Raw genomic sequence first — 71,217 nt, 5'->3', positions numbered from 1 at the left:
AAATTTAATACTTAGTTTAGGTATGAAAAAGTTTTAAGAACTTCAAACAGAAAAGGATAATTTTTAGAGATGGCAATGAGTAGAGTAGGGTAGACTTTGAATCCAATCCTAATTTTATCCGTAGATTGAATTTGTTATGAAAATTCAATCATTTTTTACATGTGAATTGAAAACAACCCAACCCTAACTCTACCGCAGATATTTGACCCTACTCGCAAGTTTTACAAATATGTAATATTATTATATAATCTAATAAATATACAAATTAAAAATTCAATACAAACAACACAATTGTCTTATAAATAACATAACCATCAAATGTTCAATTCGACATAAAAATCTTTATTTAAATTAATAATACAAACATAAATAAAATATTATAATATAATATTGTATATATATAAAATACAGATTAAGCAGGTAAAAATTAAATTTCAGTCTGCATTCAAATTAGCTATACAGTCAACTTTACCTGCATCAAACAAATTGACAACGTAACCCATTTGAATAAAATAAAATTAGATACACCCGAATTAGATATATATTGTCACCCCTAATTACCTCACAAGGGCTGTGAAGGTACAAGATGAATGATTAGGACTATGTCAAGGGCTTAATTAATCGTAGATTCCATCCCCGCCCCCCTATGTTTTGGAGTGTTTGGAAGGGAATTATTCCAGCATGAATAAACAAGCATCTTCCATTGATCCCATGCACATTAATCAATATAATATTTGAAAGATAATAAAAAAAAATTCAAATGGTCTAAATTTATTTTATTTAATATTTATTAATTATATAAATTAATAAATATTAAATAAGATAAATTTAAACTGTTTTGACTGATTTTTTATTATTTTTCTAACACTATCACATATTAATTAACTACTAAATTAACAATACAATTCTATTTGCTTTTGGCCCTTTCTTAAATATATATTAATTAAGAATTGAGCGGTTGAAACATCCAAGAGGCTTGACATATATAAAAGACAAGGACGGTTCATGAGATCATATAACCAGTCAATCATTGACTAATTCAGAACCCTTCGATCATTTAAAAGAGAAATAAAAACGTTAGACCCTATCTTATGAGAAGCCGAGGACTCAATTTATTAGAGATAAGAGTTTAGTGAAACGAAGTTGTGACAGAATCTGATTACAAAGTAGGAATTAAATCTTCTAACTCCTTACAACAGAATTGATCATCTTCTAGCTCTAATTATCATCAGTTGATACTTATTAGTTAGCATACAATTGTATATGCATATATATAAATTTTTTCCTTATGTATGTATTGTTCTTGTTCTTCATCACTACATGACACAGATTAGAATTAAAGCGCTTTTATAGCAAGTTAGATGGCAGGTTCTAGAGCATTTACTTGTACATATCCATTCAATTTCCAGAGTCTACGAATGCATATTCAAATGACGTAACCCCAAAATAAATTCATATAGAATTTGATGAATATCATCAATGTGTTGACATACACGGTTTATGGAACCTTCAAACTATGTATTTATCTGCCTCTGCATATGTGTCCAGAGTGAATTATTTATCTGACCCGCTGGTAAAAGTTATTTGACTTTCCAACCATTCAATCCGTTTATTAATGTCTCAAGATAAGGAATACAAATCGTGACACTATAAATAAATCAATAAAATAAAACTGTCACTAACAACCCAATTCTTTGCTTGCAAGTTGCAAAATTGGAGTAAAAGTTTCACCAATTCTTAAACACAGCAACAAAATGTCCCTGCCCCTATATATTCTACAACTAACGTAGCCCACGAGATACATTACGTAATTATCACTACTTAGCGATTTCAATTATATTCAATGCTTGGATTATTACGTACTCATAATTCTCTTAATAAGTAAGTGACATACACTTTCTTATCACTTATCTTTCTTATTATCTATCATTTTGCTGCATGTTTAGAGTTGTTAATGTTCTTTCCAAAATTAATTTCAGTTTTTCTCAAATCAAATCCCTAATATTTTTCAATCACATTATTATCCATTAAATGCAATAATTCTCTGCAAAAATTATAAAAGTTAAATAATTAAAAAATTTTAACAACTTCTACTATACAACTTATATTTTACATATACACTATTAAAAACTAAAAAATAAAATATAAAATATAAACAAAAATTTAAAAATAATTTTTAAAAAATAATTATTAACTCGTCATATTAAAATCAATAAATAAGCATACATATGAATATTTAAAAAATATTAAAATAATTAAAATTACGACCTACTAGTGCACATATGAGATAATTTGAAGAATATAATAAGACGTATAATTTAAAATTTGCTAATATTAATTATAAAAATTTATTAATTATAGACATCATAGGTATGAAATTATGAATATTATGAGTATAAATTATGGATGTCATTAATATGAAATTATAGATGTTATGTGGATAAATTTATGGATGTTATGAGTAAATTTATCAATTGAATAAATTAATTTAAGAATTTGACATTTTTTAAATTTAATTATGATAAAATTTAAAAATATTTGTGTTAATTTAATAGTTACTTACGCAATAACTAAAAAATGATATGTGTATGGTTGTAATATCTAATAAATATGAATTTAACTTTTAGATGTTAGTTGTATGTAATTATGGATGTTATGTATATAAACGTATGAATGTTATGTGTATGAATATAGTAGTATAATATAATTATAAATACACATAAAAATACTAAAAAAAATCGGTTTATTATCATACCTCATCAAAACTAGTGTGATTTTTCATATTCTCAAAAATTGGTTGACTGACAATAACCTCGTCGGGTGAGTCTGTCTGTTGTTCAAATTCTTCATCAACACCTTCTACCATAAATACTGTATTAAGGTCGAATTCAATTGACATATTATTTACAATGATAAAGATGACTCCTTGTAAAATTCTTTGGCCTATTCTAAATTTCTAATTGTGCTTGCAATGGTATTAGAGTTGTAAATTTTAAATAAAAATAATTGAATTAACAAAAACAAAATCATATTAGGATAGCTTTCAAGTTTTTTATCTCCATTGAATGATGATAAATGACTTAACAAAAATAAAAAATCAATTACAATTAATTCATTTAATACAAATTATCATTACTGTTCTTTATAATAATTATTATTAGTCTTTATTGTATTCTTATAAAAATCAAATTATAAAAAAATATTAAATATTGATTACAAGAATATCTAATAATAAGAAATATGATATTATAATTAATGTCATTAATAAATAGAACTGATAAAAATATGATAAGTGGATTGATAAAAGAGTAAAATAAAAAATAAAACTATTATTATATTACATAAATAAAATAAATTATAAAAAATTTTGACTAATTATGATTAAAAATTTTTTGTTACCTAACTTTTTTCATATAGTATATATAAATGATTACGTATGACTTGTTATGTATACATTATTTATAAACAAATGTTTAATCACCCAATTTATTACTAGAACTGAATGTCCTACTTCAACTTCAAAGGCAGAAAAGCATTTAGTAAGCTCTATTTTCAAGTGATATAAAGTGTCATTAATCCCGGAGAGACAATAATCAAAGTTAGTAACTCAATATTTATAATTTTATACATATAGTATTTATAGTTATATATTTATTACATATAAAATTATATAATTATTATAAAATTAATAAATACTAATATAAATATATATAGATAAATATTCGATGACTAATTTTAATTTAGTGTATAAATAATATTTTTGTATTATATTTATACGTAAGTAACGTATAGTTTAACTTATTTTTAATTTATATTTTGTATTTTAATATGTATTCTATATTAATATTTGATTCTGATAACTAATTTTAGTGTATATCAAGTATAGTTGTATTTGTATAATCAAAAATGCTATTTGTATACTAAAATTAGCCACCAAAATTAGCCATTTGCTAGTTCGTTGAATCGGTTGGTGAGAAAGCGTTGGGGATGAAAATTGGACCTGAATGTAAAGCTGAAATGAATGCTGCGTCTACGAATCGTTGGTTGATTGGCGGCAGGGACTGTTCTATGTATAGTGGCATGGGGGCAAGCGCCCCCACTACGATTTGAAATTTTTTTGAGTACTATATGATAATAATATTTATTTGCCCCCATTAGATTATTAAATTTGATCCCATAATAATTTTTTACTTGGTTTTTGGTACTTCAATTTATAAACTTTATATTAGAAATTCGTTAGAATCATTAATTCTCAAATTTAAACAAAATTAGTGTTCTTTTTTAAAAATCAACTCAAAAGAATATTATTTATCTTTTTTTTAAATTAGTTTTAATTTTTGCATAGCAACTGTATTAATTGAAAGAACTTTTTAACTATAAATATCAATAAGAGTCGACTTCTAATTGCGTTGGGAAGTGAATTTCTAAATAATTATTTAGTAATATATGTTTCAAGCACTTGGCGGGCGATTTATAATACAATAGAAAAGCTTCGTGATGGTTTTGATTGGTGTACAGGCAGGATGTCTCAATCCTTTTGGTATTATGCTTGGCGACCATGTGGAACGCTAGCTCCTTTAATTCCTTTTGTGCATATTTCTGATTCTCACTTGAAGTTAGAAGATGTCTGGCACCATGGGCATTGGCGGTGAGATATTCTTTGCACAATTATTCTGGAAGAAGCTAAACTTGATTTGATGCTCTTTGATCCTATCAAGCAGGCAGGAGATAAAACAGGTTGGTTTTGGACAAACTCAAATACTCTTACCTACTCGACTAAAAGCGGGTATGAATGGCTATTGAAGAAGAAATTTGGCTGGAATGATAACGAAAATTGGCTTTGGCTTTGGCGCTTGAGAATACCGGAGAAGATAAAGTGTCTGCTCTGGCTTTGCCTCAACAAGGAGTTTCTATAGCTAGTTACCGCTTTCAAAGAGGTCTTGCTACTTCTGATTTTTGTCAGAGATGTTATCTTACTCAAGAGGATATTAACCACTGCTTTAGGACTTGCCAAAAAGCTCGTCAGATTTGGATTAGCTTAAATTTGGGAACGACCGCTAAGGACTCTAGTTTAGATTTTGTGTCTTGGATTCGTTCTAACCTCAACAAAAATGAGTTTCTCTTTGCAGCGGCCTTTTGGTGGATTTGGAGGGATAGGAACAATGACATCTTCCATCAAGAGGATACATGGAGTAAGGAGAAAATTGTTCACATGGTTAAACATGTTGCTCGAGATTTCTCTAATGTTGTTACCAACCAAAAACATATTATTCCTTCTTCTTTGAAATATAATTGGGAACCACCTCCAATGAATGTTTATAAAGTGAACTGCGATGCAAGCGTTTTTGAAAATGAGCAATTAGCTGATTTTGAATGTATTATTAGAGACAGCATGGAAATTTGGATAAAAGGTTGTTCTGCCAGTAGGGGTGGAAATAGGCTAGGCCAGGCCAGGCTTTGCTCTTAACAGCCTGGCCTGTCATACAGTTGATTGGCCTGAGCCTGGCCTATAGCATGTTATAAGCTCTTTATAAAGTACTAGGCCTGCCCTGTTATTCAGCCTGACCTGGCCTGAAGCCTGTTGAAAGGCCTGATAATTTTTTTTACAAAAAAAATATTATTTTAAAAAATTATTTTTAATAAAAATAGTTATATGTAATATGTCATATATTTAATATTTATAAAAAAATTTAAACTTTTAACATATTTAAAATATACAAAAATATTTATAATAAAATATAATAAATTTAAAATATCTCATAATTTTATTAATAATAAATAATTATTTATATATTTAATTATATTTTAACAGGTTCAGGCAGGCCTGACAGGCCTATAAGGCTAATTAGTAAGCTTGGGCCTGACCTATTAATGTATTAAGACTTTTAAAAGAGTTTGGACATGTGCCTATTTTATAACAGGCCAGGCTAGGCCAGGCCAAACACAGGCCAGGCTGCAGGCCCCTGGCAGGCCGTCTGGCCCTTTTCCACCCCTATCTGCCAGTATACCTCTTTCTAGTGTTCTCTGTTGTGAGCTTCATGCTATTTGGAGAGGGCTTGTTATGGTTTGGGATTACGAGTGCAAAGAGGTCATCTGTGAAACTGATAATCTTGATGCGTTTCTTCTTGTTTCGCGAGGCACAACCAACATGATTAGGAATGACTCTGATCTACTTGACAAAATCAAAGAGATGCTCCAACGCAATTGGACAGCTACTTTAGTTCTCATCCAGCGCACAACAAACAGAGCGGCTGATTTAATGGCTAAGACTGCTGCTTTAAACAAGCAGGTGTATTTAGAGTGGTTACTGCTCCTAATAATTTAGACATTATTATTAGAGAGGAGTGCTACTCTTTCTCTTAGATCTTTTTTCTTTGTGTTATGTTCAATCACCAAAAATATAAATTTTGCCCCCACTACCAAAATTTTCTAGATCCGTCAGTGATTGGCGGGTAAGACCATTTGCAAGGACACTCTGATATCAAAGTAAGAGTCCGTATGATAAGACGGCTAATTAGGATTATAGTGATGTACCTCAGGAGAGAGGTAGGTCTCTCTCTTTTATTCTTTTTTATCGGGTGGGTCCTTCTATTTGGGCCTAATTGTCTAAAAACTTCTGCTAGCTGTAAGGGAATTGTGTCTAGGACTGGCAATGGGTAGGGTAGGGTAGGGTTTGGATACTACCCTAACCCTACCCGCGGGTTGAAAATTTTATTAAAACTCTACCCTACTCTACCCCCGGATTGACAATCTCTCAACCCTAACCCTACCCGCACCTTAAAATTCTAAACCCTACCCTACCCTACCCTACCCGCAGAAATATCAAATTTTTTCAAAGTAAATATAAAATTCAATCATTTCGAATTTTATACGTATTAATAACATAAAAAATAAAAAATTAATGTTCTAAATTACTAAATTAACTAACTACTTTAGTGGTTGTTCACTTGTGGGTTCAACTCTCACTTCCTTCATTATACAAAGAGATTTTTATAAAATATGTGTTATATATCAGGTGCGGGTAGGGTAGGGTAGGGTAAGGTACACCCTAAACCCGTATCCTACCCTACCCGCAGGCATATCCAGATTGTACCTTACCCTACCCGCAGCGGATAGGATAGCCTACCCTATCCGAACGGGTTGAATCGAGTTGGGTACCTGCGGATAAGGTATGAATTGTCAGCCCTAATTGTGTCATGTGAGGAACATTTTGCCATTCAAGCATGTTGGGGACTGGTCAAGTCGCGGGTTCGTTAGGTGGACCCTGCTTCTTGATAGACTAGGCCAAATCAATACAGAAAAATACATGTATTATTTAATTTGTTTTTAAAATGTATTTTATATTTTAATATATATTTTATACTAGTAAATGATTTTGATGATTAATTTTAATATAATTTAGTATAATTGTTGTATAATATATAATAAAAAATTTGTTTTATTATAATTAAAGAAGTATATGTGATATATTTTGATTAATAATATATAATGATAATATTATTTTCGAGTTGGCAGGTTAAAGCAATGGCAAGAATGCATTAAGAATGGGGTACTGAGTGCATGGATGAACCCAAAGAAAGTCAAAGAAGAATAGATAGGGTGCAGAGCAAGGTAACGTGGAGAGTAGCGTAGGATAAAAATTCCATAATAATTGAGAGAAGGATAGACGATAGAGATAGAGGATGGTTCCTTCGAGTTTCCGTCATTGACAAAGCAACCAATCCTTTGAAATTTTAAAACTTACATTAATAATCATCACATTCACATATCACATATCCATCCATGACCTTGCCTCTATATATACATACATACTCTCATTTTTCCACTCAAACTCAAAAACTTAAACTATGGCGAACCCAGCTGAACTTTCTGCCCTCAATCAAATCAAAATTCATCTTCTTGGAGAACTCTCACCACTTCCTCATAACTCTTCCTTCTCCTTCCAATTTTACCAAACTAACCCTACTACTTCTTCTTCCTCCTCCTCCTCCTCTTCTTCTTCTGCTTCGGTCAACCAATACTTTAACTGCAACGAAGTGGTCAACAACCTAGAAACGCCAAGATCCAAACCGCACTCATCGGCGTCTTCGTCGAACCGAAAACCGTCTCTGCAAATCTCTCTCCCTAAGAAAACCGAATGGATCCAATTCGGAGAGGAGAAGGAGATTTCCAAGAGCAGCGAACAACAGAAGAAGAAGCACTATAGAGGGGTAAGACAGAGACCGTGGGGAAAGTACGCCGCCGAGATTCGAGATCCTAACAAGCGAGGCTCCAGAGTCTGGCTTGGAACATTCGACACCGCCATCGATGCCGCCAAGGCTTACGACCGCGCCGCCTTTAAGCTCCGCGGCTCAAAAGCCATCCTCAACTTCCCTCTCGAAGCCGGCGCCGATGACAGGAAGCGCCCCCGTCAAGAGGAGGAGGTGGAGGAGAAGCCGGTCGTCAAGAAGGAGAAGATGGAGGAATCATCTGACGTTAGTGGTGTAAGAGATATTCCGTTAACGCCGTCTAGTTGGACTGGCTTTTGGGACGCTGACGTAACTGGTATTTTCAGTGTGCCACCGTTATCGCCGTTATCTCCCCACCCGGCGTTCGGATTTCCACAGCTTATGGTTGTGTGAATTTTTTTAGTTTTTCGTATGTGTTCTTTTTATTTTTATTTTTTTAAAGTTAATTGCATCCTATTTAAGGGATGTTAACTGTTAAGTACATTATATGCTGATAATGGACATTATTTATTTATAAATGAAAAAGTATGGGAAGTTAATGAAATATTTGTACAATGTAGGGTATTATGATATGATATTAGAACTCTAGATCTGAAAAGTCAAAAAATTGATTCTTGATGAACTCCAAAATCAATTTAAATTTTTGGAATGACTGATTTTATAACCTGAAATGTTTATTATTCCTAATATTTGGATAATTATTCTAGATAATATAAATATTAATAATCCATTACATATTTAGACTATTGATTTCCTAATAATATTCTTTATAAATTCTTGAGCATATATCCCTTGTCTATTCGATAACCATAAGTTGTTAATTTGTAAGGGTATTAGACTAAAGATATCATCTAAAAATAATAATTAAGATGTAGATAAATATTGTATAAAATAATTTAATTAATTATTTTTAATCATGTAAATAATCAATGTACTAATGAAAAAATATTAAATCTAAAACTAAAGAAAAAATAAGTTTTTTTTTTTATATCAAATCTAAAAAAGTATAATTTTTTATTAAAAAAAATGTTAACAAATAAAAATATAGATAAATTCAAGTCATTCTAGTTTCTAATTTACATAAAAAATATTACAATGTTATTATAAGCTATTTTTTTTTTAACTAAATTTAAATTATTTTCTAAAAATATTTTCATGCACGAAAAACTTTTTTCAATATATCTTTTTCTTTGTGTTTGCATCATGATGTCAATAATTCATAAAGATCATAGGGAATAAAGATTAAAAAAAAAAAAGAGACAAACACACCATAAAAAGAGATTATTGAAATCCAAAAACTTGAAACAGAAAAATGTTTAATTGATGTATGCTTCATTTGTTGGGGATAAATTTTGAAAATGACAGTTGATATTTACTCTTTCTACATACTTTTGGATAAAAATTGAGTAGAATCTGATGAAAACCTTATAACTTTGCAGCAGGGGCGGATCTTAGTTATGGTAATGGGTGGTTAATTATGGACTTATGGCTCCCCAAAATTTTAAAAATTATTAGTTATATATTTGGTAGAACAAAAATCTTTATAATTATTTTGGTTAACATATTAAAATTAGATTTTTCTTTTATAATTTTGTAGGTTTAAATTCTATTCTCCACCATTTTTATAATTATTTTTTTAAATTATATCTCGAAATATATAAATAACTTGATGATTTAACTAATAAAATAATAAGTGCTATATTTAAAAAGATTTCGAAAGAACAATTTTTTTATTAAATAACTAAAAATTAAGTTTTTAATGTATTTATTAAAGAGTAATGTCAAATCAGTCTTAAAAAAATTTTTAGTTAAATAATTTGATCTTTAACAAAATTTAATCACTTAATCATTCTATAATTTTTTATGAGGAGTGTTAGAAAGCTAGCAGTTTTTGTGATTTGTAACTATTAATTAGCCATCAATAATATTTTTAATGGTATAAAATTATATCTAATAGTGTAAAATTATTCAGTTTTCTTTTACTAATTAAGTGCTGGCCAAATTTTAATAAAAATATTGGTTGTTCAAACTTTTTCATTTTTTATTTTTATTGAACATATCAGTACTAACATCAAATTTTGGTAAAAAAAAGTTTGACAAATCAATATGTTATTATTTTATAAAGCCAAAATAACGTTAAGAATTTTTAAAATTTTTAAATTAGCCATTTTATATAGACAATAATTTAATATGCGGATTAATTTGTCTAACGAAATAAAAATTTAATTAGAAACCGATTTAGTTAATAAAACTTGTTGAGAACTAACATATTTGACTAAATATTTCTCAAAAAATAATTTAAAGTATCACTCGTTTATTAGATAAAAAAAATTAAAATATTCTTAACAAAACTTCAATTTAATTTTATTAGAGAAATTATAGGGAGCCAATGACTTAAGCGTACAATGTGTACAATGGAGGTTTAGGAAGTATTAGAGATATGACCATTAGTGTTACATTGTCTTGTCAAGTTATGCTTTTGGGATGAGTGGGTTCATGATATAGTATTAGAGTTATAAATCCGAAAGGTCAAGAGTTCGATCTTTGGTGAACCTTAAAATTAGCTTAAGTTTTTGGGATGAGTGGTTTTATGACATAAGATGTTTATTATCCATGGTATCCAGATGGTTATTCTGGATAGTATGAGTAATGTTCATTTTATTATTATATATTTTGTATTAAAAAAAATTTGGCCTCCCAACAAAATTTTCCTAAGCTCCGCCACTGCTTTGGCCTTTTGGAGGTAATGTATATTCATTTGATTAATCTTTATTTGAAAGTATATATGTACACTTGATTAGTCTTTAACTCTTTATGAACTAAGAGAATTTTGGCTCATATCTTTTTCTTTTGGTAAGCACGAGGGGCTAATTGAATCCCCTAACCTACTACAATGCTACGTAAAAGAAGAGAAATACCTCAATATATTTCTTAAAACTAAACCTTACCCAAATCTACTCAAATTTTTTCTTTTTGGTGATTGTCATAAAATCATTTTATAATTTCCTGCACATGCCTTTTGTCAAAAGTCTCTTATTGAATATATAATAACTAACATCATTCCGTTATCTCGTAAGTCCAAGAAAGATAAATGCTATTTGTACACTAAAATTAGTCACTAAAATCAACCACTAATGCATTTGTGTATAAATACATATATGTATTTTAATTTATTTTTATAATATATTTATATTCTAATATATATTTTATACTAGTGACTGACTTTAATAGCTAATTTTAGTGTATACCTAGCATAACCCTCCAAGAAATTGCATTAACTTGTTATCTTGTGAATCAATTTCATATAACCTAAACGAAGGTAATAATTTTTATGATGCCTTAGTTTGATATAGCTTTATTAGCAGATTGCAGTTTATCATTTGTTTTATTTTTGGTGTAATAAATTAAATAATGCGTAGTAATAATGGTTATTACTACGTACGGTATACGGCTATATATTGTCAATTCCAATAATATTGTTAGTGATATGCCGATATTGTCAAATTAATTTAAATTTTAAACCCACGAGCGTGGTTTGAATTTCATTCCATCACATGTAAATAACTAAATATGTAATAGTTTTCTGGAACTTGGTCAGCATTTCATGTTTCAAACTTTCAATAATCATCCGTCTATGAATGATTGTGAACTCATAAAGACCGGTCAAAATTAACAACATATGATATAAGAAGGTGCGTATATGATATATATACTCTTTGAATTAGCAAATGGTTAACCAGTAAAATAGGCTATTAAAGATTTCGGTGTTAACAAATAACAAATATTATTTTTAAAAAAGAAAATAACAAAAGTATTTTCGAATATATAGGATTTCTTTTTGTCAAAATAATCAAATTATTATTTAACAACTGCTTTGAATATGTCTAAATTAATTTGTTATGTCTGTTTAGTAGTTAGTTTATTAACAAATGATTAACTTATTAGATAAAACAAAGGAGTCATTCAGATAAAGACGTTTAAAATGTCTTTTCTTAAAGATATTTTTTAGTAACTAAAATTTAACTTATATAATTGATTAAATTAAGTTATTTTTGTTAAAATTAGGCCATACAAATTAATTTAACCGAAAAAATAGTGAATTAGATTTTGAATTTGTCTAAATTAATATTATTTTTTATAAAAAATGATTACAATACTTTTATTATAAAAAAATGACTAAAATACTCTTATTATATATATTAATTTTATGAATCTTAAATTATAGTCCTTTACTTCTCTGTCGTTATAGGATTAAGATTTAGAGTTTTCAAATATATATATATAATAAAAATATTCTAGTCATTTTTTATAATAAGGATATTGTAATTATTTTTTATAAAAAATAATATTAATTTAGACTGGTTCAAGATTTAATTTACTATTTTTTTAGTTAAATTAATTTGTCTAACCTAATTTTAACAAAAATAACACGGTTTAATCGATTATATGTATTAAATTTTAATTAATAAAAAATATTTGAAAAAAAGGCGTTTTAAACGTCTTTAATTGAAAAGTTTTAAAAAAAAGAAAGATCGATTTAAAAAACAAGAAAAATACGGTATCCGAGTTCGAATTTTGTTTGTCTCGAAATGTAAGTAAAAAATCTTACAACTTTTCAAGAAACAAGAAACATTCTAATTATAGAAAAATATTTAAAGTGCAAAATAATTTTGGGTACTTTTCAAAATGTTCAGTTGTTGATGGACACGACACTCAATTATTCATATGAAATATTATTGTCTCGTAGGGTATGTAAACTAAGGTGTAGAATAAAAAGTCATAACTCCCTTTTATTTTTCTTTATATACAAAATCATTACTTCCTTCCAGTGCTAATTAAAGTCGTGCCAAATTGAAAAATCACCGATGGGTCCTCAGTCCTCACCCTTCTCTGCATCAATGTTTAATTAGTTTTCAATACTCCCTACAATCTACATTGGAGTGAATAGCGACTTTTTCAAAATATATAATTTAATGTCGTCTTGTAGTTTTAGGTTCTCTATTGACTTCAACTCTGTGCTATCATTATTTTAATTGTTATTGCTGCCTTTCTATTTATATAAATAAAAATAATTCTTATTTATATCTTCAGGTCATTATTTAATTAAGCCGCTTTGATTGTTTTACTTGCTCTCCAGGTTCCAGGTGAATGCTGGCGTAGGCGTGACATATAGGTAGCGTTTGTTTTGAGATATTGAGACAGAGACTGAAAAATTGAGACTCAGTATCGTATTTGTTAGTCTAAAGACTGGTACTAAAATTTCTGTCTCTGTCTCTAAAATTTCAGTATTTCAGTACCTCAAAAAAATAGGGACACAGAGGACTGAAATTTTTAGAAATAGAGACTGAAACTTTAATAATATTTTATACTTAAAATACTTTCATTTTAATTAATTAATTCCAATTTTACCCTTTGTACAAATTAAATTAGAGTTTCATTCTTGTTTCAATTACTGTCTCCCATTTTACACCAAACAGAATACTGGAATTTATTTCAATCCCTATCTCTTAGTCTCTATCTCTCAATATCAGTCTTTCTGTCTCTGTTTCTCCACCAAACACTATCATAGAGCGCTTGTTTTTGGACACATGTAATATAATGATACAAGATTACAAACTAATTCTTGAGCAATGCAAACACATCACGCAATATAATAATTAATAAGAGATTCTATCATTACTACATTTAATTTTCTAGTTGCAAATTAAGAAAATAGCTCATTGTTGAACACACTCGTGGGTATAAATAATATTCGGTTTTCCACCGTATCCCCAGTTTAATAAAATAATGATCAATTTGTCAATTTTATTTAAAAATTTATTATTGATCAATAAATTATTATATGTATAAGTTAAGACAGGATTTGAATTTTTATTTATTTAAGCAGATTAGTGAGTTAACTATTAAACTAATCCAATTTTAGTTGTATATACATAAAAAAGCAGAAACTCACCTGCAGTTGACTTCACATGAAGTTATTTCTAAATTGCTGACACATGACACAAAAATATACTTTTTAATTTTGTTATGGAGATTAGAATGGAGTAGGATTCCGATATGGAGAACAGTCGTACTTTACCTGCCTGTGGTGTCAACGATGGAGTAATCGGACCGTGCGAGTTGGAGCTGACAAATTGGATGGTCCGAGTTCCTCGTGATAAAACAGACGGTCCGAGTTCTGTATCTCCAACCATGTGTTGCATACGTGTTGCTCCCCACAAACGGTGCCCCTTTAACTCCTTCATTGCACGCACACCGTACCCACCCTTCGAGTCACTTTTTCCTTCATCCCCATTTAACATTCATTCCTTCTTCTTCTTCCTCCTTGAACGTTGTTTGGTTCATCTACTTCACTAAAAAAAAAAAAATTAAAATATCAAAGAAACAAAAATCTAAAAATATTGATCATCCTGAACTTCACATTGTAAAATATCTCAGCCATTTTGATTATGTAAGTTTATTTATTATTTTTTTTATATCTCAAGATTATGATTATTATTTTTAGAAATTTAATTATATTTTTTGTTGTTAGAAGTTGAACTGAAGAAGATATATGTGACTTAATTATTATTATTTTTATTGATAAAAATTTAGAAATAAATGTTTAAATAAAGTGTAAATGTAGTTGATTCTTATTTAGAATTTTTTGCAATATAATAGATTAATAATAAAAAATACTTTTTTAGAATTTTTTGCAATAATATTAGAAGTTATAATTAAGTAGTTAATTGTTATAATTAAGTTTAGAAATTTAGGAATATATGTGTAAATAATAGTTAGAAATATATATATTTAAATGTAGTTAATTTTTATTTAGATTTTTTTGTATTATAATAGAATAGTAATAAAAAAAAATACTTGTTTAGAAGTTTTTGTAATAATATTAGAAATTATAGTTAAGTAGTTAACTGTTATAATTAATTTTAAAAATTTCGGAATATATGTTTAAATAATAGTTAGAAATATGTGTCTTTAAATGTAATTAATTTTTGTTTAGAATTTTTTTTCAATATAATAGATTATATTAAAAATGACTTGTTTATAATTTTTTGTAATAATTTTAAAAATTATAATTAATTAGTTAACTGTTATAATTAATTCTAAAAATTATAATTTTATAAATTATAATAATTTTTCGTAACAATAGATAAATTAAATCGGTGTATAATTTTTTAAAATAATGTTGATAATTTCGATTAGAAATTAGGATCGGTAAAATATAATGTATTTGGAAGTATGTATTAGGGATTATTATCTGTAGGAAGTTAGAAATAAGCTATAGAAATATTAATTAAAGTTAGAAGTTAAAATATTATTACTTAGTAAATTGGATTCAGTAAATTTATATGTTTTAATTAGATTTTTTAAAATTATCTATGATAGTTGTGAAATTTGAATCGTGATTTTGCTATTCTTTTGTAGAGTTTACGAATGTTGACATATGATTACTCTATCCCTCTGGATCGGTACAATGAGAGGGTGGAGGAGCATTTACGATCTACTGATTTTTACCATGTGGTCCAGATTAGAGTAGTCCAATATCAGAAAACACTGGTAAATGCTTTAGTCGAAAGGTGGCATCCGGACACACATACCTTTCACCTTCCGGTTAGTGAATATGCCGTGATACTGGAAGACGTGGCTATGATCCTCGGTCTTCCGACGGACGGTCTTCCAGTCACAGGGATGACTTTGAGTGGTTTTGAAGTCTTAGAGGCGGAATGTTTGCACCAATTTGGGTTGCACCGAGAAAGTCGGACCGTAGAGGAAACTGCATAAAACTGACGTGGCTACGGGGTTTAAAAGAACGGTTATAGTTGACTGATGAAAACAGTATATAGGTGTACGTAGTGTCACATTATGTTGTTAGTCGGTACGATCTTGTTTGGAGACAAGTCTGGGGCATCTGTGCACTGGAAGTTTCTGCCTCTGCTCCGTGATTTTGCTAGTATCAGACAGTATAACTGGGGATCAGCATGCCTAGCACACCTGTACAGAGTGTTATGCCGGGCATCACATTTTGACTGTAAGAAAATCGATGGTCTGCTAACACTTCTGCTTAGTTGGGCTTGGATTCGCCTACCATTAGCGGTGGAAACATGCCAGGCCAGGCCAGGTTTTACTCTTAACAGGTCTGGCCTGTCATGTAGTCAATTAGCCTGAGCCTGGCCTGCAGCCTGTTATAGTTTTTTTTTAATGTACTAAGTATGGCCTATTATTCAGCCTAACCTGGTCTGAAGCCTGTTAAAAGGCCTGATCATTTTTTTTTTCAAAAATAAAAATATTATTTAAAAAAATATTTTTTAATAAATGTATTTAAATGTAATATGGAATATTTAATAATTATAAAAAATTTAAAATTTTAAAGTATTTAAAATATACAAAATTATTTATAATTAAATATAACAAATTTAAAATATCTCATAATTTTATTAATAATAAAAAATTATTTATATATGTAATTATGTATTAACAGACCCAAGCAGGCCTGACAGGCTAATAAGGCTAATTAGTGAGTTTGAGCCTGACCTATTAACATAATAAGGCTTTTATAAGAGCCTGAGCATGTGCCTATTTTATAATAGGCCGCTTGACCTTTTTCTACCCCTACCTACCATATCTAGTGCCGATTCTTAGGGAACTCCGCAGTTTTTCGCTTACAAACAGGTAATATTATCTTACATTTACCCGATATCTTCATATTTAGAATCCAATTGTGTTAATAAAATAAGTCATATTAGGCGTAACTGGGAGCATGGAGACCGAGTCTATAGATATCTTAAGCTTGCTCATTTTAGGAAGGCCTTGGATGATCTTCAGGAAAGCCAGGTGTGTTTTCATTAAAGTAGTATTTGTTTTAGGTTTAGTGATATTGTTATTTGGATTGTAATCATTTATTTACTTTATTGTTCCCAGTTTGTGTGGGTTGTATATGCTGTTGATCGCATTGATCCAGACATAATTCCTGCAGATATCTACGTGCACTCAATTGTGTGGAGTGCTACGGTGTCGTTGGTGTCTTTTGAATGTATTGAATGGCATGCAACCGACAAGTTTAGACGACAGTTCGGTTTCGTTCAGGGAGTTCTTCATCAGGAACGGAATCTAGACAAGGCATACGAAGAAGTCTTGACTGGTCCTAAGAATCTTAACTAGGCTACAACCACGACTCATTCATTTTGGGTGATGCAGTGGATAAACAAGTATAATCACGTTCTTACTGAGCTTCTCATGGCTTCACAGCATCCCTTAGATATTTATATGTACTAGGACAATCACTTGAACTTGTCGGATCTTGTGGTTCAAGAGGATGTTGAGGGTAATCAGGTTATGGATGATGAGAATCAAGAGCATAAGGCACAGTCACCGCCACCTCCACTTCCACCTCTATCTCTACCTCCACAAGAACAACCTTAGTCCTCAAACTAATATATACCTCAAACACAATTTACCCCCATCGTTCTTAATACATCAGCAGTATTGGAGTACACCATAGTTTGACTCAAGAGACGGAGGTTCTTTTAGCCAGTTGCTTGGGTTCATGGCTTCAGATGCCGACCAAGTACAATATGGCTATCAGCCTGATTTCATGGTGGGTAGGTATTCCTTCAACGTGAGGCATTCATGTCGCACTTCCTCGGGTGTTTCTGAAGGGTTGGTATCTGGTGATTCTAGTAGGAGTGACTGTGGTCGAGGAATTCTTAATAGTCAAAACTCTCACCGTGTTTCGATGACTCTGATTGAAGAAAATGTTAAAACACTTGAGCATGAAACTGATGAGTATCTAGTGGATAAACCAGATGACGAGGACGACGAGGAGGATGAGGATGAGGACATGGAGGAGGATGAAGATGAGGACATGAACGAGGATGAAGAATCCCGTAATGATGCAGGTCCTATTATTACTTTACTTGTTTGGTCAATTGATGTTATTATATTCATGTATGGTATTTTGGGTAGGATTGATTATATTATATACTTGCTTGGTCAATTGATGTTGTTTCATTTATGGTATCTTGGTTAGGATTGATTACATTATATACTTGCATGGTCTGATTATATTATATACAGGTGACGCATGTACTCCATATTAGACAGGCAAAGGCTACAATCTCAGGGTTGATCCGCCGCGTCGTAGCACTAGTCGATACACTCCATCTGTGTTCAAAAAGACTGACAAGAAATGTAAGAATTTTGTGAAAGGTGTAAAGTGGACAACGAGAAAGTAGTTGTGGCGTAGTTAGTTTTCTCTATGTATCAGTTATCTTTTCCCAGTATCAGTTCACTATTCTATGTATGAGTTAACTTTCCTAAGTACCAATTAACTATTCTATGTTTGAATTAACTTTCCTAAGTTTCATTTAACTATTATATGTATCATTACTATGCATGTGATGGAATACTTGGACAAGCTATAATGTTTCGAATATTGTAAAATGTATGGACAGAATCTAAAGTCAGATATTTCATAGAGTACGTTGACATAAGTTATAATGTTTCAAATACCATAAAATATAATTCTACTGTGCATTATTGTCGGCACTTGGACCACCTTCCTGACAGCATCTTCTACGACTGTGTCCCTCAACCCCACATTGCCTACATCGCCTAGGACGACGTAACATTCGCGTGTCCATCTCATTCAAAAAGTACATCATCCTAGGGTGATCTTTGGTAACGTGTCTCAGGTACAGATTCGGTACAAATCGAGGACCGTTGTAAGAAGGCCACGTAGTAGGATTTCCGAGTGGCCTAAACCTAACTCGATAAACCCGTCTAACTTGGTCCATCTTATAAACGTCATGCACATACACTTCCCAATCTAGTTGTTGATTTGCACAATATGCAAACACATGTCGACAAAGAATCCGGTCCACCTGGAACTCACCACAGACAACGGTGGTCGACGGCATACTACAGTCCACTTGGCATCTCACGCACTTCAAAGACCTCATTCTGCCTATCGAAGCAATTAACCTGGATGTTTCCTATTCCAAGTTGATTTGCATGCAATTTTGAGGTCACAAGCTTAGAAAACAAATGGCCAGCATTAATCCGAGCCTCCGCCTCAGCTCTTTTCCAAGTGAACAATTCATTAAGTTTGTAGAATATTGCTTTCACAAGTGCAGTGATGGGGAGATTGCGTGCACCCTTCAAGACTGAGTTGATGCATTCCACTAGATTTGTCATCATGTGACCCCATCGGTAACCACCGTCGAATGACAACGCATACTGTTTGCGGGAAACACGGTTTAACCAGTCAGTGTAGGCCTCGCCTTGCTCTCCTAAACGTTGGTAACACACTTCATACTCGCGAGAAATGGTGGCTCTGGTACAAGTGTGACTGCCGTTATACCTCCTTATAACCCAATCATACTTTCTGCTGATCATGCTAACTCTGATAAGTCAATCACACCCTGACCCGTACTGTGTACACTTGGCATAAAATGTCAACGGCTCCAATTCATACACCTGGTAGTCTACACTTCTTCGGAGGGTATACTCTTTCATTGCCTTAATAACAAATTCCCTACAACTGAATTCCATCCTCACAGCGAATTCACCATCTGCGATAATAGAAACTTCTGCCACGATGGCAGCTATACCATAAGTATTTAATACACGATTATTTAAAAACTGAAATTAAAAGTAAATCAGTACTCACAACATCAATAATGATATAAATAAATTTTACATTAGGTTATTATCTCAATCTTAATAAAATAAAAACATAAACACATTAATAAATACTGATTAATAAATACAAATTAACTAAATAACTAAAATAAATACTAATCAACTAAATAACTTCATAAATACTAAAATAAATACTAATTAACTAAATAACTAAATAAATACTGATTCCTAAATACTAATTAACTAAAAATATTATTATCTTAAACTTGACTAAATAAATACTTTTACAAATGCTAATTGAGTATATTTTCATAAGTCACTCAACTATTTGGTCCATCGATCAATATCAACTATTACAAAATTCTAATTCTTCTTATAAATATACGCAATTACGTACCTGCACTCATATATTCCGAAAATTCTGGAGCATGCATGACTTCCAAATCCAAAACTCGCATGAAAGATGGCTCCTCAAACGGCAGTTCATTTGCGAGTGCATTTGCCACATCTATCACATTTGGAGCCACAGTGCCTTCACCTTGATCTTCATCTACGTTTGGACTAACAACTTCGTAATTGTTTTCGAACTCTTCCTCATTGTCACTATTGTAATCTTCCCATAAAATATTTCGGTCGGCCTCATATTGTTCGAATGCAATGTACAATTCGATGAACGAGATTTGAGCACGACTTTCAATATACATTGAAAACATCTGTTGCATATTCGCTTCATCCGTTATATATTTGATTTGAAATTGAACAAATCCACCAAATACTGGTACGAGATATCTATATAAAATACATGATATTTTCTTGAAATCTCCAAATCTATCTTCTCACAAATCACACTTTTAAGCTCTTCAAATGAGATTGTGAAGAGAATAACAACATATAATGGATCTTCACAAATAAATTTTACTCCTTCAGATGTTCGCAACAAAATTTGACCAAAATACTACACTTTTAAAAGGACTCTATCATCTATTTCTCTCACTCACTTAAACAGAAACAGAAACTTCACTATCAATTTTTTTTTCTTCAAAGCCAACTAGAGAGACACAAGAGCATAAAAAAGAAGAAGAGCAAGTCGAAAAAGATGAAAAAGATTGGATCTCATCAGCTGTTTACGCGTTACACACCTTCATATATATATATATATATATATATATATATATATATATATATATATATATATATATATATATATATATATATATAATTTTCGGAAAATCAAATTGGATAGTCCGATTTTATTATTATATGTTATTTTTGAATTAGCTTATACTAATTGATTTATTTGTGTGTATGTATATACAAAATGAACGGTACGATTAGTTATTTGAAAATTCAAATCTTCTCTCCATGGAAAATGGACCCTCTGATTTGCTTACAAAATTTTTCTACTCCAAAAAATCGAATGGTCTGATTTTTTTACGCTAAAGCTGAACAAAAGTTGTCCCACAAATTGGTCTAACACTTTTAAAATTCATAACCACACACGACACATTCAGCTTCTATAACAAAAACAATGAGCCACAAAAATAAAGATAAAAACTAAAAAAAATAAATAACTCTAAAAAAAGATAATGTTAAATATAATAATAATAAATTATTTCATTATACTCATTCAGTGAGAAGATGAGTGGCGATTGAAGGCATGATTAGATTCTTATAGACATATACTTTCCGAAAGTCCCTTGGAGGCTGAATTCAGAAGGGCAACCTCATTTGGTTTAAAAAAAATTAATTTATTTTATACAAATAGTTTAATTAAAAAAACTAATTTAAATTAGACCAAACAGTCACTTTTACTTTTTTCTTCTTTGTTGCACTTTTGAAATTCATTCTCTTCCGATTTTTCATAACTAATATGAAAGCTAATTGGTTAGTTACCATAAAATTTAATTTAACCGTAAAGTTGTAATTGAACATATTTTTACAGTTTAATTTAAAATCTGTGTTAGAGAAAAAATTTAGCGACCAAAAATTTGAGTCATTAAAAACAAAACAAAGCTCCTAAGAAATATAGAAACAGAAATAGAAAAAATAGATACATATGATACCATTTATAACTTTTTGTTCGTATCGCAAATTCGGTTTCTTCCTTCTATGTGAATTATAATTTTTTTCTTTTTCCTTTTTCGATTCCTAATTTTTTCTTTTTCACCATTTCTTTACAAACAAAAAAATGTGAATTTTGTTTTTTCATAATACTAAATTTTACGTTTTTAAACAATTTATATACATATATTTGACAAAAAATAAATAAATAAGAGTAAAAGATAAATTTAAAGAAAGATTGGTCAAGAAAGATGAAGAAAAAGAACTACCAAATTCGTCATTATTTAGAGATTTAGGAATAATACGCATAAAGAATTAATTTTTTTTTAAAGTGGTTATTTGATCTCTCTAAACAGGTTTTTTTTAAAAAAATTATTTGTATAAAATAAATTAATTTTTTTCAGATTAAATGATAACACGTGTCAGTTATCTAAAAATAATTTTATGTAAAGTCGACTGTAAATGAGTTTTCACATGTAAATATCCATTTCTAACCATGAAAAATTTGAATGCTCACAAAATCGACTATAAAAAAATAAAGTTAAATTGTACCCATAAAAAATTAGACAAAAATGATAAATCGTTAAATTTTTATTAATTCTGTTAAAAAATTAATTAAAATGAGCAAACTATCTTTATTTTTTATAATTAATTTTATCAACATTTAAATCTTTTATGATTATTTTATATATATATATATATGTGTGTGTGTGTGCGCGCGCGCGCGCGTGTGCACGAGAGAAAGGCAAACTGATGCTAATTAGAAAAAAAAAAGATTTTATTTAACAACATTTCACATATTAAAATACGTCTAATTATATATTTAGATAAGCACACTTTTTTTATATATTAGATTAATAATAGTGTTTTTTTAATTATAAATTACTGTAATATTTTTTTGAATTGTGGGACAATTTAATTTAAAAAGTAAAAATTAAACTATTCAATTTTTGGGAGGTATATAAATTGAACCATCCAAATCTTTTAATTTTTATATTCGGATCATTCAATTTGTGTTTAAAAATAAAAAAATTTAAAATACATAAATAAAAAATTCTGATATGTGATTATTATCTGTAAAATAATGTTGATAATTTCGATTAGAAATTAGGATCGGTAAAATATAATGTATTTGGAAGTATATATTAGGGATTATTATCTGTAGGAAGTTAGAAATAAGCTCTAGAAATATTAATTAAAGTTAGAAGTTAAAATGTTATTATTTAGTAAATTGGATTCAGTAAAATTATATGTTTTAATTAGATTTTTTAAAATTATCTATAATAGTTGTGGAATTTGAATCGTGATTTTGCTATTCTTTTGTAGAGTTCACGAATGTTGACATATGATTTGTCCTTCCGAATCGGTACAATGAGAGGGTGGAGGAGCATTTACGATTTACTGGTTTTTACCATGTGGTCTAGATTGGAGTAGTCCAATGTTAGAAAGCACTGGTAAATGCTTTAGTCGAAAGGTGGCATTCGAACACACATACCTTTCACCTTTCAGTTAGTGAATGTGCCGTGATACTGGAAGACGTGGGTATGATCCTCGGTCTTCCGACGGACAGTCTTCCAGTCACAGGGATGATTTTGAGTAATTTTGAAGTCTTAGAGGCAGAGTGTCTGCACCAATTTGGGATTGCACCGAGAAAGTCAGACTGTAGAGGAAGCTGCATAAAATTGACGTGGCTACAGGGTTTAAAAGAACGGTTATAGTTGACTGATGAAAACAGTATACAGGTGTACGTAAAGTACCAATTATGTTGTTAGTCGGTACGATCTTGTTTGGAGACAAGTCTGGGACATCTGTGCACTGGAAGTTTCTGCCTCTACTCCGTGATTTTGCTAGTATAGGACAATATAGCTGGGGATCAGCATGCCTAGCACTCCTGTACAGAGCGTTATGCCGGGCATCACATTTTGACTGTAAGAAAATCGATGGTCCGCTAATACTTCTGCTTAGTTGGGCTTAGATTCGCCTACCATTAGGGGTGGAAACAGGCCAGGCTAGGCTAGGTTTTGTTCTTAACAGGTCTGACCTGTCATGCAGTCAATTAGCCTGAGCCTGGCCTGCAGCCTGTTATAGGCTTTTTTTAATGTACTAAGTCTGACATGTTATTCAGCCTAACCTGGTCTGCAGCCTGTTAAAAGGCCTGATCATTTTTTTTACAAAAATAAAAATATTATTTAAAAAAATATTTTTTAATAAACATATTTAAATGTAATATGTCATATTTAATAATTATAAAAAATTTTAAATTTTAAAGTATTTAAAATATACACAACTATTTATAATTAAATATAACAAATTTAAAATATCTCATAAGTTTATTAATAATAAAAAATTATTTATATATGTAATTATGTATTAACAGACCCAAGCAGGGCTGACAGGTTAATAAGGCTAATTAGTGAGTCTGAGCCTGGCCTATTAACATAATAAGGCTTTTATAAGAGCCTGAGCCTGTGCCTATTTTATAACAGGCCGCTTGACCTTTTTCCACCCCTACCTACCATATCTAGCGCCGATTCCTAGGGAATCCCGCAGTTTTCTGCTTGCAAATAAGTAACATTATCTTACATTTACCCGGTATCTTCATATTTAGAATCCAATTATGTTAATGAAATAAGTCATATTAGGCGTAACTAGGAGCGTGGAGACCGAGTCTATAGATATCTTAAGCTTGCTCATTTTAGGAAGGCCTTGGATGATCTTCAGGAAGGCCAGGTGTGTTTTCATTAAAGTAGTATTTGTTTTAGGTTTAGTGATATTGTTATTTGGATTGTAATCATTTGTTTGCTTTATTATTCCAAGTTTGTGTGGGTTGCATATGCTGTTGATCGCATTGATTCGGACATAATTCCTGCAGATATCTACATGCACTCGGTTGTGTGGAGTACTACGATGCCGTTGGTGTCTTTTGAATGTATTGAATGGCATGCAACCGACAGGTTTAGACGATAGTTCGGTTTCGTTCAGGGAGTTTCTCATCATGAACGGAATCTAGACAAGGCACACGGAGAAGTCTTGACTGGTCCTAAGAATCTTAACTGGGCCACAGCCACGACTCATTCATTTTGGGAGATGCATTGGATAAACAGGTATAATCACGTTCTTACTGAACTTCTCATGGCTTCACAAAATCCCTTAGATATTTACATGTACTATGGCAATCACTTGAACTTGTCGGATTTTGTGGTTCAAGAGGATGTTGAGGGTAATCAGGTTATGGATGACGACAATCAAGGGCATGAGGCACAGTCACCGCCACCTCCACCTCCACCTCCACCTCTACCTCCACAAGAACAACTTTAGTCCTCAAGCCAATATATACCTCAAACACAATTTACCCCATCGTTCCTAATACATCAACAGTATTGGAGTACGCCATAGTTTGACTCAGGAGACGGAGGTTCTTTTAGCCAGTTACTTAGGTTCATGGCTTCAAATGCCGACCAAGTACAATATGGCTATCAGCCTGATTTCATCGCGGGTAGGTATTCCTTCGATGCGAGGCATCCATATTGCACTTCCTTGGGTGTTTCTGAAGGGTTGGTATCTGGTGATTCTAGTAGGAGTGACGGTGGTCGAGGAATTCTTAATAGTCAAAACTCTCACCGTGTTTCGATGACTCTGATTGAAGAAAATGTTAAGACACTTGAGCATGAGACTGATGAGTATCTAGTGGATGAACCAGATGACGAGGACGAAGAGGAGGATGAGGATGAGGACATGGAGGAGGATGAAGATGAGGACATGAACGAGGATGAAGAATCCCGTAATGATGCAGGTCCTATTACTGCTTTACTTGTTTGGTCAATTGATGTTATTATATTCATGTATGGTATCTTGGGTAGGATTGATTATATTATATACTTGTTTGGTCAATTGATGTTGTTTCATTTATGGTATCTTGGTTAGGATTGATTATATTATATACTTGCATGGTCTGATTATATTATATACAGGTGACGCATGTACTCCAGATGAGACAGGCAAATGCTACAATCTCAGGGTTGATCTGCCGCGTCATAGCACTAGTCGATACACTCCATCTGTGTTCAAAAAGGCTGCCAAAAAATGCAAGAATCTTGTGAAAGGTGTAAAGTGGGCAACGAGAAAGTAGTTGTGGCGTAGTTAATTTTCTCTTTGTATCAGTTATCTTTTCCAAGTATCAGTTCACTATTCTATGTATGAGTTAACTTTCCTAAGTACCAATTAACTATTCTATGTTTGAATTAACTTTTCTAAGTTTCATTTAACTATTATATGTATCATTACTATGCATATGATGGAATACTTGGACAAGTTATAATGTTTCGAATATTGTAAACTGTATGGACAGAATCTAAAGTCAGATATTTCATAGAGTACATTGACATAAGTTACAATGTTTCAAATACCATAAAATATAATTCTACTGCGCATTATTGTCGGCACTTGGACCACCTGTTTGACAGCATCTTCTACGATTGTGTCCCTCAACCCCACATTGCCTACATCGCCTAAGACGACGTAACATTCGCGTGTCCATCTCATTCAAGAAGTGCGTCATCCTAGGGCGATCTTTGGTAACGCGTCTCAGGTACAGATTCGGTACGAATCGAGGACCGTTGTAAGAAGGTCACGTAGTAGGATTTTCGAGTGGCCTAAACCTAGCTCAATAAACCTGTCTAACTTGGTCCATCTTATAAACGTCATGCACATATACTTGCCAATCTAGTCGTTGATTTGCACAATATGCAAACACATGTCGACAAGAAATCCGGTCCACCTGGAACTCACCCCAGTCACATCATTGACAACGGAGGTCGACAGCATACTCCAGTCCATTTGACATCTCACGCACTTCAAAGACTTCATTCTGCCTATTGCAACAATTAACCTGGATGTTTCCTGTTGCAGGTTGATTTGCATGCAATTTTGAGGTCACAAGCTCAAAAACAAATGGCCAGTATTAATCCGAGCCTCCGCCTCAACTCTTTTCCAAGTGAACAACTCATTAAGTTTGTAGAATGTTGCTTTCACAAGTACAGTGATGGAGAGATTGCGTGCACCATTCAAGACTGAGTTGATGCATTCCACTAGATTTGTCGTCATGTAACCCCATCGGTAACTACCGTCGGATGCCAACGCATACTGTTCGCGGGGAACACGGTTTAACCAGTTAGTGTAGGCCTCGCCTCGCTCTCCTAAACGCTGGTAACACACTTCATACTCGCAAAAAATGGTGGCTCTGGTACAAGTGTGACTGCCGTTATATCTCCTTATAACCTAATCGTACTTTCTGCTGATCATGTTAACTCTGATAAGCCAATCACACCCTGACCCGTACTGTGTACACTTGGCATAAAATGTCAACGGCTCCGACTCATACACCCGGTAGTCTACACTTCTTCGGAGGGTATACTTTTTCATTGCCTTAATAACAGCTTCCCTACAACTAAATTCCATCCTCACGGCGAATTCACCATCTGCGACAATAGAAACTTCTGCCATGACGGCAGCCATACCATAAGTATTTAATGCACGATTATTTAAAAACCGAAATTAAAAGTAAATCAGTACTCATAACATCAATAATGATATAAATAAATTTTACATTAGGTTATTATCTCAATCTTAACAAAATAAAAACATAAACACATTAATAAATACTGATTAATAAATACACATTAACTAAATAACTAAAAATAAATACTAATCAACTAACTAACTTCATAAATACTAAAATAAATACTAATTAATAAATACTAATTAACTAAATAACTAAATAAATACTGATTCCTAAATACTAATTAACTAAAAATATTATTATCTTAAACTTGACTAAATAAACACTTTTACAAATGCTAATTAAGTATATTTTCACAAGTCACTTAATTATTTGGTCCATCGATCAATATCAACTATTACAAAATTCTAATTCTTCTTATAAATATACGTAATTACGTACCTGCACTCATATATTCCAGAAACTCCGGAGCATGCATGATTTCCAAATCCAAAACTCGCATGAAAGATGGCTCTTCAAACGGCACTTCGTTTGCGAGTGCATTTGCCACATCTATCACATTCGGAGCCATAGTGCCTTCACCTTGATCTTCATCTCCGTTTGGACTAATAACTTCGTAATTATTTTCGAACTCTTCCTCATTATCACTATTGTAATCTTCCCGTAAAATATTTCGGTCGGCCTCAAATTGTTCGAATTCAATGTACAACTCGATGAACAAGATTTGAGCACAACTTTCAATATACATTGAAAACATCTCTTGCATACTCGCTTCATCTGTTATATATTTGATTTGAAATTGAACAAATCCACCAAATACTGGTATGAGATATCTATATAAAATACATGATATTTTTCTTGACATCTCCGAATCTATCTTCTCACAAATTATACCTTTAAGCTCTTCAAATGAGATTGTGAAGGGAATAACAATATCTAATGAATCTTCACAAATAAATTTTACTCTTTCAGATGTTCGCAACAAAATCTGACCAAAATACTACACTTTCAAAAGGACTCTATCATCCATTTCTCTCACTCACTTAAACAGAAACAGAAACTTCACTATCAATTTTTTTTCTTCAAAGCCAACTAGAGAGACACAAGAGCATAAGAAAGAAGAAGAGCAAGTCGAAGAAGATGAAAAAGATTGGATTTCATCAGCTGTTTACGCGTTACACACCTTCATATATATATAATTTTCGGAAAATCAAATCTGATGGTCCGATTTTATTATTATATGTTATTTTTGAATTAGCTTACACTAATCGATTTATGTGTGTGTATGTATATACAAAATGAACGGTACGATTAGTTATCTGAAAATTCAAATTTTTCCTCCATGAAAAACAGACCCTCCGATTTGCTTACAAAATTTGTCCCCCAAAGAAATCAAATGGTCTAATTTCTTTACGCTAAAGCTGAGCAAAAGCTGTCCCACAAACTAGTCTATCACTTCTAAAATTCATAACCACGCACGACATATTCACAGCTTCCATAACAAAAACAATGAGCCACAAAAATAAAGATAAAAACTAAAAAAAATAAATAACTCTAATAAAAAGATAATGTTAAATATGATAATAATAAATTATTTTATTATACTCCTACAGTGAGAAGATGAGTGGCGATTGAAGGCATGATTAGATTCTTGCAGACATATACTTCTCGAACGTCTCTTGGAGGCTGAATTCAGAAGGGCAACCTCATTTGGTTTAAAAAAAATTAATTTATTTTATACAAATAATTTAATTAAAAAAATAATTTAAGTTAGATCAAACAGTTATTTTTACTCTCTTCTTTTTCGTTGCACTTTTGAAATTTATTATCTTCCGATTTTTCATAACTAATATGAAAGCTAATTGGTTAATTACTATGAAATTTAATTTAACTGTAAAGTTGTAATTGAACATATTTTTACAACTTAATTTAAAATCTGTGTTAGAGAATAAATTTAACGACCGAAAATTTGAGTCATTGAAAACAAAACAAAGCTCCTAAGGAATATAGGAACAGAAATAGAAAAAATAGATATATACGATACCATTTATAATTTTTTGTTCGTATCGCAAATTCGGTTTCTTCCTTCTATGTGAATTATAATTTTTTTCTCTTTTCTTTTTCGATTCCTAATTTTTTCTTTTTCACCATTTCTTTATAGACAAAAAAATATGAATTTTGTTTTTTCATAATACTAAATTTTATATTTTTAAATAATTTGTATATATATTTGACGAAAAATAAATAAATAAGAGTAAAAGATAAATTTAAAGAAAGATTAGTCAAAAAAGATGAAAAAAAAGAACGTACCAAATTCGTCATTATTTAAAGATTTAGGGATAATATACATAAAGAATTGAATTTTTTTAAAGTGGTTATTTGATCTCTCCAAACAGTTTTTTTTTTAAATTATTTGTATAAAATAAATTGATTTTTTTAGACTAAATGGTAATACGTGTCAACCATCCAAAAATAACTTCATGTAAAATCGACTATAGATGAGTTTTCACCACGTAAATATCCATTTCTAACCATGAAAAATTTGAATGCTCACAAAACCGACTATAAAAAAATAAAGTTAAATTGTATCCATAAAAAATTAGACAAAAATGATAAATCATTAAACTTTTATTAATTCTGTTAAAAATTAATTAAAATGACTAAACTATCTTTATTTTTTATGATTAATTTTATCAACATTTAAACCTTTCATATATATATATATGCATGCACGAGAGAAAGGCAAACTGATGCTAATTAGAAAAAAATAGATTTTATTTAACAACATTTCACATATTAAAATACGTCTAATTATCTACTTAGACAAGCACACTTTTTTTTATGTTAGATTAATAATAGTATTTTTTTAAATTATAAATTACTATAATATTTTTTGAATTGTGGGATAATTTAATTTAAAAAGTAAAAATTAAACTATTCAATTTTTTAGAGGTATATAAATTGGACCATCCGAATCTTTTAATTTTTATATTCGAATTATTCGATTTGTGTTTAAAAATAAAAAATTTAAAATACATAAATAAAAAATTCTGATATGTGAACTGAAAACTTAAAAAAAGAAAATGGGACCAATCGATTTTATATTAAAAAAATTTGAAAATCTCATGCAAAGTAATCGGAGGGTCATCGACGTCCGATTACTTATTCTCATACCCAAAAGAAAAAACACATACATGCAAAGCTAACATTGTTGAATTGTACAAAGACTTCATACATAATAAAAAATTTTAGTCTTTAGACAAATGCTAATTTAAATACTATTGCATGTTATAAATTTTGTAAAGATATATGTACTTAGCTTGTAGTTCAAGAGAAACATTCTTGTCCTGAAATCCATCGTCTTTGTTGGATGCATGGAAGGCACTATATCAGGAATTGTTCTTCAGGTATTTGACTTTGCTGCTAAATGCTGTGTAGAATAAAAATGGGATGGTGTTTAAGACTTTAAGCAACCACAATTTTACGTAAGAGAAGTGAACAAGTTAAATGAAGAAACTAGAGTAAGAATTTACAAAAAAAATATATATATTTTTTAGGTGATGATAGTAAAGTTCTAAAAACTGAATTGTTTATTGAAATAATAAAATTAGAAGTTTAAAGATTTTAAAATTTAATCAACCGGTTGAATTGAATATAATAAACTAATATATTTATGTATAAAATATATTTTTTCAGAAAAAAGTAATTTTTTATGTTTTATTATTTTAAACTGATTAATCAATTCTTTAGCCAGTTCGGTTAATCCGATGAAGCAGCCAATTTGATTCAATTCTTAAAATTATGGGTGACAGTATTTGAGTTAAAAAAAAACATGCAGGAAAAAAAATCTATTTATTCAATAGTTTGAGCATCGACAAATCTAATATTCTCATTTCTAGAACAAATAAAATAAGTTTTAAATAAAGAGAAGGTTGGCCATATAGGTAGATGTACCTAAATTAACAATCCATCATACTGTATTTAACTTTAAAGTACAATTAAGAAAAATAAAAAATATTAAAATTATTTATTTGAGCTAATTAAAAAACCACTATAAGTATTAGATATAAAATTGTATTTTAACAATTTTATGAGTTATTCAATTTATTCCTTACTTGAAGTTGATTTTTGTGACCTTATGAACAGTTGAAGTGGAATGTATTTTATAGTCATTTTTACTATTTTTATGATGTGACGGTTTTCTATGATTCTTCTAACAGATTTTTTGGTAGTGACAAGGTTTATTATACTAGCAGATGTAATAAATTTTATTAAGAGTGATATATGATCTATACCTCGATCACTCGAAAAGCTTGGAACGAAATAATAAATCCGGACCCGAGTATTCGAATGGAGAGACGTAGTAAAAAAAAGCTGATCATCCAAAACAGAACATGATAACTAACCCAGAATCTCAGACCTATCTGCAACTGACGAACAAAACATGATCTATAAAGTCGAGTACACAATCTCGACTAAGGATCAGGTTTTATTCTCAGTTTTATATTCGCTTGATATATTCACTAAAACTCCTTATTGACTTGAACGTCGGAGTATTTTTTACAGATATTTCTGTCGCGGTGTTCAGTCTTGACCAACGTATAACTCTCTCCCTTTTTTGACGACACCTTGATCGGAATTGCTATAACTAGGCCACCCAATACGGACGAATCAAAGAGTATATTGATGAGTTTTAAAAAATTTATACAATCTTTTTTTTTTCATATCGGAATTATGTGAGTGTTATCTCTTCTAACTTTTACAAATACTTCACCAATTAGAAGTAGAATTGCTCTTTCAATAAATTTGTCACAAACTTTATCTAGTTCTTCATTAATGTCTGCCTGCATGAAATTGAAATATCCTCCCATCCACTATTACATGTCAATGCTAGTAGCTTAATTTCATTTGTAGACATTGAAGTAATCAAGGTCCTTCGGGACCTCTTCGTTGTAGTGAAATATTTGCTCAAATTGTCATTCTTTGTCCAATTTTTTTTAACTTAAAGGGAGTGAATTCATACATTTTAGAATGTATTTTGAAAGAAAAAATATAGAAAAATAATTTTTTGAATAACTTAAATAATAAGTTAAAAAAAAGTTAATTTTAATTTTAAAAATCAAATTTTAAATTAATTAAATATAATTTTTATTTTGAATATTTAGTGAAACTAAAATACAGTCGGTTATTCACGTTATTAATATCTCTCATTGTTCATTTAGTAGAATTAATTTCGAAAATAAAAAACTCATCTCTTTGACATTGTCCTACAATATTTTTGGTGGTAGTATAATGTATATATAATTACTGCTGATATCTATTTTTATTGAATTTACTATGTTATCATATTTAAATTTTTAGTATCTCACATATTATATTATGTGTTAGGTTGGCTTTACTTATTAAGTTATTATTGTGTTATTCAATCTTTTCTTTTTTGCAGATGTATATTTGGATTCATAGGAACTACTCAAGATAGTTCCACCTATTAAATCAAAATGAAATAATTTAAATTGAATGAAAGTCACCACCAACAACTATTTATAACTTAAATTTTGAATTTGATGAAGTGAAAATGGTGTATTTCTATTCATAATTAGTGCCTGATTTATAAAAATAAAAAAAAGAAAATTAGTTCCTAAAAAACTGTTAGTTATGAGTGTAAATCATAACCACATTATAGATATATTATTCTTGTAATAACTTGAAGTGTTTAAATGTATGTTTAAATATACATAAAATATATATTTTTTTTTATGGAAGGATTGTAGAAATAAGAACTAGGGCAAAATGCACATTTTAACTAAATGGAGGAAAAAATTATATAAATCAACAAAAAACAAAAACATTACATGAATGGTTCAAGAGGACATTTTTATGTAAATCGAATGAGTCTCATTCGAATTATACAACCTAATACTAATTCGAAGGAAGCCAATTTGAATTAGTAGTGATGCACACAAATCGAATTTGACTAATTCGAATTATACATGCATGGAATGTACTACTACATCCAATTACATTGATTCGAATTACATTTGCACGTGAGTTACACTAATTTAAATCAACCAAATTTGAAGTGTCCAACCAAATTCGAAGTGCCCATAGTTTGTTGAACATGGTAATTCGAATTACTAAAGCTTTTCCTATAAATAGAGTTCGAATTAAACTCATTCGAACTACAATTTCAAACCCCTGTCCCACCAAATTCTAGAGAAAATCCTTTCCCTACAACTCCAACAAAGTGTTCAACATTATATTCCGCTAATGGGAGATAACCCGGACCGGCTTTATCGTTTGGATGGAGTCGTCCATATAGCTGGTGTTATCAATGAAGAGGTTAGTGCACACTTTTCTTTTTAAAATAGGATTTAATGTGTTACTTTTATATTTTTATTTTTTATTTCTTATAATGCTAGTAATTATTTACCGTTGTTAAGTTAGATAGAGTGGTTATATTAGTGGTTTAGGATAATGGGGGTGAAACTTATTAAGATTAGGATTTTTTTTGTTAATATGAATAGTAGTCATTAAAGTAAATTTTTATGTTAATGTTATACTGTTTTTAAGAAAATATTTTTTTATTAGGTCCTAGTTTGATGTATATATGATATTATTTTGCATTTTAACGCGTAACATTATTTGGTTGTGTACAAATTGTATTATTTGGATTAAGATATGCATTAGTTGATGTGTTATATAAATACGTTCTAAGCTGAGGGACAACTTGCTACATTTTTTTATGCAGCCCCATCGATGTATCACGAGTATGCGATGGCAGCAGGGTATGCGCCTGAACGAGAGGATCGTTCCGTACTTGCAGATGGTCGGTGTATACCATCTTGCGAGGCTGAACGAGACTTGGTTTAGGTTGGATGAGCCGTTGATTAGTGCATTCATTGAGCGATGGTGTTTGGAGACGCACACGTTTCATATGCCGTTCGGGGAGTGCACGATTTCACTGCAGGACGTAGCGTACCAGTTAGGGCTACCAATTGATGAACATTATGTCAGTGATTTCCTGACAGATTTTGAGCAATACATCAAAGGTGGTCGCCCAGCTTGGGCATGGTTTGAGGAGCTGATGAGTATTTTGCCTCCTGCGAACTGCATTGACAAGTTCGTAGTAAGATGCAGTTGATTTTAGGACACATTCGGAGACCTTCCTGATGGTGCCGATGTGGCCACTGTTAAGAGGTATACAATGCACGGTATGCAGCATGTCGAATACAGATTGTACGGTATGAAGCAGGTGGTAGCCAACCTCCGTCGGGAGATTCAAGTGTCGCCTTGATACCATTGTGCCGATCTGATATCACCAGAATACCCGACTGTGGTGTCACGTGCTGGCGGATGTGGGATAGGAAAAAAGACCACGACTTAGCATTCTCACCCTCCACAAGTGCAAATGCAATAGGCAGGATGTTGGAGTTCCTGTCTTGTGCAATTACAACTAGCAACGTACCCCTGTATTTGCCATATAGGTGGGTCCCGTTGATACTAACCAACGGCTTGCAATGCCGGAATGCCTCAATACACGGTGGGAATGTCCAAACAAGCCAGTGAAAATAGGCTTGCGACTGGTTTACCTGCCCACCCACTCGCACAGGATTCGTTCTCAACACTACAACATTACCAGGCATCTTCATCTGCACACCTAGGACCCATTGCAGCAACTCATTGTATAACTCATCCCAATCTCCGTAAATATGTGCTACGGTCTTCTGCTTAGCCAACCAAATCCTCCTATAAGTCGGTCTAAACCCGAAATGTGCCTCTGTCGTATTGAGTAGTACCTTGATACACACGGCTACATCAGCTCTAACCATTGGCAGTATGAAGGCCGATATCACATGATAATCAAGAATTCTGTGATCGCTTGAGATCGATGTGGCCAGACAAGTATAAGGTCCATTGTATCGTTTTACCTCCCAAATACCTTTACGATGGCTAAGATTGATCTTAATCAACCATGTGCACCCGTTGCCAAATTCCTTACACTTTCCAATGTACTTGCGATAATTGGACTCTACCACTTTGTACTGTACCCCGCATCGGATGCTATAGGTCTTCACGCTTAACATGGCCTCCTATTTGTCCTGAAACTGCTGACCAACCTGAAATTCTGATAGACCTCTGGTACCCTGTGTATCTCTGGCACTAAATCCAACAGGTTCGCCAGGAATCCCCTCCTTGTCTCATGGCATCCAAGTCAAAAAATGAAAAGTGTGGGGGATACTGTTGAGTCCCTGTGGTGGACGCTCCGCCAGCCCCAGCTGGATTACTTGCTGCTATATCATCACCGCTATCATTGGCAACGATGTTCAGATCCACATCATCAGCGTCATCATCATCCGGCAATACATGGTTTATACCATCCGGTGTTCCACCATGTAAAGAAACCGGCGCCGTATAGATAATACCAACTTCTTCATCGCCACTGCGGTTGAATTAGCTGCGAAGGACGGGAAGACAACCACCATTGCCTGAGGTGCAATCACAGGCACGGATGAAGAGGCACCAACAGACCTCAAACTAGAACAGATTGCTGTTTCTGGAGTTTGGGGATTCCAGTTCGAACCATCTGAGCTAGAGACCACATCTACAAGTTTGACCAACAGCTCAGGTGTCCTGACATCGGAAAATTGCCGACGATAATGGAACAGAACCTCCAAATCCTCATCATTCCCTATGACAAATGAATCGTATTTCGCATCTTCTCGCAAAACTGAAATCGAAATGCAATGGAATAACTTCTCAACCCGTTTCACGCCTTGCAACCCCAGTTTCTGGATTATAGAATTCAGGAACTCAACGAAGCTCATTTTAGGTTTTAGAAAAACACTGAGAGGATCTTTATCAGTAAATAAACTTAATACTAGAGCGTGTTTTTTTTCTTAATCAACCCTCTATAGTGTACCAACACTAAGAAATTCTCCTCACTAGCCATTGTGTTTCACTCCAATGGGAGGAATTCACGTTCACATTATATTTATATACGTGGAGGCTTAAGTAAATCGAATTTACCTCGTTCAATTTACATGTTCTTGATAATTCGAAACATGTTGTTTCGAATTACTAGTGACGTCCTTGCATGCATAATTTGAATTGGTCAAATTCGATTTATATGCATCACTACTAATTTGATTTGGCCTGATTCGAATTAGTGTTGGATTGTGTAAATCGAATGGGTCTCATTCATTTACATAAAATTGTTCTTTTGGGAGATCCATGTAACGTTTTTGCTTTTAGTTGATTTGTGTAATTTTTTTGTTCCATTTGATTTATTAGTCCATTTTGCCCTAAGAACTAAGATAAAAAAATACAAACCTAAAACAAAAGAAAAATTTTTTATCGCAAAACTTGTAAAAATATATAATTTAAACTAAAAAAGAAATAATATCATAATTAATCCTATTTACATAAAAAAAAGAAAAATGAGAAAATCATATTAGAATTGATATCTCCTTAAAATCATGTTGATATTTTAGTATATTCACAAAGACCATCAAATACTTGCTGCGTTTTTAAAACACATAATGTTGTATGTGTAACTTCTTATATATTATTGTAGCAATTTTCTGTGGTATACGTATTTGATAGTGGCATTGATGGTGAACTTATTTCTATATTTTATTTATTATTCTCATAAAATTATTATACGTCTTAAAAATTTAAATGGATAAGAGAAAGATAAATAAATAATGGGAAATCTATCAATTATTATTGCTTAAAAGTAAAGTCTCATTGGGCTGGAGCAATTTGCCGCTCCTTCCTTGTTGCCCAGTCTCTTGTCTTGCACATTGTTACCGAATTTATTATTGAAAACAACATCATTTATATTCAACTATAGCAATTGATAAGAAAGGTTATATATATGAAATAATAATTATAAGTTACTGATGCCATGTCTGTCTAAACTGAAATAAAAAAGAAATGTATTATAAGCAACTACTTAATTACCAATTCAATGAGATTATCGTTGATTAACGAAACATGTTACATAATTCCATTGCTGTAGAGCATTCTTGTTAGGCGTATAACATATTTACAGTAGCTACTACGCCTACAAGTTGAAACATGGAGATGGCTATAAGCTAAGCCTACAATAGATGTAACATAAATGTTGGAAAGACTTGCGAACAACGTTAATAATGTTAGTGCTACTGAATGGATTGAAGCGGAACATGCGTGAGCATCACACTTGTTTAATGTTATTCACCCTTGTACCACGCCTTGCGTGCTTCATATTCATTGCTGAGTGCTGCAAATGATTGCTAGCTAGTCCATGGAAAACCACCCCCGCTCTAGTAACATTTGTTTTCATCTAAATACAACCATTAAGAATATCATATTTTCTTAATTACATAACAAAGTATTTAAAAAAAAAGGTAACATGAGAAATTTGATTTTCTTCTTATCACTTTTAAATTTCAAGTTTTCTGGTTAAAAGAAAAGAGAAAATTTTTTTAGTAGACTCTACTCCTTTAAAATTATTATATAAAATTTTCTCCTTCTTTCTATTTTTTATTTAAACAAAGTTGAAATACATACCCAAATCAAAATCTATTCTATGTTGGGCTGAAGTGATTATTCGTCCAATTGAATAGGAGCAGGTTGAGTAATATAAATTGTCATTTCTAATTCTAATAACAAATCATATTTTAAATAAAGAAATTTTTGGAGACAAGTAATTTTTAATATTTTTTATCATTATTTGACTAGTATAAATATTAAATTATTTTTAACAAATAAATTTTATTAATTTATAAGTATAAATTTTAGAAAATATAGATACAAACTGTATTAATTTATATGTACAAAATTTTAATAAATATAAATATAAATTATATATATTTTTGTATAAAATATATATAATTATTATTAATAAAGTATTAATAAAAAATAATAATATTTATCATTTATGTAGCATTATTCTTTTAAAAAATGCTGCATTTTCTAATTTATATACAACACAGACACACTCCGTCAAAAATCCGTTAGTTGAGGTTGAAAAGAAAGGAGAATGTGAGAATGTGGTGTAGTAACAGTATTGACAATGGCCGTTACTATTACACCCATAACAGTTGGCATATTAACAAATATTACGGCGGCAAAATGGCCAAAACCCCCAAGCCACCATAACCATCACTCTCACTACTCTAATCCCAGCTTAAGGGGGAAGGAAGGGGCCACAACCAGTTCACTTCCTAATTCTTGTTCAATTTCAATTCCTATTCTTATTCTTATTATATTCCCTACTCCTCCAATCGTAAGTCCTTCTCATCTCTCCTCAATTCTTTCAAGGGCTTCAATTCACTTTTTTTGGGGGAGATTTTCTAGGGCTTCTTACTCTCAAACTATTGCAAGATGTGGTTTCGATTCTTCGAATAAAGTTCAAGGAATTGTTTCTGCTGACCACAATGCGGTTGTTTCCACTGAGCATAAGGTCGCAAAGGGAGCAGAACAGTGACCAGAAGAGCCGTGTCACGGTGTACCTCAATGTTTATGATCTTATTCCCATAAACAATTATCTTTATTTCTTTGGCCTTGGGGTCTTTCATTCTGGTATTGAAGGTTTGTCTAATTCTCTTCCTTTTATGCTAATTTTTTATTTTTCAACTCCTTCATGTCATGTTTTGTTGTCTGCTCTGCTTGTTATGGAGCACTTTTTAGCATTAGGTGCTAGATTGAGGATACAATTTTAAACACTATTGAAACATTCTGATTCAAAATGTCGTGTTTTGTTGATTTTAATGGCTTAAGATTCTGTTATTTATGTTCTTCATTGATGAATTTATGATACTAATAAAAACAAGTCTCTCTCTTTTCTCCTAACAGTATGTGCATTTACATTTGGGGATCTTTGAATTGTCTCCATAAGTATGTCACATGTGAAATGAGCTGTTGATGCATTAGTTTATACTTTAGACAATAAAACTGGCATAAGAGGCTGGATCTCCTCTTATTTTCCCAATCTTAACTGTGATGTGATAGCTTCATTTGTTGTTAAATACGGTTGATAAGTGTTGGACGAATTTATCGCTTTCTAATTTTGTATGATTATCCTCAAGATTTGATTTATTTGGGTAGTGAGACTATTGATTTTGTGTTGAAGTACAGCTGGAAGAGGGAATCTACAATAACTGAGCTACAGCATATGACAACTTAATGTATATAATAACATTAGACAATAAATTCATCCAGCTCTTGAACAATGGGTGTCAAATTTGCAGGACCATTTCATGTCAGTGAAGGAACGTATATGTACTTTATCAAGACCATCTTGTACTAACTTATTGTTTTCATGAACAGTGCATGGTATGGAATATGGCTTTGGAGCACATGAGTACGCATCGAGCGGTGTGTTTGAGGTAGAACCAAGAAGTTGCCCCGGTTTCATCTTTAGACGATCAGTGTTGTTGGGCAGCACCGATATGTCTAAATCAGAGTTCCGGTCTTTCATTGAGCGCCTCGCTGAAAAATATCATGGAGACACTTACCATCTTATTGCCAAGAATTGCAACCATTTTACAGATGAAGTTTCCCAACAATTAACTGGGAAGCCAATTCCTGCATGGGTAAATCGGCTGGCTCATGTCGGTAAGTATTTCTTCTTGCTGATGTTGTATATTTTGTAATTTGAATGTTTAGCATGCAAATGCAATTTATGTTCTATAGCTTTATTTCATTTTTTTTTAAATAAGATGCTGCAAGCATGCTTACAATTGGACTTTGTTCCACAATATGGTGTGAGTTTAGGATGTATTTGATTTTATTTCATAGACTGATTCTGTTATAGTTATTTTGGTTAGAATTGATTTTAACTTATAGTAATTTATGTCTGGTTATTTGATATAATAAATTGTTGTTTGGATATTGATAAAATCATAATATCGATGGCTATGAATTTTATAGTGTCTTTATTTATTTATTTATTGCCTATACTCAAATAACATGTGATTACACTTTAGAGGATAATTTGGGAAGTTTACAATTAAAATAACTCACCGTGAAAAAGTTCCAACGAGAAAGAAGAAAGCGATACTTTTTCCAAAACATTGGTTTAGAGCTATAATTGATTTTGGGAAGGAGGATCCTAACATACTTGGAACAAAATCAAGTTTGCATCTGGGATTTTAAGAGTGCAAATGCATATCCAAACACAGGCTTGCATTTGATGTGTTTTTGCCTTTCAGGTTCTTTCTGCAGTTGTCTGCTTCCACAAAGCCTTCAGGTCGCTGCAGTTAGACATCTCCCGGAATGCCTCACATATTCTGGTAAGACAGACAATTGGTTGTCCTTAATGATTTCTTGTTTTGATTTTATTGGTTAATGGTTGTGCAAGAAAGACTATATTTGTTATAGACGGGCACATTGAATATGTTAAAATATGTTGGTCTCTGTGTGTAACTGCTGTCAAAGACTTATTGAGGGAAAGTTGCACTTCAGGTGAGTCCAGAAGGAGGCAGATTTAGAGTGTGCTTTTGAACTTTCTTTCTTCCCTTGAGAAATATGAAGCATTATAGCATATATTTGAATTATAAAGACTTCTGTAAACTATTGAATATTTTGTTTGTGTATTATTATACAATCTAGGATGGATATCCTGTTTTTTGTGATAATATTTTCTAAAATATATGCTCCTTGTGATGATTCGGGGGCTCTTAGTGGACTGTAGAAGAAAGGATTCTTGCCCCTCTGTAATAATATGAAATCATGAGAGAAAATGGATCTAAATAACTGTCATTGCAGATGACGATGGATCAAAATCCGATGGCCTTTCCTTGTCAGTCGAAAGTGAAGACGAGGATTCAAATCACCATCTCCTAACTGCACCAAACGGTGATATCGCCTTTCTAAAGGAGAAACCAGTTAGGGTAGCAAGAGAGGTCATATGATTGTTATTCCTTCATCTTCTGGGTTATTATTGTCCGGTTGTTCTACTGTCTTGTACCGTATGTATAATGAGCCTTTATAGTACAACAATTTTCTCATAAGTGAAATATCTTAGACTGAAAGTCAAAGGGTTAAGCTTGTAGACTGAAGACAATAGTGTGTTGTATATTTTATCATGCAAGTGTCAATATGGACCAGATGATACTGTTGTAGATGTTACTAATTACCAAGTGCAATATACACCAAGATGTGGGTACTATGCCAGTTTAACTTTATCCCCCAGCCTCCCCCTCTCTTGTAGTTAAAGTTACATTCGAAATTACCAGTTACTCTAAATATATTTGTGCTTTCCCCCATTAAATAGAATCAATGTCATAGTCTCGTAGACTAAAGGGAGGGATTCAGTGCACAAAAAGTGCAGTGTAGACGGTTTTAACATGATAAATGTATGTGGATAGTTATAGTCTCAGCTCAGAGACTACAGAAGGAGGGAAAAAAAGGTATAACTGTGACATGGTCGAATATCAGATGAGATTTTGAGTGTGTCACGCAAAGGGATGATGCTCTAGGTTCTAGCTGTGCTTTGTACCGGCAAATTTCGTAAAGAAACAGTCTTTGATAGTAACAAGGAACGGAATATAATCATATGGTATCTTAAATAGGCTACTGTCATTAATATTGTTATACAGATACTGGCATACACATTATATATAAATACAGAATCACTTGATTGCCTTTTAACCATGCTGACAAGTTTACTCTACATAACACCCTCGTTGGATTCTTATTTATTAAGAGAACTTTCTTATCTTTTTCTAATAAAAATGACTTGTATTTTCCACATAGACTAGTACAGCTCCAAGTCAAGCAAATGAGACAGAAAATTATGATGGTGATAGGCGACCAGGTCACAAGGGACATTTCACATTTCTGTTTCAGGTCAACATTCAATTTAGGCCCATGTGTAACTTTTTGAGAGATTCTGCTCCTGCTCGTTCCTTAGCAAGGGGTTTACAGGTTTATTTATTTGTCCCCACCCAAAGTCCTCATCTTTAACCTTTATGACCCACATCAACACCATACCTTGTAGAAACTTGTAAGAAATCATGTACTTTTAGTTTTGTGGCGTTTGTCCATTCAATTTTGCTTTTATTTTTATTATTATTGAAAAAACTCAGCCAATGATAATGCATTTTGAATAAATAGGGAGTACAACGCTCTTTGAAAAACACCTGCTATTAGAGGAAATAAATAAAAATAAATAAATTGTATGTTTTACAATTTGTAAAAAAAAAATATGTAGTCCATCTGAAAGTTAAAAAGAAAAATATATGGCTAACTCAATTAATTAGTAGATGACTCTTTTAAATCTCAACTATTCATATAAAACTTAACAAAATAGAAAGTTAAAATTTGTCTAATTAATAAATAGTATAATATTTTTTATTGAATAACAAGCCCTTAAGAATGAAAAAAAAAATTCCAAATAGTAAACTTGGAAAAAGAGAAAGAAAATGTGCTACTAGAATTGTGAAGGATCTTTAAATGGTAGATTAGGATTGCTGGTGTTGGAATTTTATTCCACCCCTGACCCCACCAACCAATATAACTAGTTAAGAACTGGCAAAGAGTGCCTCACACATCCTATTATTCTAATTGTCCTTCAAGACTTGTTCTGCATTTTCAAGTCAATAACCGATGGCTTCATTCACCTACTTCTCCTTCTTCTTCTTCTTCATTCTCCTCTTGGTTTTAACCTTCCAAACCTCAACCACCAAAGCCACATATTCAAGCTACCATGATTCATCCAAGTGCAGCCATGATGGCCCTTCCATCCACTATCCATTCCACATAAAAGGATCCCTCCCTGGCTTTGAACTCCTCTGCAAGGAAAACCTCACCACTATCCATTTTCCATCTTATGGTGATTTGGTTGTCAAATCCATTAGCTATGATACCAAAAAGATTCAGCTTCTTGATCCCAAGAACTGTGTTCATGGTGTCTTTCTCAACCTCAATCTCTCATCTACACCTTTCCAATACTACCATGTTCTGAAGAACTACACATACCTCAATTGCTCTACAAAGCTATCTACCCCTTCTTTCACTGAGGTTCCATGCTTGAGTGCCTCAGGTTCTCATGTTTACACTGTCGACCCTGAACTGCATGTGCCTGGTTCTTGCAACGGTTTCAAAACCGTGGCAATTCCCTTTGAGTATAGCCCTTATATCTCAGACAATAGTCTTGGTCTTGCATTGACATGGAACTTGCCGCATTCTGAAGAAAGAAAAGATAAAGCAATAAGCAAGACCACAGATTCCCACACAACACGTTACACAGGTAAAAATTAATCTTTTTTCATTTATATTAGTTTGTACTTTGTTAATTCATAATCACGCGAGTAGAAATTTTAATGTCAGCATGTATATTTTATGAGACATTAAGAAATTTCTTATAGTACATCAGTAATTATTGTATTGCATGAAGATTCTATAATTTTTAACTTTATGTTTGAACCTTGTGTCCAGTTTTAGGATTGAGCATGTGTTCTTTGGCGGTGGCAATTGCACTTATGATGATAAGCATAATAAAGGTTACTGGGTCCACATGGAATTGCAGTGAGAAAGAGGACCCATTATTGCAGAGCTTGCCAAATGTCTACTCCACTATATTCTAAAGTTTTGTGATAGTTATATGTTTTGTACTAAATTGGAAAAAGAAAAAGCTGTTGTAAGCTTTGCCAAGAGCAAAATATTACTGCTCAATGTAAAAAAGACTTTAAACAGAGGTGTTACTAATGGCTCATATATATTCATATATCCTTTAAGCTGTTACTGTTAGATTGCTAACTTGCTTTAATGGTTGGAAAATATTCATAGGAAAAAAGATTGGTTACGAGTATATATAACCAGAATTCTAGTAGGAATATGTTAAGATTCAATGGGTGTTGATTACTTGTAGATGCCATGCCTAATTAAAACTTTGACAATTAAATTTCTGACTTTTAGTATTCTCTTAAATAAATTTTTTCTTGCCTGCACCTCAAACTCAAAGACAGTCTACCTTCAAGTCAATATCATAGTTTTTGCCATTTTGGTCAACGGATAGTATTGAGAAAGGATAAACGATAAAAAAAAATGCATGTAACTTGGCACTGATAAAAATATTTTTGAATTTTATTATCAACGAAAATATTTGTAAATAATTTTAAAATATGTCAAAAATATCTAGTGTGATTAAAGATTTGCTTCTAAGGTTAGCAATGGGTAAGATAAAGTAGGGTCTAAATCCTACCCTAACCCTACTCGCAAGTTAAAAATTTCATTAAAATTCTACTCTACTCTATCTGTGGGTTGAGAATCTCTCAACCCTAATCCTACCCACACCCTAAAGTTTTAAACCCTACTCTACCCTATTCTATCCGCAGAAATATCAAATTTTTTAAAGTAAATATAAAATTCAATCATTCTGAATTTCATACATATTAATAACATAAAATAAAAAACTAATATTCTAAATTACTAAATTAACTAACTAATTTATGGTTGTTCACTTATTGTAAGTCATTACATGAGGAGGGTTGTGAGTTAGTTCAACTCTCACTTCCTTCACTATATACCTAATTTTTATAAAATATGTGTTATATATGAGGTGCGGATAGGGTAGAATAGGATACATTCTAAACCCGTATCCTACCCTACCCGCAGGCATACCTGAACCGATTTCTACCCTATCTGCAGTGGGTCGGGTAGTTTACTCTATTCGAATAGGTTGGACCGATTTATTTGCAAATGTTAGAGTCCCACGTTCCAAATAAGAACTACCGTTTGTCACATGATTCTTTTGCATTAATCTAGAACATTTCAGTTCATAGATGCGCATTTTTGTCACGTTTTTAAATAATTAAAAATATTTTTGTTGATAATAAAATTTTTAAAAATTTTTGCAATGACAAAATAATTCAAATGCATTTTTAGTGGTTTAACCTATTGAGAAATCAAACTGTAAATAAGGCTGGGAGTTTTTTTTTTTTCTTGTTATTAAAACGGGCCAGTGACACAGCCCATGTAATGGGAATGAGGTTCAGTGATGAGGGATCCAACTTTAAAGATGGGCTAAAAGACCATGGGCTTTGACACCAAATTAAAAATTAATTTTAATACCAACGAACCTTATTTCACATGACATATCTCCTCCTCTTTACTTTAAAGGTCTAAGGTTCAAATTCTAGAGATTGCAATTGAAGAAAAAATGTGGTAAAAAAATGTGAAGAGTGTGTGGATGGAATATGTATCTAGAATTGATGATTGTTCAATTTATTAGGGTACCTAGAATTGGAAGTTGTCCAATTCACTGACAAAAAAAAAAAAAAATTAACCTTAATGCTTAAGGGCCAATTGGCCACATATATGAGTCGTGCACGCTTTAACTGTCGGCTTGGTTGTCCATGAAGTAATGGAAGCTTACAAGTAAAAGGATTAGGCACATGCTGGTTAAGTCATCTGGAAATCAATCTTCCCTGTAAATTTTAGCCTTGCATCGTCTTTGAATTTAATGGAAAGAAAACAAACTTATCTACCTCATGCACCATAATAATTTCTTCTCATAAGAGCGAATTCTCAGTTCAAAGAATAGTATTTCATGTATTTAATTTGTATGGATTGTTATTTTAAAACAAAAACGTTATATATATACTAAAAACTAGTCATAATATCAACTATTAAATCAGTTATTATATTTATGTTAAATATATACGTTATTTAATCTATTTTTAATATATATTTTATATTCTAATATATATTTTTTACAGATAATTAATTTGATGAATGACAGGTTTTTAATATACATATATAACACTCATTATTTAAAAAATAAAATTATCTGTTTGTTAAAATTAAATTCATAATTTTATTATATTTTTTTGATTAATTAGTTAATTTTTTAAATTAAAAACTAAAAAACTCTAAAAATATTAAAACTCCTAAAACTTGATTATTTTTATGTATTTATAAATATTATTTATATTTTTTACAGAATAATTTATCATCATAATAACAATCAAACCTTTATATAGAGATAAATAATTAAATTTTTCATAAATATTGAATATTATAATATTATTATTTAAGATATGGTGAGTATATATGATTGAGGGAACGAAAATAATAAAAATTTATATGTAGTTAGTTTTATATAAAATTAATAATTAAAAATTACTAGATAATAATTTAGTCAAGTTTATTAAATATGAAAAATACTTAATGTGAGTTGAGGGTAGCAATTTTAATTGAAGGGCGTGATTGTCGTTATTAGTAACTAACAGCCTAACAGGAATGGGAACACAATAATAAGCGTTGGGAGTAGTAGTTGGTTAGAATCAAGTTGAAGCCTTGACTACACTACAATACACCAAACGCACCTTCCTCAACCCCTTGCGACTTGGCGATGGCGATGGCCATGGCAATGGCGATTCTCTTCATAATCTTCCCCCTCGCCTACTCCATTCCCTTTATCGTCCTCCATGGTATCTCACTTTTACTTACTTGCTTACCTTCATATAAATGTAGTAAACTTTGGTATAAATGAGTTTAGTTACACTGTCTTTTTAATTATTATTCATTCTGCTTTTCCATTTGACTATAGTAGTTCTAATATTTAATTTCGGTTACTCCTTTCCAATTTCTGCCACATATGTTTCCGATTTTACACGGATTCGGTTTCTGAAAAGCCTTCATGTTTCATATCACATCATATACTATTACTCATATAGGTTGCAGCCTGCGCTACTTGTTTGTTGCATTTTTTTGGGAATTTATTCTATTTCTAGTTAAATTATTGATTATCTTTCTAAATACATCCTCCTAGACAAGGTTATCAAACTATCCGGTTAAAACTCATGACTCTTATGATTGACAAGTTTAGGCCCTAGACTGAGTTTACAAGTTTACTAGTTGAGTTTGCTGATTTAAGTGTAGCTAAGTCAAGGAATGAGTGATTCTTTTACAAGATTTCAAGACTTTGAAATTATCTAACTTATTCAGTATTTAGGAGGATGTTTAGGATTTTTTTTTTAAAGATGCTATATTATTGTTCTTTATTTTGTTACGGTTTCACCATCTTTAGGTAGCATTATACTAGTATTACAATGAATTCTTGTGGCAGGAATTGGAGACCAGTGCTCCAATCGTGGAGTGAAAACTTTCACTGAGGAATTGAACAGCTTCTCGGGTGTGAAAGGATACTGCGTGTATGCTTGCATTACTCTTGTTCTTTATATTAATTTCTTCCCTATATGTAGAGTACAGTTATTTTATGGTGCATCATTTCTAGTATTTTCCCCAGTTCTGTTTTGAACTCAGCATGCTGAAGCTGTAATTTAACTTTCTTCACTGATAAAGTATCCCAATTTTTCCAGTGAGATAGGCAATGGATCATGGGATTCATGGTTTCTGCCTTTGACAGAGCAGGTATAGTTAAGAAAAAAGAGGATTTGGTATGTTGAGTGGAAGGAATTGCTAGTATTTATTATTTAACATTTGTGTTCTTTTACTTGATTGCAGACTAATATTGTTTGTGAAAAGGTGATTAGGATTCCTGCAGTATTATGGTAACATTTCTTGCTATGCTTTTAAACCTAATTTTGCCTTTTGAAAATGTGACCCCTGCCACCACGTGCAGGTGAAGCAAATGAAAGAATTGAAGGGAGGATACAACATTGTTGGGCTCTCACAAGTATGACAACAGAATTGGATTTTTCTAATTTTTTCCTTTTGTTTCTCTGTTCATGTGAATTCTCTTTCAATCTTTGGAATGCCAATGAGTGCTGACGAGTGCTATATTAGAAAGTTTTTGCAAATGCTTTAAATGAATTTAAGGTGCCTCCAACAAAATAGGGAAGTTATGCTGACAGAATACTTGTGACTAATCTTTTTACATTCAAAGTAATCCAATGAAGTTATGATTTATCTGTTATTTCAGACCCAAGCTTTATAAATAGATGACATTAGTAAAGGTTTGCATCAGCCAAGTCCCCCTTGACAGATATTTGGTGACAATGCTGTTGATTTCCCTTGTCGTTTATGTGTGCTTTCTTGCAATTCATCTTAGTTTATTATATTTTTTGTAACACTTAGTTACATATTTCATTGCTTTTCCTTGTTATGCATTTTTTTTAGCATGTTTTGTAACAATTTGTGATATTTATTTTACATTTTCTATTATTTAGTTACTTATTTTGTTTGAGAAGAGAGATGGGTAGGGCAGATGACCTAACTCTGATATTACTTTTCCTTTTTCAGCTATTCATCATGTAATATTAAACAACTACTTAGTTTCATAGCTCATTCCTGTTGGCTTCTTCCATAACTTAAAACCTTCTGTTTTATTCTTGAATTTCTCTTGCTCTGTAGGGAAATTTAATTGGCCGGGGCATTGTGGAATTTTGTGAAGGAGGACCTCCTGTAAGAATCTATAATATTCCAAGTGTAGTACTTTTTTCCAAATTTTACCTGATGATTTATGTATATCTCTACCTATTTCCTTGTTGGCATTATAAACAAATATCTAAATAACAGGAAATATAGTTAAAAATAATTTCCCTGAAATATGAAGAAAGTTTTCTCAGTCTCCGAAATTATTGGGAAATTTGACTGCATTAGTTCTTCAATAAAGAACTATTGATTTTCCTGTTGGAAAATGCAATGAAATTTGAGTACATTAAGTAGCTATCAGTACCACAGCTGAAAAAGTTTATAGATAATAAATATGACTTTACCTCTACCATTGTCAATTTATTCATGAGGTTTGTTCTATATTATTGTTGGAACAGGTTAAAAACTTTATATCCTTAGCAGGCCCTCATGCTGGTACTGCTTCAGTTCCTCTATGTGGTGTGAGTATCTTTCCAGGATGATGTATTTGTAATTCCTGTGTCTTGTGCTATTGATTTTGGAAATACTGCATGCTATATTACCACCTTCCCGTATATATTTTTTTTAATCAATCTCCACTTCCGCTATTTTATAAGAAGGTGCAAACAATGTAACTAATAATAATATGTGAAACTCTCATCATTTGCATCTTATTTTGAAAATTCTTTTCAACAATTTGGATTGATGGCATCCTTGACATATTGCAATTAAATACGTAAAATGTGTAAGAGAAGACGAGGAGCGAAAATTAAACGATGTCTTTTACCTTGATAGAATAGCAAAGATGGATAATGTAAAAGAGATTCAGCTACCTTTCTTCACCATAGCTCTTTTGTCCCCTTCTGAAGATAGAGACTAGGACTAGGAGCAATCGGGAACGAACATATGGTCCTCTTTAAAACCTAGTGAGAACTTATATTTTTTCTCTATTTTTCATTTCATTTCCTCCCAATGTTTGATTCCATGAAATACAGCAAAGCTATTTAAGGAGATTTATCTTCTATAGAGTATTATATTAGATAAACTTATAAAAACTCTTCTGTCTGATTTTATCTCTACATTTTGACAAAATACCAATTTTCTTTTGCCTGATTCTGATATATTAAATTGTATTTCATTTTGGCTTTATACAGTCTGGTATCTTCTGCATCCTTGCAGACAGCCTCATCAAGGGACAAGTTTACAGTGACTATATTCAAGTATTCATCTCTATCATTTCATTTTTTTTTTTCTTTCACTGTCTTGGCACTTAGCATCATGCAACTCATGTTATTGAACTTACCTCAAATTTTTAAAATTGCAGGAACACTTAGCTCCAAGTGGATATCTTAAATTACCAAATGTGAGTATTCCTCTGTTTAATACTTCAAAAGATAAGAAGTTGTGACTGATGACTTATTTCTCTAACTAGAGCAATTTGAGGAATGAAAATTCACTTCTTTGTTATATCTATCTTTATCGATCACCGTAATGGAGTCAACTGTCGTCCATTCTTACTTGTCTGGTTGCTTTGCTTAAATTTGATCCAAACCTTGACATTAAGATCAATTCTAAATTCAGGCTATACCCGATTATTTGGAGAAATGTAGGTTTCTCCCAGTGCTTAACAACGAGATACCAAGTAAGAGAAATTTCACTTACAAGGAAAGATTTAGTAGCTTGAAGAACTTGGTACTTATCATGGTGAGTCCTCTACAGGTATCTTTGATGATTTATGAATTTTTCTAGCTGAATTCCTGAAAGCCAAATTGATTTATTTACCATCTTTCTTTCTACATTAACAGTTTGAGCAAGACACTGTTTTGATACCAAAGGAAACTTCCTGGTTTGGATATTACCCAGATGGCGAATTCAACCCAGTTTTACCACCTCAAGAGGTATGTCTTGTAATTTGACTGCTCTAGATATTTAGCTGTCATGCCTTCAGATTCTGTCATCTATTTGAGTTCGTAAGTGTTGTTATCATCCCGACTTCTTAAAAGTAGATTCTATAAGTTTCCTTTGAGTAGCAAACGTAACACCAAAGACTGAAACACTTGCTTCCCATTTCCCAGCATTATTTGATGCTAATTGTTTGCTGCATACTGTTGCACTATATATGGTTTGGCAGGGGACTTTTGTAGCTAAAAGTTTCAGTCTATCAGCACCAACGCATTGTTTCTATTGAAGGATCTTAGGATCAATGCCTTCTAAGATATGAATCAATTCATAGTTGAAATTGTAGTTCATGGCATATCGTAAAAATTAATGCTTTAATATCAAATAATCATATGTTTTGAAAGTCATAAATCAAAGCATAGCAATGCAACGTGAGATTTGAAAAACTATGATGAAAGGTTCTTCAAACCATGTAATGTGAGCTGTCACAAAATTTCTTGTTTCATTGACATATTTCCTCTTTTCTTACTTTATCTGCTTTTCAGACAAAACTTTACATTGAAGACTGGATTGGTTTAAGAACACTGGATAAAGCTGGCAGAGTCCACTTCATTAGTGTTCCGGGAAAACACCTTGGAATCTCCGTGGAAGATATGAAGAAACATGTAGTGCCGTACTTGAAGGACCACTCATCGAAGGAAGATTACACCAGCAAGGCTGGTTTCTCGAGAATGCGAAAAATTATATCAGAGCACTAATGAAGCCGCCTTGTTTCGAACAATGGAGGTATAACCATCAGCTTAAGCATAAGTAAATAGATCATTGCCATACTGGTGGCCTTACATTGTACATCATACATGGTTTCATTGGTTAATTGATTGATTGGCAACAACGAAGATCAGTGTCTAACCAAAAGGGAGGTCATCCTATTATACTTGATGATTGTTGTACAACATTTGAAAAATTGTAGGAAAATGTGTTTGAACTGATATTTGCACCAAATTACACTACAAGAGTATACTACTTATTGATTGGGATTGGTGGCCAAGTATTTCCATGATTAATTCATAGCAAAAAAGTCCATTATCATCTACTGTAGTTTAGAAAGCAAACTTTTTCACGATTTCAATAAGCCAATAGTAGACCTTATTATTAAAAGTTAGCTTTTTGACATTCATAATCACAAGGGTTGGTTGAAGGACAGCACCACCTACCATGTAGCTAATTTACTCACATTGGTTATTATGAGTCATTTTTATTTTACCCATAAAATGTCCTGTGCAAGTTAATTTTCTCGGCCCCTCTAAATCCTTAATTTATTACTAAATGGGTCCTTGTCGTATTCATGGCCTACAGCATTCAAGGCTTAAATTTCATTGGACTCCAGTCTACACCACCAAGACCAATAGGGCGCTACAAAATTAATGAAATTTGAGTGCATTGCATCTATGCCTTGAAAAGTGAGCCCTCATCAAGTAGTAGAAACTCTAACTGTCGTCAATAATAAATGAACCACGTATGATCAGGTTACGTTTAAACCTAGGACTATTTAGTAGTACGAAAATGTTTGTAATAAAAAATAATTAGCCAAAAACAGTTTACCTTATTTAACATTTATTGTATTAGAAAAGAAACATTGTTCTATTTATCATCATGCATGGAATAAGTCATACAGGAGGTTAGTAAAACTGAAAAGCTTGCTTGCAACATATGTTTGTTCTTGCCATTATGCTCCTATTTCATGGGGAATACTTTTTTTCTTTTTCTCTGAAATTTCTGGGCCATTCGGATGTGCAGATAAACAATGGGCCCCTTCCCTAATATCATGCCACTCACAGGTGAAGAAGCTTTTTTCCTTTTTCCTTTTTTTTTCAGCCTTTTCCGTTTCAACGGTGTTTATTGAATTATTGGTGAAACACTTGGGCTTCAAATACAAATACAATGATTGTTGATCATGATACATTTATTTTATTTATTTATATAGATTTTACGCTTTACTGTATATAAATTATTTCTGCCAATATTGGATAATAGGTAAAGTGGAAAAAGTTCCATTTTCATGTAAAAGAATAAAGAAAAAGATAAAGGTAGTGATAATAACTTTGAGCTAAGTAAAAAGCAACTCCCTATAGAATAAGCTAGCCTTTAAAAAACAAAAATCAGATCCTTAGTAAATAATGGGTTTAAGGACAGTCTCAATTTAAAGCTAGCTTTGATAAAATTGTCCCACCTAGCAGCAATCCATTGAATTGGAGATGATCCTAACTCTTATGGGAAGAAAAGAATTAGTCAATCATTTATATATTTCTTAGCTATAGTGAAATAAATAAAGTAACTTTACTAATGGACCCAGTCAACCTTTGAAAAGAAGAACGTAGGCAAACTGCATGTGTCCCTAAATACAGACAAAATAAGTTTTGAAAACCAGAAAATTAAAGTCAGTTAGCATAGTCAGATTACGGGTTATCCAATTTCATTCAAATGCAAACACAAGCACTTGTTTAAAAGAGATTGCTCAATCTGAGAATTTTGTTTCAACAACACATAGTTCTTGACTAGTCAAGATTCGCCCAATGATGAAATCATGATACCAAGTAGCAATATATATATAGTTTCAAGTAGTCACGTAGAAGGTTTAATTTGAAAGTGTTATTGACCGGCGATCTATAAAACAAGAGTTCCTATTTCCTAGCATGCATGTACTTTCAAGTTTGAATGTGTTTCGAAATCCATTCCTTCAAGAATCTTATGAAGTCTACCATGGAACGTGGAATATGATTTGGATTTCAACATTTTGAACAATATCCTTGGAGAATGCTGATGGGAGAAAATCATGGTATAATATAAAATTAAAACAGCCAATTTCAACGTAGTATATGATTTTGAACAATATTTGAAAATGAAACAGCCAATGTATGTATAGATATTTTTTTCCTTCCTTCTTTCTTCTTTCTAAGTATACTATTTCATCCTTCTTAAATTAATCTTCTGTTTTGTTTTTAATGCTCATTAAAAAAGAAATGTACTGAATACACATTTATCTATTTATATTAAGAATTTAGTTATAGGGTTTAACTACCTTGTGTCCTAAAGACAAATGTTAATATTACAAATTAAAAAAATTTGTATTAAAAATACAAAAACTTAAATTTTTAATATATTTATTTAGTATTTATTAAAAAATTTAAAAAATTTCTATGAATAGTAATTTTATTATGTATCCCTAAGGCAAATATTAGTTAAATCTTTAATTAATTTATATTTTAATAATATAATAATATTTTTAACTTTTTATGTATTTAATGTATTAAAAATATAAAAAATTATTTTATCAATAACTTTAACAAAATAATTTCTTTTGCGATACTCTTAAAATGTGTCTTTCAGCAAGACTCTTATATTATTTTTTTAATAACGCAGAATTAAATCAAAGAAAAAGTTAGGGGTAAACATAACAACTATGTCAAACGAGATAGAATAATAGTTTGCTTAGAATTTTGTATGTTCCTTTTTTCCTTTAAGTTGATTCCCTGCGCAGCTGCACCAGTATTTTGTGATAAATGATAATACATAAGCACGTACATAAAAAGATTTTAATCTTTTTTCTTGGGTTACATATAACATATCTATTATTAACTAAATATCTTAGCGTTAAATCCACGTGTTTCCTGGTGAGTTTGTGAGAGGTAGGAAACGAAAAGAATAGGGAAGAAGAAAATTACAAAGAAGGCAAAGTCAATAATGTAGAGTATGATGAGAGAATAAACGCACTAGGCTCCAAAGAAGATTAATTAATTGCCCCCACACGCTTAATGTGTATTTAGCCAATTTAACCAGACAATAGTAAAATGCTCCTTAATCCCTTCTAATAGTGATTCACCAATTCAGGTTCTTCACCTTTTATAATTAGAAAGCGTCATCTTCCGGACTCAATAATATTAATATCCCAAAAATGTTAAGCTAATGTTTGCCGCTTTTTATGACAAGTTGACAACAAATTATTCAAATGATTTACTATTCCTTTTATTATTATTATTATTTTTATCTTTAGCTCAGACAAATTGACACGCTAAACCGCAATTAGTCCCTACGGATCTCCACGTATACAAAAATCAAACTTTGAAACATTTCCTTAATCTCATCAACCAAATTCAACTTGCTGTTAGGTTAAGGGGGAGAAATTAAAAGAAAAAAAATTACAAAATATAACTAATTAATTAATTAATTAGACGATTTCACTTTACACAAAGTCTCATATTAATGATGAGAGCTTGAAGGGGGGCGAAAAGTAAGTATATATTTTTTTTTTGAAGAGTGGAAACAAAAAACACCCTAACTAGTACTAGCTAGAATAGGTCATGCCCCCTAAACGAAAAGAAAGATGATGGGTCAAATTAATACAAAACATTGTAGACCCACCAAATCATTTCCCTAACCACCATATCTTAGACCATACTTTGATCGCAGAATTCATGGGTACGCTATTACACCCTATTAATATTTTCAATTTGGGGGTGCGTTTCTTTTGTCCCAAACGATGTCGTTTGTTTCGTCTTAGGCGTGCACGTCACGACCTGGGACGGAAGACAGGAGGAGCAGCGGCCCAGGGCCCAATTGGAATGGGCCGAGTGTGGTGATGGGGTTGTGGCATCTGATGATGACGCGTGGCGGGATCGACGGCTGAGGGAGGAACAGCGACGCGCTCACACGAAGGGCACATGGTGAGGGTAGTTGGCGGACTCATCTGCATGTAGAACTGAGGGGAAAGCTTGAGTGCTCTCAGTTCTTGAACCTCCTTCTGTAGTCTCCTATTCTCCTCCGTTAGATTCTCACAGCATCTCTTTAGAAACTCACAGTCAACCTCTGTTTGCTTCAGCTTCGTCCTGAAAAATGAAATAAACCGTAAATAAATAAAGTGATAAATAAATAAATAAAAGAGGTGGAAGAAAGTGTGAAATACCAACCTTGCCCTTCTGTTTTGGAACCAGACTTCAACTTGTCTTGCGCGAAGGCCAAGCTGCTTTGCTAGTGCTAACTTTTGCTTCTGCAGAAGAAGGCATAGGTAAGAGACAAAAACATAGGAGTTATGAAGGTTGTTTAATTTGAGTATGGTGGTGGTTGCTTACGGGGTTGAGAGTGTTGTGTTCTTTGAAACTCTCTTCCAGGACAGCGGATTGGTCCTTAGAGAGCCTGAGCTTCTTGCGGGAGGTTTCACCGTCTTCTTCGTCGGAGATGCCTCTGGAAGAAGCTCTCTCCGTGTCGTGATCTTCGGCATTATTTTGTTCTCTCTCGCTGCTCCTCTTGCCGCTCACGCTCGAAACTGTGCTGTTCGGCGACGACACTCCGGCGTCGTCTTCGCAGTCCACGCCGGACGGCAAGCTGTTCACGTCGATCCCCCGGAGGAGGAACGATCCACCTTCAGCACTGCCCCTGCATGTCTCCGAATCTCGATTATCTGCATGTGAAACAACAAATTTTAATTAAGAAAAAAAAGAGTGAAAGAGGGAGGGTGAAGAAAGAGGTTGTTTTTTAGGAACGTAAGCAGGCCACGCATGCTACTTTTAATTGAGGCAAAGAAAAAAGGGACCAGATCCGAATAAACTAGAAGCATGCATGTAAGGGAGAAAAAGGTAAAAGAAAGAATAATCGAAAAAAAATACCCACCTGAAGAATTGAAGGGTTGGTTGTTCCAAGAAGGGGTTTTGTAGGGAGAAGGGATGAGATTGAGTTGTTGTTGAGGGAAGCTCAAACTTAGGCTGAGCCCCAAATCTTGGTTTTCCATGGTCATGAGAGTGAGAGAGAGGTTTGGAGTGGTTTGTTTGGAGAGAAGTTAGAGAGGAGAGGGGGGATTATATAGAAAGTAGTGGGGAAGTGGTGGTGTGTTGAGTGATGTCAGGGACAGGGGAGGGGGCAATTATGAATAATCAGAATCATGGGTGTTGCCCCCCAAATAATAATAATACTCACCCTTTTCTTTTGATTCTTCTCTCTCTCCTTTTATTACTCATTTTCATTAACTCTCTCCACCCACTTTCTTCATCTCACACCCCCTTTGACCATTTGGTAAAATACATAGGCTCTTTTCACACCTTACACCTTTTCTTCCTCACAAGTCACAACCAAAGGAATTTACAAATGCTCATTTTTATTCTAATTAATTTTAATATATTCACAATATCAAAAATGTATTTAGATTAATTTTTTTTAAATAGTAAATTTAAAATTAAATATTTTTATTAATATGATAATATAATATTAATTTTAATGTAAAAACTTTTAAATTGATATATAAAAATCATATTTGATGACATTAATTCAAAAAATTTGAGAAATTTTATTTCCTATCATATGCCCCATGATCCTAATTATCAGTACAAAGTATATAAAGTTTAAAAGTATTTTATTTATTTCAAATGCATACTAATTAAATGGAGTTATGTATAAGGATAAAAATGAACATATCTCAATTACTAAGAAGAAATTACACATATTAAATATTAAATTTATTATAATAGTATTTCTAATGATCCACATAACTTTTAAAATTAAATTCTATATTTTTACTTATTAATTTATCACGTTTTTAAGAAGAAATTGGTAATTTGGAATAAAGGTAATAACTATATTTTTTGTTTATTATTAAAATAATTAGATATTAAAACTTAAATATATATGAATAATAATTTAGTAATTACAACTTCCTTTGATAAACTTTGAAAATGTATACTTAAATATAATACTCAAAATTAATATAAAAATGCTCTTTTAAAAAGTACTAATTTAATTTCTCTTATATACATCGCTTATGCTTAGTACAACTCTATTTATTTTAAATAAAAAAGATAAAATGTTGTTTTCCCACTAAGAGAATATAGTGACAAGAGGTCATTCAAATCTAGGTGCACATAATATCATTAAATGATTATTACAAAACTACTTATTCAATTAACACATGCTCATAGTGGCACTAGTACATTTTAAAACCAAGTGGTTTTGTTTTCCTATTTATTCAAATTAAAAATTATTATTCTTTTGACACTAAAATTCTAAAAGCTATATATCAGAAATAAGGTCATCAATTGATATTGACACGGAATCTCTTTGTTTTCGTTTCATGATGACTGCAAGATGCATGTACAAATGCGAGGCATTAATAATTGTAGTTTGAATATTGCCAAAGATCTCCATCTTTTACAATAAGAAAATAATTGAACCGTTTATTGGGATTAAAATAGGAAGGAGGGATGGTGCACTTAAATTCCTTTATTAGGCAAATCCAACAAGCCCGTAATAAACCCACATGGTTTCCATTCCATACTGTCCACAGTACCGAATTGCAATAAACAACATTTTTTTTTGTGAGAAATTCGAACTTACGACCTCTTAAATGAGTATGAAAAATTATACTATAATTTCTTGGTCAATAAATAATATTATTAATTAAACCTTTAAAAAATTAATTTTAATATATTAACAATATAAAATATTTTATACAATAATTTAATTATATTAATTTTTTAATAATTATAAAAAATTATTTTTATTAACTTAAGATTATATAATTAATTGTATATATAAAATTATTTTGTACTGATAATATATTAAATTATTAAAAGTGGCTAAAAAGGGTTCTAGATAAAATTGCCATTGATGGAAATTATATTTTTTATTAAATATTTTAAGAAAAATATTAAAAATTATCAGAATTTATTATTTTTAATTATTATTTAGTTATCAACTCAATTTTTTTAGTTTAGTAATTTAACAACATATTTTATATATTTTATATTTTTAAATATTAATAGCTAATTAATAATAAAAAATAATAAAATCTGATAATTTTTTAATAATTTTTTATATTTTAATTACTATTTAATTGTGTGAAAATAAAAGCAGAAAAATGAATGAAATATTTTCTCCTAAAGGAAAAGATAAGGTGGCTCCAAGTATGAACGGCTTAGGTGAAGTGTCACTGTAAGAAACATCATCATCATGTATCCATTGACTTGTTTTTTACAATTTACAGCACTCATTGTCCAATTCAACGAAGCTAGGTAATGGTCATGATTGGATTGGATTGGATTGGATTGGGTTGGATGAACCAAACAGATAACCTTTTCATCTTATTTTTCTTGTCCCATGCTGGGTCCCTATTATACCATCATGTTATTAATTATTGTATTATTTTATAATATTGTATCCCTTACCCTATGTGACACTCATATACACATATCGTGCGGTTACCATGCGAGGGCCCTCCCCAGCCATCAACACCATTTTCTCAAACCTTTTTTCCCCTTCCAACAACCATCTCTTGTGAGTTTTCCACACCTGAAACATAAACTTTTTATTTACACATTTACTTTAGGAATCATCTATCTTTTTATCTTTTAATATTATGCCTAATAATCTTCCTATTTTCTAGAAAAAGACAATAATAAATATATTTGATTTTTAAAAGTATTACAAATTAATTTTAATATACTAATAATATAAATAATTTTTTAAAATTAACTAATTAAAATATTGTTATATATAACTGAAATAATAAATTTAAATATTAGTGACTTTTAATAATATAATAATATATTAGTGATATTTTGTATAAAATTCTTTTAGTCTGCCTATCTATAAAAATTTAATTTATAAAAAATTCAAAATTTTAAAGGTATATTTGGTTTGTGTTTTTATTTTCTGTTTTTATTTTTAGTGTTTTCTGCTTTCTAGATTTTATAAAGAAAAAAGTAAAAATAGTAAAAATAATAAAATTCTATTTTCTGTTTTCACTTTTTGTTTTCTTTTTTTCACAAAATTCAAAAAATTTTGAAAATAAAAATACAAACTAATTAAACGCATTAGCTGTTAGCTACTTAGCTATGATGTACGAACACAACACAACACGAAACACATAGACACACTAATTTGAAATTCTTATAAATTTTTTAGATAAGTTATAATTATATTTTGATATTTTATTGATATAAAATATTTAAAAAAATTTTATTTTAATAATTAATAATATATATTATTTTTAAACTCATTTCAATAATACATGTTAAAAATAAAGCTAAATACTCTGATACATAATAGTATTTAGGAATATTCAAAAAGTGTCTTAATAATAATTTTATATTTTATTTTAAGACACAATTAGATATAAAAGATACACATATTGGATAAATAACAACAAATATCGTATCTAAAATATATTGAATACACAAATATAATAAATTAGTAAAATATTCGTACTTCATAGATGGTTAATTAATTTGCAAAAGAAATTCATTATTTCCTCTTTCCCTTCCTTATAAGCTCATAATTATGGTTTATCTATCCTAAATTATTTTTACTAAGAGCGATGAATTTTTTGTTAATTAAATAATTTTTTAACTTTTATTTATTATTTTATATAAATAATTTAAATTTAAAATAATTTATTTTTAATTTTTAATAAGAAATTAATTTTTAAAAAACATCATAGTCCTTATTTTTCTCAAAGTGCATGATCATACGTCCACAATAAAAACTTTGTGAGTGTGATAAGTAACTTACTAGTACTAGTTAATTAACTACTAACACCTCTTTTGGTTATAAAAAAAAAAAGTGATTTTTTGATAAATGAAAAGAAATAAGAAGTTAATAATTGACTATTGACATAAAGTAAATGTGATGATAGATTTGGATTTATAATGAGAAGAAACGGAGAGGGGGAGAGGCGTTGGGGACAAGTGCGAGTGGAGTTCACGTGGGGGATGAGAGATGCGGAAAAGAAGGAAGCGTGGAATGGGAAAACTGCCCCCCCTAGTCACGTGGACCAACATGCTTGGCTTCAGGACACGTGCTTCAACACCCGCTTCCATCTCACTAATTCTGTTCACTACGTGGGGCCCCCTCCTCTCCTTCCCTTACAAATTCCTGGGTGTCATCCTGTCCCTTCACGCACCGACATCTTCCACATCACAATCATTTGAACTTCATTATTTCTATCATACTCTTTATATTAAGGGTAATTTAATTTCTAGATAAAATATAAATACTCAGATGCAATTAACTGGTAGTTAAAAATGGTTAAATAATAATAAATTATTTAATATAATATATATTAATATTTTAATTATTATTTTTATATACAAATTATTTTAATAATTTCTATGTAAGTAGTCAATTTTCTCGGATTTTGTTCGCGACACTTTTATATTTTAAATTTTAAGTGTCTCGCATCTATTTATTAAAATTATTATAAATAAAAATTTTGATGAAAATAACATTTTTATGTTGTTTTATAAGTTGTATTTTAAATTTTTAATATAAAATATAATATTGATGATATTTTATATAATTAAAAAATAATATTTTTATTTTAGAAAGAAAGCATTTTAATTTAGCAAAATCTTTTTATTTGATAACTTTTTGAGATATATAAATGTTAGTTAGAATTATTCTCTCCATTTTAAAATGGTTTATGGTTAAAATTTTATAAATAGATAATAATATGCCTAATACTCTCCTTGAATACATGAACACATAATATACAGCTGTGGATCTTATTAGAAAGCTAGGATGGAGTCCGGTTAAAATTTATCACATTCTAAAGGTAAAAATTTAAAAATAAATGTAAACTACTTATAAAATTAAATGGTAAGCATACATATTTAAAAGTCAATATTTTTCTTTTGTACTTATCTTATATTTAGGTTAATAGTAATTATCTTTTATTAGAAATATTAGCTCTCTACTATTTTCTATACATGAATGTTTAATCTATATATTACTCAACTTTTTATAAAATAATATTAGAATTATTTAACTTAATATTCGTAATTTTATATATAATATTTATTTATAATAACATATGTATTAGATTTATAATTACTAACTTATTTCAACAATAATTAAAAAATATAAAATACAAAAACAAATATATAAAAAAAAAAAAAATTCTAATTCTCTTTGACCACTATTCATTTGACCGAAGTAATTTTAGAAAAATATATTTCCTTCAAAAATGACAAAAAAAAAAGGTTCGCACCCCAATCATAGCATGCTCTTACTTTGTTTCCTCTCAACTTTATCATAGATTCATTAATAAACCATTTTGTTAAGAACTAAAAATTGTGGATTACACAAAAATATATGCGCGTAAGGAATATGTCCGTCAATAGAATAGATTTGAAAGAAAAAAGACAGAGAAAATAACTTGAATAAAATTAAACTGTTCGACCAAATTAATTGGATCGCGTGAAATCGTGAATAATTCATTATGATATCGTCATGATCATCATAATGATAACGACACATGGTAGCTGTAATTTTAATTATTTGCGGGAGTATGTTTAGTCTTATTTCAATATATGTTTCTTTCAAAAAATCTCGCGGTCTCAAACTTTATTTCATCAACTGCTACGTTCCTGGTTCCTAGATTGGAGTCTGAACTAATAAAGAAGGTGAAGGAGGTGATATGATGTTTCACAAACCCAAGTACATCATCACGAAGTTAATCAGTTAGTAATTAATTAGTCATTCTTAGGTTCTTGTATTTTATTTGTAATTGATAGTCAATAAAATCATTCTTTTCTCTTCATTTCTTTTCACATTCTAAATATGGTATCACATATAATTCTTCTTCACACTTTCGCATTATTTTCTCTCTTTATTCTTTGATTTTTCTTAGAAAAAATTTTTGATTTTTCATTTCTCTTTCTCGCTTTTTCTCATTTCGACAAGAACCTTCTCGCTCTTTCTCTATTCTTCTACTCATCAATCAGAATGTCTGCGATTTCTGTATCCACAGTTTCTCAGGAAGATTTCAATACTCCTCGAGCTCCGTCTCCGCCCTCGCCGATTCCTGATGCGTATCTTCTGCTCCAATCCGACGATCACCCAGGGTTCGTGCTTGTTTCACAACCCTTACAAGAAGACAACTACGCTTCTTGGTGCAGATCGATGAGGCTTGCGTTGAGTGAAAAACGCAAAATCTGCTTCATCGATGGCTCCCTCCCGAAGCCAGATCCAGTTCTTGACCTTGCGCTCGCTGAATCGTGGCAGTGCACGAACGACATCGTCACTACGTGGTTGCTGAATGCAACCTCCAAGGATATTGCGACAAGCGTCATCTATGCTGGATCCGCGGTTTTACTCTGGCAAGATTTGGAGACTCGCTTCTCTCAGAGCAATGCACGTCGCATTTTTTAGCTGAACAGGTCACTCATGTCTCTGACTCAAGACTCTCTCTCGGTCTCACAGTATTTCACAAAGTTAAAGATACTTTGGGAAGAACTCAACACCTTCAAGCCAGTGGTATCTTGTTCCTGTGGTGGCGTTAAGCCGATTCAAGCCTTTCTTGATCAAGAATATGTGATGCTGTTCCTTATGAGTCTCAATAAGAATTTGGCAAGTGTTCGAAGCTAGATCCTATTGTCAGATCCACTGTCTCCGATTGGAAAAGTCTTTTCCCTTGTGTTCCAAGAGGAGAAGCATAGAGCATTCACCTCTCCAAGCCAACATATGACTTTTGCTGTTAAACAGTCTCTAAGACCCACCGCTCCTTCTGGACCCAAGATAAAAGTGAGAAAAGATCGTCCATTCTGTGCTAATTGTGAGTTGTTGGGACATACTGAAGATAAATGTTATCGTCTCCATGGATATCCTCCTGGATATTCCCAGAACAAGCTTGTGAATGCTAAATCCCAAGTGCATCATGTTGCCAAGGTCGCTCATGATCAAGAAAGTCAAGATCCATCTCCAATATCTACCTTTTCACTTATAGCGGCTCAGTACAACCAATTGATGACTCTCTTGCAAACTCAGCAAGCTCTTCAGGACATTGAACCTGAAATTTGTGCAGATGAAGTATTTTTCTCATGTTATTCGAATCAAATGGCAGAGGTTAGTTCTTGGATAGTTGATTCCGGAGCCACCACTCACATCACTAATTCCTTTAACTTTTTGGAAAATTCCAAACCTCTTACAAATCATTTTGTTGCTTTACCTGACCATACCAAAATTCGTGCCTTAGCTATTGGTAATGTTGTTCTTAATTCTTCTTTAATCCTTTACAATGTCATATTCATTCCCCTTTCCGAGTTAATTTGTTTTCTGTTAGTTCTTTATTGAAATTGTCTAACTGCACAGTCCTCTTTTCTGACTTAGCCTTCATCATACAGGACAGGACCTCCAAGAAAGTAATTGGCAGAGGTGATGAAACTGATGACCTGTTTCTGCTACAATCACCCTACACAGTCCATACCAGGAGTTCTGTTCATAGCTGTCAATCAGTAACCAATGTTAATAGCACTATTTGACATGCTCATTTAGGTCACACTTCAGAAAAAGCTTTAACAAATTGAGTCCTTTTTTGTCCAATAAAACTCTTAAATACAATCATTTTACTTGTGAAGTCTGTCCCTTAGCTAAACCAATTGTTTGTCTTTTCAATCCAATAATCATTTTTGTAATAATTCCTTTGATTTGGTTCACTGTGATATTTGGGGCCCTTATAGAGCTCCAACTTATAATAACATGAGATATTTTCTTACTATTGTGGATGATTATTCCATATTCACTTGGACTTTTTTGTTAAAATGCAAATCTGATGCTTCTCACACTCTCATCAATTTCTTTAATATGATTAAAACTCAATTTAATACTAGGATAAAGCAAGTGAGATCAGACAATGCTGGTGAATTAATGCTCCTTGATTATCTGAATTCCAAGGGCATGCTTCATCAATTCTCCTATGTGGAGCGGCCAGAACAAAACGCCGTTGTTGAAAGAAAGCACCAGCATCTACTCAATGTGGCCAGAGCATTGTTCTTTTAGTCCAAGGCCCCAATTACCTTTTGGGGAAATTATGTCTTGGCTGTCACTTTCCTCATCAATTGCTTACCAAGTCCAGCACTTCAACACTGCTCTCCATATGAGAAACTCTTCCTTAAGCAACCTGACTATCAGTCTTTGCGAGACTTTGGCTGCTTGACTTATGCGTCTTTTCTTCTATCTCAGAGACACAAGTTCTCCCCGAGAGCAGTGCGTGCAATCTTTATTGGCTATCCTTCTGGTTACAAGGGATACAAATTGTATGACCCAGTGAACAAGAAGATTTTCATCTCCAGAGATGTTTCCTTTATCGAAACTGAATTTCCTTTTCGACAATTAATCGATACTTCTAGGTCCATGGTGGACAATTTTTCTGACATAGTTATCCCAGCATCCATCAGTGATGCAGTCCCTCTAGTCACACTTACCAGCCCTCCTTCTGCCCAACCACCATCTTAACCATCTGTGGATATGCTAGTCACTGAACCTACTTCACAATATCAGTCTAATATTCCAAACTAACCAATTAACTTGAGAAAATCGTCCAGACAACACAGACCACCATCTTACCTCAAGGATTATCAATGCAATATTGTCTCTCATGGGACTCTAGATCGGTTTTAACACATCTCACACCATCACTCTCATTTCATAGCTAATGTTGCTGCAATTTCTGAGCCCTCCTTCTTCCATCAAGCTGTGAAATACCCTGAGTGGAGGCAGGCTATGGATGAGGAGCTCCAAGCCATGGAGGCCACAAATACTTAGGCTTTAGTTCCTCTTCCACCAGGAAAATACACCATTGGATGTCGTTGGGTGTACAAAGTCAAGTGTAAGGCAGATGGCTTATTAGAGCGCTATAAGGCCTGTTTGGTTGCAAAGGGCTATACGCAGCAGGCAGGCATTGACTTTAAGGACACCTTCTCTCTTGTGGCCAAACTCAACACTGTCAGGATTCTCCTTTCTTTGGCAGCCATCAACAATTGATTTTTATTGCAACTAGATGTGAACAACGCCTTCTTGAACGGTGACTTGTTCGAAGAAGTTTATATGGACCTGCCTCTTGGTTACAAGTCCAAAAGCCCTGGACTCGTATGCAAGTTGAACAAGTCCATCTATGAATTGAGACAAGCCTAAAGACAATGGTTCCATAAATTCACTTCAGCGCTGCTCATTCACAAGTTCAAACAGTCTAAGCATGATTACTCCCTCTTCTCTTATGGTAGTGGCAATAAGATTATTTACTTGCTGGTTTATGTAGATGACATCATACTAGCTAGTCCTTCCAAGGATATGATGCATAAGGTGCTGAAACTGTTAGAGGCCTCCTTCAAATTGAAGATTTTGGGATATTTGAAGTATTTCTTAGGCTTGGAACTAGCAAGCTCCAGTGATGGAATTGTCCTCAGTCAAAGAAAGTACACCTTAAGCATCTTGGAGGACACTAATTTTACAGATTCTAAGTCTATTTCTCTGCCTATGGAGGCTAACATCAGGCTGAGCGATTCCGATGGTGATTTGCTTGCAGACTCCTCCATCTATCGGAGACTAATAGGGAGGTTAATGTACCTCACCATATCCCATCCGGACATTACCTATGCGGTGTCTACCCTTAGTCAATTCTCGTCTAAGCCTAGAACTACTCACATGAATGCACTTCACCATCTCTTGCGATACTTGAAAGGAACTGTGGGTCAATGGTTATTATTTTCTGCAAAATCAGAAGAGGCTAATGGCTTATGCGGATGCAGATTGGGCGGGATGTCCCGACACTAGGAGAAGCGTTTCAGGTTACTGTGTGTTTATTGGGGACTCTCTGATTTTCTAGAGATTAAAGAAACAACAAACGGTTTCCTGATCATTTGCTGAATCTGAATATAGAGCTATGGCAGCTGTGGCTGCTGAATTGACTTGGTTGACAGGACTCCTATCTGATTTTCAAATCAAGGCACCATCTTCTGTGTTGTTTTGTGACTCTATGTCAGCCATCCATATTGCATCAAACCTCACATTCCACGAGAGGACCAAGCATATTGAGGTAGACTGCTATTTTGTTCGAGAAAAAGTTGTGGCAAGATTCATCAAATTGATCCATGTTCGAACTTAGCATCAGCTTGCCGATGTCTTTATGAAGCTGGTTACTCCAACCCAGTTCCACAGTTTCATCTCCAAGTTTGGCATGATCAAGATATACCTGCCAACTTAAGGGGAGATATTATGGATACCTAACTTAATTAGTTAGCAATTAATTAGTCATTCTTCCTATTGTATAGCAGTTAGTTAGACTCTTATATATACCTTACTTGTAATTACTCACTTAGTCAATTAAATCATTCTTTTCTCTTCATTCCCTTTCACATTCTAAATAATGGGCGATTTTATTTTCGAGTTTCTCAATTACTTTGGATGACACTTACTTGTATGTTAAACCGAAAATAATTTTGACAGTCAATATTTTAAAGACACGTGTAAAAATTATAATATTTTTTAAATAAATATATTACAAAAATAGTAAAATAAATTTTTTTTATTTATTGTGAAGGAATCAGGGTAATTAACAAAATTTTAATTAATATATAACTAATAGTTCCAATTTTACTCACCTTTATCGGCAAAAAAGAAGAAAAATATACTATAATTTTATTTTGATGTGCGGATAATATAAAAATATTTTATATAATAAAAAAATTATAACCATTCAAATAATAAAGGTGAAAAATGATAATTTTTATTTATGTGATATTAAATAATTAAATATTTCCGTAAATTCTTACATTTTCACTTTTTTAAAAATAAATTATATATTTAATAAGTATTTTTATAATATTTTTGTTAAAATTATATGTACACATTTTTCGTGGCATATGTGTAGGTATGATAATTTTTTTCGACGGAGCAAATACCTGAAAAATTTATCTGCTAGGATATGGATGTGGGATATTTTTTTTCATTTGCGGAGGCGAGAATGAGAGCGAGAACTGCGAAAATATCGAAAATACTCCTATTATATATATATATATATATATATATATATATATATATATATATATATATATATATCCTCTCTCTCTCTCTCTCTCTCTCTCTCTCCCTCTCTCTCTCTCTCTGCTTCCACCTTTCACTCTTAAGGTCACTGCAGATAGTAGAGCTGTCGGTGTACACCTGACACCTACCCAAAAAAAATTATCGTCGCCGGAGGCAAAATCGTCACTCTCCTAAGAAGAGATAAGAAGGGTTGTGGTGTTGCTGCATGACGAAGAAGCGTTTGGTAAAGAAAGAGAGGCGACGCTACTGTTCTGCCATTGACAATGTTACAGTCGGCGAAAAAAAAGGTTTTTTTTTAATTGATTTTTTGTATTTTATTTATCTTTTTTTTAGAAATTGATTTATTTATTACTAAAAAAATACTGTTCTAATTCTTTTTAAATCTGTTTCTATTTTTTATGATGGTTGAGATAGATATACAAAAGATTTATTGGTTGTTGATGGTTGATGATTGGTTTGTATAAGATCGTGGTAAATAATTTTAGGTTTGGTTTAAATTTTCTTTAAGAATTAGTGATTATTAGATGTAAATTGGTGTTTGATGTGACTGGTTGATTATTTTGGTATGTAGTTATATTTGGCTAAAGTGGATTTTAAATTGAATGAATGGATCTAAAAATTTTTATGATTTAGATTTTTTTGGTATTTGATTGATTTGGTTTGTGTATAGTTTGTAGACTTATGTTTGATTATTGTTGGTGATGAAGATTATGATTGTAATGATAATTGAGAATTATCATTTTTTTCAATTTTTTTTTTGCTTTTAATTTTTTTAGTTTTTTAAAATTTACAATGTTCGTAGAGATTTCGATCCCCAACATATAAAAAATCTCTGTTACCTATTGCGGGAACGAGTCGAGAATAAGTACGGATCATGGATGGCAGGAATTAGAGTTGTTCATGGATCGGATAAAATCGGGTTTATGCCGAGCTAGACCTGACCTTAAATATATACCGAGTTTATTTTTTAGACTCTAACCCGGACTTAGACTCCGATAAAACCTAAACATTTTCGGGCCAAAACTATACCGAGTTCAAATCAGGTGAAAACCGGATCTTTAAAGCTTTAACAATGATTTATAAAAAAAATTTATAAAAAAACTTATTTATGATGCACTTATTTATAAAGAAGAATCTTGTTATCGAAAAGTTGATATCTATATTTAAACTTTAATTTGACCATAAATTCTAATTTGATGCTTCTTTGATCTATTTTCTAATTCAACAAGTGTGATTAAAAATAAAATAATAAGCTTATAATTAATATAATATAATATTTAAATTAATTTAAAACATATACATCTTTTTTAATTCTTTTAGGGTACACATGGGTCCGGTAAAGTCGGACTCGCCTTGATCCGGACCTGACCCGAAATAATGACCAGGTCTTTTTTTTTTTATATTCTTACCCAATTTTAGACTAAATGAAATCACACCAAATCAAAATTGAGGGCAAATAACCTGAATAAACCCGTTGGCTTTCAATATGTCTTGAATGTCCCAAAATAAAAAAGGCAATGTCAAAGTCCTAAAAAAAGATTTCTATATAAATCGAATTGAGTGAATTCGATTTAGTGAAACACGTAGTAAATCGAATCCATTAGACTCGAATTAATTAAAAAAAGAACTTGAACGAAAATCGAATCAAATCAATTCGAATTATATTCATGGTAAAAATATGAATAAATTGAATTTAGTGAATTCGATTTTTAAATACATGTAAATTGAATTAACACGATTTGATTAAGCCAACAGATTACAAGCCCAATCTAAATCAAAACCACTTGATTCAATTTGATGGTTTTGAAAATGGAAGTTACTTGTTTCGATTTATATGTACTTGTTGTCGAGCATGATTTGAATCTAATTGATTCAATTTCGTTGGATCTTTGCTATATAAACAAATTGAAATCAGTTAATTCGATCGTATAAACCTCATACCCCACCCCTAACCTCACCACCCAGATTCAAAATTCTCTGAAAGCAACCCGGGAACAACCAAATCTGCATGCATGGAGGACGATCCGAAACGTCTGTATCGACTAGATGGAGTCGCGCATATTGCTGGTGCCGTCCACCTCGAGGTTAGTGTTTTTTAATATCTATATATATTTTTTTAAATATATTAGTAGTTAGTTAGAACTGTTAGTGTGGGGTTTTTAAAATAAATCCAAAAGCAGATATTTGAATTTAGTTCATGTGAGACTTAGTGAGTCATTAACTATAGAATAGGGTTAGCTGTAGAGTCGTTAACAAGGTTAAGTACAGGTTTTTACGTGCTTTAATAAAAAGAACATATTTTTATCTCATATAAATAATTTTTTTGTTAATATGAAGAATTGGATCGTGAGTAATGTAGTGGTTAGCATTTTTATCTATAAAAGATTGGTAGGAATTTATTGTAAAAATGTTTGCAAAGTGATGGCATATAATGTCTGTGGTAACTAGAAATTTTGATACATCGAGTAGTTTTTTTTGTGACAAATGTGAAAAGTCATCATTTTCTATTTTTATGCATTCCCATCGATGCATCAACAATATGAGATGGCAGCACGATATGATTTTGGATGATATGATCGTTCCTTACTTGCAGATGGCTGGTATGTACCATCTTGCAAGATTGAACGAGAATTGGTTTCGATTGGACGAGCCTTTGGTCAGCGCCTTCGTAGAGAGATGGCGCCCTGAGACGCATACATTTCACATGCCATTTGAAGAGTGCACGATAACCCTACAGCATGTAGCGTACCACCTTGGTCTCCTGATCAATGATCAGTATGTTAGCGGATGCCTGATAGACTTTTCACGATATATAGCGGGTGGCCGACCACCATGGGTGTGGTTTGAGGAGCTGCTTGGGGTATTACCTCCTGCGAATTGTATTGACAAGTTCACAGTGAAGTGCACATAGTTTGAAGAGACATTTAATGAGCTTCCACAGGGGACAGATGAGGAGACGGTTAGGAGGTATGCCCGTTGGCGTCGAGGTAGTCTCCCTTTAGCTATGCATAGTGATCTGCAAGCCGAATACCTATCGTGGAAGCTCATTATACGAATCTTCCCAGTCTCCATAAATTTGTGACACGACCTTCTGTTTGGCCATCCAAACCCTCATGTACGTCGATTTGAAGCCGAAGTGTGCTTCCGTGGCATTCTGTAGTACCTTAATCGACGTGGCAGCGTCAGCTCTGATCATGGGCATAATGAAGGCCGATATGACATGATAATCAAGCTTTCTGTAGTCAGTAGAGATCGATGTGGCTAGATAAGTACAAGGACCATTGTACCATTTTATCTCCCAAATCCCTTTGTGCTTGCAGCGGCTGACCCAGATGAGCCACACGCACCCGCTCCTGAACTCCTTGCACTTGCCATGGTACTTGCGATGATCCGACTCCAATACCTTGTACTCAACTCCGCGGCGAATGCTATAGGTCTTCACGCTAAACACGACTTTCTCTTTATGCTGAAACTGCTGACTGACTTGAAATTCAGCTACACCTCCTGCATTTTGCGTGTCTCTTGCCCCGAAGCCAACAGGTACAGAGGGATCCTCTTGAGGTGCCATGGCATCCAAGTCCAAAGCAGAGAAGTGCGGGGGGTACTGATTAGTACCTGAACTAGATGCTCCCCCACCCACAGGCAGAGTCGTCTGTCGTGTTTCCTCGTTGCTATCATCAACAATTGTTGCGGGCTCCACATCAT

General features: G+C 32.0%; 10 protein-coding genes across 14 annotated transcripts; 7 read left to right on the top strand and 3 right to left on the bottom strand.

Annotated features, from left to right (window-relative positions):
- The first annotated feature begins 7,577 nt into the window (after positions 1-7,577).
- Positions 7,578-8,772, top strand: LOC112800361 (ethylene-responsive transcription factor 5-like). Its single transcript, XM_025842597.3, has one exon. The coding sequence runs from the start codon at positions 7,848-7,850 to the stop codon at positions 8,619-8,621; it is 774 nt and encodes a 257-aa protein (XP_025698382.1). The 5' UTR covers positions 7,578-7,847; the 3' UTR covers positions 8,622-8,772.
- A 6,887-nt stretch (positions 8,773-15,659) lies between these two features.
- Positions 15,660-17,645, top strand: LOC140184786 (protein MAIN-LIKE 1-like). Its single transcript, XM_072237958.1, has 5 exons — positions 15,660-15,951; positions 16,099-16,344; positions 16,936-17,057; positions 17,145-17,342; positions 17,499-17,645. The coding sequence occupies exons 1-5, from the start codon at positions 15,660-15,662 to the stop codon at positions 17,643-17,645; spliced, it is 1,005 nt and encodes a 334-aa protein (XP_072094059.1).
- Positions 17,646-18,748: 1,103 nt separating this feature from the next.
- LOC140184785 (uncharacterized) lies at positions 18,749-19,141 on the bottom strand. Its single transcript, XM_072237957.1, has one exon. The coding sequence runs from the start codon at positions 19,139-19,141 to the stop codon at positions 18,749-18,751; it is 393 nt and encodes a 130-aa protein (XP_072094058.1).
- Positions 19,142-33,711: 14,570 nt separating this feature from the next.
- On the top strand, positions 33,712-34,585 carry LOC112803174 (protein MAIN-LIKE 1-like). Its single transcript, XM_025846687.1, has 2 exons — positions 33,712-33,783; positions 34,193-34,585. Exons 1-2 carry the CDS (start codon positions 33,712-33,714, stop codon positions 34,583-34,585), a joined length of 465 nt encoding a protein of 154 aa, XP_025702472.1.
- A 49-nt stretch (positions 34,586-34,634) lies between these two features.
- LOC112803172 (uncharacterized) lies at positions 34,635-35,528 on the bottom strand. The gene has a single exon (XM_025846686.1). It carries the CDS (start codon positions 35,526-35,528, stop codon positions 34,635-34,637), a length of 894 nt encoding a protein of 297 aa, XP_025702471.1.
- A 2,913-nt stretch (positions 35,529-38,441) lies between these two features.
- Positions 38,442-41,618, top strand: LOC112800360 (deSI-like protein At4g17486). Its single transcript, XM_025842596.2, has 4 exons — positions 38,442-39,021; positions 39,760-40,047; positions 40,644-40,724; positions 41,200-41,618. The coding sequence occupies exons 1-4, from the start codon at positions 38,868-38,870 to the stop codon at positions 41,343-41,345; spliced, it is 669 nt and encodes a 222-aa protein (XP_025698381.1). The 5' UTR covers positions 38,442-38,867; the 3' UTR covers positions 41,346-41,618.
- A 1,271-nt stretch (positions 41,619-42,889) lies between these two features.
- LOC112800359 (RING-H2 finger protein ATL22-like) lies at positions 42,890-44,184 on the top strand. Its single transcript, XM_025842595.3, has 2 exons — positions 42,890-43,684; positions 43,873-44,184. The coding sequence occupies exons 1-2, from the start codon at positions 43,042-43,044 to the stop codon at positions 44,019-44,021; spliced, it is 792 nt and encodes a 263-aa protein (XP_025698380.1). The 5' UTR covers positions 42,890-43,041; the 3' UTR covers positions 44,022-44,184.
- A 2,430-nt stretch (positions 44,185-46,614) lies between these two features.
- Positions 46,615-52,607, top strand: LOC112800357 (uncharacterized). Of its 5 annotated transcripts, XR_011861851.1 has the most exons (14): positions 46,615-46,868; positions 47,507-47,591; positions 47,760-47,811; positions 47,905-47,925; positions 48,023-48,076; positions 48,754-48,804; positions 49,173-49,235; positions 49,908-49,973; positions 50,078-50,116; positions 50,335-50,457; positions 50,559-50,651; positions 51,198-51,438; positions 52,009-52,112; positions 52,450-52,607. XR_011861851.1 is itself a non-coding variant. In XM_072196318.1 (13 exons), the coding sequence occupies exons 1-12, from the start codon at positions 46,790-46,792 to the stop codon at positions 51,408-51,410; spliced, it is 939 nt and encodes a 312-aa protein (XP_072052419.1). In that variant the 5' UTR covers positions 46,615-46,789; the 3' UTR covers positions 51,411-51,438; positions 52,450-52,607. The 5 variants fall into 5 exon arrangements, 4 of the variants coding, with proteins under 4 accessions (XP_072052419.1, XP_072052420.1, XP_025698378.1 ...); XM_072196318.1 differs by lacking the exon at positions 52,009-52,112; XM_072196319.1 differs by lacking the exon at positions 52,450-52,607 and having other exon boundaries at positions 52,009-52,306.
- A 2,241-nt stretch (positions 52,608-54,848) lies between these two features.
- Positions 54,849-56,748, bottom strand: LOC112800358 (homeobox-leucine zipper protein HAT4-like). Its single transcript, XM_025842594.2, has 4 exons — positions 56,317-56,748; positions 55,779-56,107; positions 55,617-55,696; positions 54,849-55,535 (listed from the first exon to the last, which is right to left on the bottom strand). Exons 1-4 carry the CDS (start codon positions 56,438-56,440, stop codon positions 55,220-55,222), a joined length of 849 nt encoding a protein of 282 aa, XP_025698379.1. The 5' UTR covers positions 56,441-56,748; the 3' UTR covers positions 54,849-55,219.
- Positions 56,749-62,418: 5,670 nt separating this feature from the next.
- On the top strand, positions 62,419-62,844 carry LOC112803171 (uncharacterized). Its single transcript, XM_025846684.1, has one exon. The coding sequence runs from the start codon at positions 62,419-62,421 to the stop codon at positions 62,842-62,844; it is 426 nt and encodes a 141-aa protein (XP_025702469.1).
- Positions 62,845-71,217: the final 8,373 nt, after the last annotated feature.

The sequence above is a fragment of the Arachis hypogaea genome, chromosome 5 (assembly GCF_003086295.3).
Source record: "Arachis hypogaea cultivar Tifrunner chromosome 5, arahy.Tifrunner.gnm2.J5K5, whole genome shotgun sequence".
In the NCBI taxonomy this organism is placed as follows: Eukaryota; Viridiplantae; Streptophyta; class Magnoliopsida; order Fabales; family Fabaceae; genus Arachis; species Arachis hypogaea.
This window is presented reverse-complemented; position numbering and strand designations above follow the sequence as displayed.

What these genes read in the sequence shown, in the direction of transcription:
- LOC112800361 (XM_025842597.3), top strand. Translation starts at nt 7,848, where the DNA reads ATGGCGAACCCAGCTGAACTTTCTGCCCTCAATCAAATCAAAATTCAT.
- LOC140184786 (XM_072237958.1), top strand. Translation starts at nt 15,660, where the DNA reads ATGTTGACATATGATTACTCTATCCCTCTGGATCGGTACAATGAGAGG. An exon ending in TGAAGTCTTAGAGGCGGAAT is followed by an intron (nt 15,952 to 16,098) that starts GTTTGCACCAAT and finishes TTATGTTGTTAG; the next exon opens with TCGGTACGATCTTGTTTGGA. An exon ending in AGGAACGGAATCTAGACAAG is followed by an intron (nt 17,343 to 17,498) that starts GCATACGAAGAA and finishes TATATGTACTAG; the next exon opens with GACAATCACTTGAACTTGTC.
- LOC140184785 (XM_072237957.1), bottom strand. Translation starts at nt 19,141, where the DNA reads ATGCCGTCGACCACCGTTGTCTGTGGTGAGTTCCAGGTGGACCGGATT.
- LOC112803174 (XM_025846687.1), top strand. Translation starts at nt 33,712, where the DNA reads ATGGGAGATAACCCGGACCGGCTTTATCGTTTGGATGGAGTCGTCCAT. An exon ending in CTGGTGTTATCAATGAAGAG is followed by an intron (nt 33,784 to 34,192) that starts GTTAGTGCACAC and finishes TTTTTTATGCAG; the next exon opens with CCCCATCGATGTATCACGAG.
- LOC112803172 (XM_025846686.1), bottom strand. Translation starts at nt 35,528, where the DNA reads ATGTTAAGCGTGAAGACCTATAGCATCCGATGCGGGGTACAGTACAAA.
- LOC112800360 (XM_025842596.2), top strand. Translation starts at nt 38,868, where the DNA reads ATGCGGTTGTTTCCACTGAGCATAAGGTCGCAAAGGGAGCAGAACAGT. An exon ending in CTTTCATTCTGGTATTGAAG is followed by an intron (nt 39,022 to 39,759) that starts GTTTGTCTAATT and finishes TTTCATGAACAG; the next exon opens with TGCATGGTATGGAATATGGC. An exon ending in GGAATGCCTCACATATTCTG is followed by an intron (nt 40,725 to 41,199) that starts GTAAGACAGACA and finishes CTGTCATTGCAG; the next exon opens with ATGACGATGGATCAAAATCC.
- LOC112800359 (XM_025842595.3), top strand. Translation starts at nt 43,042, where the DNA reads ATGGCTTCATTCACCTACTTCTCCTTCTTCTTCTTCTTCATTCTCCTC. An exon ending in CCACACAACACGTTACACAG is followed by an intron (nt 43,685 to 43,872) that starts GTAAAAATTAAT and finishes CCTTGTGTCCAG; the next exon opens with TTTTAGGATTGAGCATGTGT.
- LOC112800357 (XM_072196318.1), top strand. Translation starts at nt 46,790, where the DNA reads ATGGCGATGGCCATGGCAATGGCGATTCTCTTCATAATCTTCCCCCTC. An exon ending in GGTGTGAAAGGATACTGCGT is followed by an intron (nt 47,592 to 47,759) that starts GTATGCTTGCAT and finishes CAATTTTTCCAG; the next exon opens with TGAGATAGGCAATGGATCAT. An exon ending in ACATTGTTGGGCTCTCACAA is followed by an intron (nt 48,077 to 48,753) that starts GTATGACAACAG and finishes CTTGCTCTGTAG; the next exon opens with GGAAATTTAATTGGCCGGGG.
- LOC112800358 (XM_025842594.2), bottom strand. Translation starts at nt 56,440, where the DNA reads ATGACCATGGAAAACCAAGATTTGGGGCTCAGCCTAAGTTTGAGCTTC. An exon ending in CCAACCCTTCAATTCTTCAG is followed by an intron (nt 56,108 to 56,316) that starts GTGGGTATTTTT and finishes TTTCACATGCAG; the next exon opens with ATAATCGAGATTCGGAGACA. An exon ending in AACACAACACTCTCAACCCC is followed by an intron (nt 55,697 to 55,778) that starts GTAAGCAACCAC and finishes CTTCTTCTGCAG; the next exon opens with AAGCAAAAGTTAGCACTAGC.
- LOC112803171 (XM_025846684.1), top strand. Translation starts at nt 62,419, where the DNA reads ATGTCTGCGATTTCTGTATCCACAGTTTCTCAGGAAGATTTCAATACT.